The sequence below is a fragment of the Hemitrygon akajei genome, chromosome 14, assembly GCF_048418815.1.
Source record: "Hemitrygon akajei chromosome 14, sHemAka1.3, whole genome shotgun sequence".
Lineage (NCBI taxonomy): Eukaryota > Metazoa > Chordata > Chondrichthyes > Myliobatiformes > Dasyatidae > Hemitrygon > Hemitrygon akajei.
In genome coordinates this window covers 60,525,534-60,597,622 of record NC_133137.1, presented here as the reverse complement: position 1 = coordinate 60,597,622, position 72,089 = coordinate 60,525,534, and the positions used below count along the sequence as shown (strand labels likewise).

At 41.9% G+C, this 72,089-nt stretch overlaps 1 protein-coding gene across 1 annotated transcript; it reads left to right on the top strand.

Moving 5' to 3' along the window:
* The first annotated feature begins 58,318 nt into the window (after positions 1-58,318).
* On the top strand, positions 58,319-71,395 carry strap (serine/threonine kinase receptor associated protein). Its single transcript, XM_073066192.1, has 10 exons — positions 58,319-58,470; positions 59,679-59,848; positions 61,503-61,638; positions 62,237-62,318; positions 62,398-62,470; positions 63,301-63,400; positions 66,069-66,206; positions 68,818-68,954; positions 70,559-70,708; positions 70,930-71,395. The coding sequence occupies exons 2-10, from the start codon at positions 59,737-59,739 to the stop codon at positions 70,989-70,991; spliced, it is 990 nt and encodes a 329-aa protein (XP_072922293.1). The 5' UTR covers positions 58,319-58,470; positions 59,679-59,736; the 3' UTR covers positions 70,992-71,395.
* Positions 71,396-72,089: the final 694 nt, after the last annotated feature.

Sequence of the window (72,089 nt, the reverse complement as noted above, 5' to 3'; positions counted from 1 at the left end):
TCTTCCCAAGTATATGGGTTACAAGATGTTATGATCTATCACTATCATACAAGGAGATTTGGTTGCTTTTATAACTGGAACATCAAATTATTTCCACATCTAAAAGTTATTACAGAAATGATTATGCATACATGCTGTATGTTCAATAGCTAAATAGTTCCATTTAATATCAGAGAATATATTTACAACCTGAAATTCTTGTTCTTCACAGATATCCATGAAAACAGAAGAGTGCCCCAAAGCTTGAGTGACAGTAAAACATTAGAACCCCAAAGCCCCCCTACTCCCTCCTCCCACGTACAAACAGCAACAAAGCATCAAACCTCCCCTTCCCCCACTTACTTCAGCAATAAGCAACAGCATCCTCCACCCACCAAGCAAGCAGTTGGAAAGTCCCCAAGAAAGACGATGATCTGCAGTATAACAAAAGCTAATCGTTCACCCAACAATTCAACGCAACACAGGCTCTCTCTCCCTAACAAAAGGGCAGAGAGGTGTCACTCAGTGAGAGGGGATTCCTAAACAGCTCGCTGATTTACAGTGTTAAAGTCTGCTGAGTCATTTTTTCCGAGTTTCTCTCAAGGAGAACAAATTATTACAATTTTCCTTCATTCTGGTCAATCCACATGCAGTTCCCTTGTATATCATGTAGTCTGCAGGAACAGCTGACTGTTTTCCTTATTTTCTGCCACCAGACCAGATCTATAAGAATCTGTCCCTCTGCTCCACTTGCAGGTGTCTCAATGTTCCATTCTTATTTGCATGCCATTTTATGTTTCCATCCCTGAATAGGGGTTATCAGTAATAGTGTGGACTTACAGAAGGAAATCTCAATGATGGCTATTCACCATTTACCAGATCTCTCTTTATTAACCTTCTTTAATTTACACTTAATCGCATCACTGAAATTTCATTATCTGTCTGATCCAATCAAGTGCACATTACTCCTCCAACTTTCTAAAATTGTGGCAGGGTCTGTCAAACAATTCCAATAAGTCACAGATACAAGTCGCCTCCGGAATGTCCTTTCCATTCTCTTTCCTGAACTGATCCAGCTTTTTGCATTATATAGGATTAGTAAGTTTTGCTCAATGCAGAATTGTTTAATGAAAGGGTTATCATACAAGGAACGTTTGATGGCTCTGGGTCTGTACTCTCTGGAATTTAGAAAGATGAGTGGGGATCTCATTTCTCTATCCTGAAGCTGTGCCCTCTTGTCCTCGACTCCTCCGTCATGGGAAACATACTTTCCACATCTACTCTGTCCAGGCCTTTCAACATTCAGAAGGTTTCAATGAAATCTTTAGACAGAGGGTGATGAATTTGTGGAATTTATTACCACAGGCAGCTGTGGAGGCCAGGTGTGTTTAAGGCAGAGCTTGGTAGGTTCTTGATTGGACATGGCATCAAAGATTATGGGGAGGCGGCCAGGTTTTGGGGAAAAAAAGGATCAGCCATGATTGAATGGTGGAGCAGACTCGATGGATCAAAAGGCCTAATTCTACTCCTATCTGTTATTATCAGGTCCTTGTACAACTGCTGCTGCATTAAATTAATCACTAAGCAATATACTGTCAATCAGCACATTCATTTTTTAAAATTTGCAGTTGACTGGTACTATTAGAAGCCATTCTCCCTATTACTACTCCACTGGGGACCATCTGGCCATTGCTGCCTGCAGCATCACCAAGATCATCAACTCTGGAGATCTCCCATCCAATGTCACCAACCTCAGTTTCCTTATCCTGCACTGCTCGTTTCTACCTCCTACCCAAGATCCACCAACCTGACTTTCTGGGTAGGCTCATTGTTTCTGCTTGCTCCTGCCTCATTGTACTTGAGTCTGCCTACCTTGACTCCTTTATATCCCCCTTGGTTCAGTCTCATCACACCTACATCCACAATGCTTCACACGCTCTCGATCTCCTTCACAACTTTCAATTCCTTAGCCCTGATTGCCTCATTTTCACCAGTTCCTATGTACTTGTACCCCCATCAAGAAGGCTTTAAAGTTTTCCACTTCTTTTTCAACAACAGCACTGTGGTGAACTACATATACCTGTCTGGACAGCTCCTGTGGCTCCTCCCACAGACCCCTGCTGACTGCTCCTGTGGCTCCTCCCACAGACCCCTGTATAAATGCGATTGAGGCCTGAGCCCGGCCTCATTCTCCAGGATGTAGTGTTGTTCATTCTTCCAGTCAATAAAAGCCGATACCTCGCTTCTTACGTCTCAGAGTGAGTTATTGATGGTGCATCAAGCACCACCCACCTCTGCTCTGCAGGGTTGGTCACACTAAACAATTTCTTTTTTTGGCTCACACTTTCTCAAAACTCAAGGGGTAGCCATGAGCACCTTCATGGACCCCAGCTATGCCTGCGCTTTCTTTCCATACGTCAATGTTCCAAGCCTTCCCTGGTAATGCTCCCCAACTCCGACTGCATTATACTGACGACTGCATTCGTGCTACTTTATGCACCCATGCTGAGCTCATTGATGTCATCAACTTTGCCACTGAAACCCCCTGGTTTCCATGGCTGCGTAAGTCTAGGGAAGACAACCTCTGGCCCCACCAAACTGGTGAGATTGAAGTGCGCGCGATCCCACTCCAAACCTCGGTTTGTGTAGGTGTTGTGTAATTTGCTACCCTGTTACAAATTAATGCCACAATATAACAGACAATATACTGCATATGATTAAAGGAATTACATTTATGAATCTTCGCTAAAGGGTTAGTAAAGAAAAACAAAAAGAAAATGACCCATTCTAATTAAACAGTCAAATGTACACAAGTTCAAGCTCATCTTAAACTTCTGTCACTCACACGCTGGGCCCTCGGTCAATGTTAAAGCACACACCACCTTCTGAAAGTCGCTCGCAATCCTTCTCCAGCAAACAGGTCTCCCACCGGATTGTACGCTACGACCAGTTCTCCCCAGTGTCTTCTCTCTTCATCTCCTCTCAAACAAAAGCCCAAGCCCAACCTTAGGGTCCCCCCCCCCTTAATCTGACCATCCTAATTGGATGGCAGACATTTTTCCTCAACTCTTATGTTCAACAGTAACCCAAAGAAGCATGAAAACAGAACAGACTGCTCGTACACAACTGCCAAAATGAAATACATACAGCATAACGGTAAAAATATGAACCAGGACATTATACCTCCAGCTTCCTCCCTGCCCTCAAATTCATTTGGTCCATTTCTGATACAGTACCTCCCTTCTCTTTCTCAATTCTTGTCTCCATCTCTGGAGACAGACTATTGATTGACCAACATCTTTTATAAGCCTACCCATTCCCATGGCTACCTTGACTATACTCCTTCCCATCCTGTCTTGTGTAAAAATGCCATTCTTTTTTCTCAATTCCTTCATTTCCAGTAAATCTGTTCCCAGGATGAGGCTTTCCTTTCTAGAACATCAGAGATGTTCTCCTTCTTCAAAGAACTGGGTTTCCTTTCCTCTATTATTGATGCTGCCCTCATCTGCATCTCCTCCATTCCTCAGACACCCCCATCTTCCTGCCACCTTAACTGGGATAGAGGTCTTGCCCTCATCTACCATCACATGAGCCTCTACATACAGTAGAGCATATTAATCTCTGTAATTTCAGCCATCTTCAATGGGATCCTTCTACCAAACTCATCTTTACCTTCCCCTCCCCCTACTGTCCGTTTCCCGCAGGGATTGCTTGTTCTATGATTCCCTTGTCCATTTGTCCAGGCAAATCCTGGCATGTATCCTTGCAAGCAACAGAAATGGTACACCCGCCCATTCATCTCCTCCCTCACATCCATTCAGGGCAGCAAACAGTCCTTCCAGCTGGGCAATACTTCATTTATGAATCTGTAGGGGTCATCTATGCTCTTCAGTGCTCCCTGTGCGGCCTCATCCACACTGGTGAGATGTGACGTATTTCAGGGGACCGCTTTGTCAAGCACTTCCGCTCCATCCACAAAAAGCAGGATTTCCCCTAGCCAACCGTTTTAATTCTAGTCACCATTAACATTCTGACATAGAGGTACATAGCCTCCTCTACTGCCATGATGAAGCCACTTTCAGATTGGAGGAGCAACACCTCATATTCTACCTTGGAGCCTCCCAACTGATGGCATGAACATCAATTCCTCTAACTTCCAGTACTCTTCCCCCTCTCCTTTCTCTCTTCCTCAGTTCTCCACTCTGGCTTGCTGCATACATCTTCTCTCCTCCTCACCTGCCTATCATCTCCTTCCCTTTCTCCCATGATCCATTAAATCCCCTATTAAATTACTTCAGCCTTTTACCTTTTCTACCTACCTCCTTCCAGCTTCTTACTTCAACCCCTCTTCTCCCATCCCTCCAGCTTCATCTATCACTTTCTAGCTTGTATTCCTTCCCTTCCCCCAACTTCTTTAATTCCAGCTTCCTTTCCAGTCCTGATGAAGGGTCTTGGCCTAAAACCACTAACAAGCACATATTTTCCTCTCCCCCCCACCCCTGCTTTCCGCAGGGATCGCTCCCTACGTGACTCCCTTGTCCATTCATCCCCCCTATCTCTTCCCACCAATCTCCCTCCTGGCACTTATCCTTGAAAGCAGAACAAGTGCTACACCTGCCCTTACACTTCCTCCCTCACTCCCGTTCAGGGCCCCAGACAGTCCTTCCAGGTGAGGCGACACTTCACCTGTGAGTCGGCTGGTGTGGTATACTGCGTCCGGTGCAGCCTTTTATATATTGGTGAGACCCGACGCAGACCGTTTTGCTGAACACCTACACTCGGTCCGCCAGAGAAAGCAGGATCTCCCAGTGGCCACACATTTTAATTCCACATCCCATTCCCATTCTGATATGTCTATCCATGGCCTCCTTTACTGTCAAGATGAAGCCACACTCAGGTTGGAGGAACAACACCTTATATTCCATCTGGGTGGCCTCCAACCTGATGGCATGAACATTGACTTCCCTAACTTCCATTAATGCCCCTCCTCCCCTTCTTACCCCATCCTTGATTTATTTATTCCCCCTTTTTTCCCCTCTCTCTGCCCATCACTCTTTGCCTGTTCTCCATCTCCCACTGGTGCTCCCCTCCCCCATTCTTTCTCCCTAGGCCTCCCATCCCATGATCCTTTCCCTTCTCTAGCTCTGTATGTCATAAGGGGACAGGAGGCTGGACCCAAGTGCAGGACACAGGCACTGAAGTACTAGGGGCAGGACAGGAACAACTGAACAATAGACAAGATGTGGTGACCGTGGTGGGAGTGAGAGACATGCTGTTCAAGGTGATTCTGGGGTTCTAGGAGAGTCTTAGAGTTCAGGCAAGGCAGGATCCCAGAGTTCACTGGGCAGGCCACATAACTCCTGGACAGGGCCCAGACCTCCCAGGCAGGAACACTGGGGCCTAGGCAGGTCACAGGACACCTAGGTAGGTAGCAGGGCACAACCCATCAACAACAAGAGATAGGTAGGGGCAGAGACCTCTGGGCAAGCCACATAACTCCTAGGCAGGGCCCAGACCTCCAACACAGGAACATGGGGGGCCTGAGCAGGTCACAGGACACCTGGGTAGGTTGCAGGACATAACCCATCAGCAGCAAGTGATGGAAAGGGGCAGAGTCCCCCACCAGGCAACAGCAGTCCAGCCAGGTTTGCCCAGCAGAGGCAAGGGATAGAACTAAGTCCAGGGCAACTGCCAGACTTACTCAAAGAGCTCATCTTTAACAAGGGATGATGATGATGATGACATGACGACCCCACCCCACCAAGCCAGGGCAACTAGAGGAACAGGACACCCACCCCAACTCCACTCAGTCCCAGAGCCCCCTATATACACCGCCAGCCAATGAGCATCAGGTGCGCCTCCTTGAGCCCCAACAAGCCACGATGATCCACAGGCGTGACTAATTGGGCTCAAGGGCGAAAGGAGGGAAGGCTACAAGACCTGGAGTCCTGAGTCCGTAGACCGAATCAAGACCTGGAATGCGGGCTCTGGACTGGACCATAACACTGTATCCCTTTTGCCAATCACCTTTCCAGCTCTTAGTTTCACCCCACCCCCTGCGGTCTTCTCCTATCATTTCGCATTTTCTCCTCCCCCTCCCACTTTCAAATCCCTTACTATCTTTCCTTTCAGTTAGTCCTGACGAAGGGTCTCGGCCCGAAACGTCAACAGTGCTTCTTCCTATAGATGCTGCCTGGCCTACTGCGTTCCACCAGCATTTTGTGTGTGTTGCTAAAACGTTGACTGTTTATTCATTTCCATAGAAACTGTCTGACCTGCTGAGTTTGTCCAACATTTTGTGTGTGTAGTGTCTTTAATCAACCACCTTCTTTTCCTTTACCCTGGCTAGCTTTGAGTCATGTTGATTCCAGTAAATGAAGGGTGATGATTTTCCCTTCTTTGCAGTGATCCTCTAATTTCTTGCAACCCCCATGAATCTCCAGTGACTTTATCCAAAAAAAATTTCAAATGATGTTGCCATATGTTTTCTTACCATTCTTCACATATTTCTTGCACAATCTCGGCCCATTTTGCCTTGGTCAAATTTTAAATACTGAAATAAGCCATAGACCCATATACAACATAGAAACATGCCATTTGGCCCATTGATTTCAGGCTTACCGTCGAGTACCTATTTTCACTAATCCTACTTACCTATCAATTATCCCCAAATTTGCCATTACCTAAGCAATGCAATTTGCAAAGGCTAATTATCCTACCTACCCATTGTACGTTTAAAGTACGTTTTGATCGAAAATTTGCCTCTTTGGGATCATGAAGACCCGAGAGAGGCTGGTCCTGGCTCACCTCTGACCCCTGGTCAGATCAGCCCTTGATTCCTTGCAGTTTGCCTACCAGGAGTACATTGGAGTCAACGATGCTGTGATCTACCTGCTGAACAGAGCCTACTCCCGTTTGTATAAGCAGAGCAGTACTACGAGGATCATGTTTTTTGTTTTCTCAAGTGCCTTCAATACCATACAGCCCTCACTGCAGGGGCAAAATCTCCATTCAATGCAGGTTGGCACTTCCATTATAACCTGGATAATGAACTACCTGACTGGTAAACCACAGTTTGTGTCAGACGTGGCTATAAGCAGCATGGGGCCCCACAGGGGACTGTATTGGCTCCCTTCCTGTTTACCCTGTATACCTCAGACTTTAGATACATCACCAAGTCATGTCACCTGGAGAAGTTCTTTGATAACTCAGCAATAGTTGGGTGTCTAAAGGGAGGATGGGAGACCTTCTATGCGGTGGTGTGCTGGGGCAATGGCATCAACATGGGTGATGCCAACAGGCTCAATAAACTGATTAGAGAGTGTAGCTCTGTTGTAAGAGTCAAATTGGACACACTGAGTCTGTGGTAGAACAAAGGACACTGTGGAAAATCCTGGCAATTCTGGACAATGTTTCTCACCCTCTGCATGCCACCTTGGCTGAACAGAGAAATTTTTAATAATAGACTAAAACAACTATGCTGCTCCAAAGAGCGTTATATGAGGTAATTCTTACAGTCAGCCAGTAAACTCTATAATGAGTTAACCTATAGTGGAGGAAGTAATGACCCTCTTTTGTTAGACTGTTTGAGGTAAATTATTTTTTATTCTTTCTTACTTCTGTAACCCTGAGGTTCAGCCAGCATACGCTTGTCTAGGGTAAGACAGCCTCTGGCCCTGCCAAATTGAGAAATCTTGTTTGTGTAAATGCTGTGTGATGTGTTGCCTGGTTACAAATCCGAACCACAAAATATCAGATGGTACACTGTATGCAATTAAATGATTGAACTTTATAAATCTTAATCTACAGGGTTAGTAAAGAAAATAAAAAGAAAAAGGGCCCATTTTAATGAAACAGTCGTAAGGGCACATTGGAGCTCACAGAATCGTCCATTCATCCCCCATCAACCTCCTCTGAGCCTCGCTGACCATTGGACCCTTGCTCCGAGTCCACTCCGATCAGCGGTCTACCAACTCTTTCCATTCGTGTTTTCTCTCTTCATCTCTCACTGACAAAAAACGGCAAAGTCCCTGCTCCCAGACCCACAAGAAAGAACAACATCCCTCTCGTTGGCTAGCATACATTCCAAAGGCTCCGTTATCGCTAGTCATAACCCAAACATCGCTGCTACAGAGAAACCATTACCTTAGCAGTGAACCCTTACAGCGCAATACACTTCTCTTCTAATATTTGTATATTTGTATATCTTTGCACTTAAAATGCTACTGTGACACTGTAATTTCCTTTGCGATCAATAAAGTATCTACCTCATGTCATCTAATACTGGGCTATTTTTAGATATTGGCATTTGTTTTGAACACTCCAGAGACTTAGGTTAGGTATTTTCTTTGATGCTCTCCTTAAATGCTACACTGTTATGGTGTCCAGCTCCACCTTCAACAGTCATTCACCTGTGTGAATACCAGCACAAATACTTATTGGCATGTTTTATTTTTAATCTGCCATGGACTATCCCAAGTTCAATTGCAAAAGGAGAAGGGTTGGGCATGGGGCCAGCAACCCTACCCTGTAAATAACCCAGAGCTACAGAAATGCCAGCAGAAGGCCCAAAGACCTCATCCTTGAAAGAGGAAGGATCTTTGCCTAGAAGATGTATGAAAAATGGGCTACATCTTGAAATACTGGCCCAGCACAGAGGACTCTGGTGAACTGCAGTCTGTGGCCTATGTCCCAGTAGAGGTGAAGGGCTTAAGATGTTTTACTCTCTTCTAAAGCTAATGGTTGGATATCAAACATCTCTGAATGAGATAAACAGGATAGGGATGGCATGAACAGAAAGGGGAGACCATGGCAATCAAAATTGTTGTGGGTGTGACATTTACATTATAAGGCAGCTCAGGAAAAGGTGGGGGGGGGGGGGGGGGCCTGTAGGCAGAACATGCTGAGCTCGTAAAATGAGTTATAGTAAAGGGTTAAAGCAGTGCATGGCACAGACATAGAGGTCATATTAAAGGATGATTGTTTTTTAATATTTTTGTATTCAGTATTTCACGTATCATTTATTTGAAGTATTTGTATTATTATATTTGGATTAGTATCCTTTAAAATGTGGGGGGGGAAAGCTAGAGCTGGAAGCAAGCTAAGAACAGCTTGAAGTCTTAATTTTGCTCTGTTTCTAAGTTCCTGACTTAATTTAATGTGAATAACAAGGAGAGGCTGTCCAGAGAACAAAGATAGGGCAGGATAATTTGTTTTAAAAAACCTCTTTAGTCAAATGCTGACAATAGCTAAGAGCTGAATACTTGTCAGCAATCTTGTTCTTGTTAATCAGGTGAGGGAAAATTGGTTTGAACAGGAAAGTTTGCCTTTGGGTGTTAGGTACACAACCGTATATTTTCCCATATTGTGCTTTACTTGTAAAGCAATTTGTCTCAATGGATATGGTATTCCGATATACTTAAAATTGCAATGGACAATACGAAACTCAAGTAGGCTTAACTGGCTAAAAGGGAACAAAGGCACACTCCCAGATCCTGAAAGGCCAATTGCAAAGGAATGATATTACCTTGCTCAGTTGAAAGTTTTAGAACACAGAACAGGACAGCACAGTACAGGCCCTTTGGCATCGACCTTTTAATCTACTTCAAGATCAATCTAATCCTTCCCTCCAACATAGCCCTCCATTTTTCTTTGTGAATTTCCTGATATTTTTAAATGCCACACCCATTAAAATAATTGTATTTCTTTTCTGCTAAATAAGGTTCAAAGGTTCATTTATTATCAAAGTATACAACACTGAAATTCTTCTACTCCGGGTAGCCAGGAAACCAAGAAAGAAAAGAAAGGCAGCACAATCTTCAACCCCAAATCTCCCCTCACCACACAAAAAGTGAATGAAAACAGAACAGGCATATCAACTCCCAAATCTCCCCTCACCACACAAAAAAACCCAAACAAAATAGAATTGAATTGACAAAATGGAGTTGAGCATCAGCTCATACTCCGTCCTGTGGCCTGTCTACCATGAGGATTGTGCACGCTGCCTCTGACTCCCAGAAACCTCTCGGAGACTGCAAAGCACTGGAACACCCAAATGATCTCCAAACAGCAAATCACAGGCTCGGACACTTCCAGAATCACACCCAAGATGAAAAACAAAGACATTAGAAAAGTGAAACATATGGTTTCATGAACTATCCAGATGTCAACCGAAGGAGCGTTGTGTGCAGGCACCATCTTGACCGGGGGTCCACCAAAGAACTTTTATCTAGTGGCAACACACACAAAATGCTGGTGGAACACAGCAGGCCAGGCAGCATCTATAAGGAGAAGCACTGTCGACGTTTTGGGCCGAGACCCTTTGTCAGGACTAACTGAAAGGAAAGATAGTAAGAGATTTGAAAGTAGGAGGGGGAAATGCGAAATGATAGGAGAAGCCCGGTGCTCCCCGTGTGGCCTATAGTGACAGTGCTTCTCCCTATAGATGCTGCCTGGCCTGCTGAGTTCCACCAGCATTTTGTGTGTGTTGCTTGAATTTCCAGCATCTGCAGATTTCCTCGTGTTTGCTTTATCTAGAGGAATTAAATTGGTCTTTGTTGTATTCTTGTTGTGCTGATATGATATTCTTTCAATGATTGAAAGTAAATGGGATCAAAAGGTTAATCTTTTCAGTGTCTGAAATCATTATCAAGGTGAAGACAACTTGTAAAAGAACAAGGAGTTGTGTTTCATTAACATTTACTAAGTAAAAATAATTTCTGTACAGTAGTTTTGAACTTGTTATGCCACTCATATTCAGAGATAATGAATCCATTGATGACTTGTTTCATGTAAATCATGTTCTGGAGTGAAGATTAACCGAAGTGATTTGTCAGGACACCATACTAGATGTCATACTAGAGTTTTTTTGGCTCAAATATTTTGGAATTGAACCAGAGATCTTGCAGTTCTTAAAAGGAAGTGCTACCAACACCTGGAAGGACATTACCTTGTACTAGAGCTATTAATGGGAACTCACAACAATTAAAGGCCATTGATATTCTGGGAGAATTGGTTGACTGTCTCAGAAGTGGTGGAATCCAGCAGAGCCTGCTGTGCGTGGAGAGCCATCAAGGTATGGAGGAGGACGGAGAGAGTAAATTGGGCTATGGTGTTGGAACAAGGGGCCAGCAGGAGATTACTAGATAGAAGGCCAGTCATCTCTACCTGGTGATGCTGTTTCCTGGATGAAGGGGGCTTTTGATGTGTGGGCGATTAGCTCCTTCACAGTAAAAGCACAAGTTGTTTATCCGCCAGTGCTCATGCTCTGGAGGCTATGTGGACCTCTCCCTAACTGCGTGGGTTTTGGAAGCATTGCTGATGAGAGTCCTGAAGCCTGAAGTGGGAAGGTAACCGGGGTTCTGGCAATCTCGAGGGTCATTCCGGAGGGCCAGAGTGATGAGGCTTTCAAGGTTGGTGGGCATCTCATCTTTCAAGCATGCTGAGAGGCCATGACGGTAATGGGGCTAGCAGCTGTTCCAGCTGAAGTCTGCCACGAGGGTCCTGAATTCCATGGTATAATCCAGCACCGAGCATGAGCCTTGACGTAGGTGGAACATTCGATCTGCTACCTCCCATCCACTTCCCGATGGTCAAATGCCCAGTGCATCTCAGTGGTGAATACTGTACCTCTTGTTTATTGCAAATGGTGGTTTTATTGTCTCCGTCAGTGTGGGCTCAGGTTGGAAGAGAGTGTCAAGCAAGTGGACAATAGTTTCCTCCTGCTTGTGGATCGTGTACTTGTATTGGCAGATGACTTCCTTTAGGCTAGCCAACTCTGCTGGGTCATTCGCTGGTTCACCCATCCTGCCTGGAAATGGGGAGGAGGCCCAAAGGCAAAGAAGCAGAGTTGATTCAGTGATGAACATTAAGTTTACTAATGGACTGCATAAATAACAAGCCACAAGGGGCCACAAAATGAGAGAGAACAGATAGTAAACACCAGAGGAAACAATAACTGAAGGCTAGGAGCAATCAATTGAGACTGGATGGTTCAATGAGTGAACAAGGACTATGGATGAGAGCTAGGTTTAAATGGGCTGCAGGTGATGAGTTGGAAATGAGTAGCCGGTGACTTCTGTTAGTTGGGTCGAGACAGGAAGGAGCCTGCCTGTGCAGGCCTGACAAATTCTCCGGTTGTTTCCTAGCTTATTATGTCACATTTGTAGAAAGACAGTCATAGAGTAATAGAGTACTACAGCACAGAAATAGGCCTTTCAACCCATCCGGTCCATGCCGACTCAATCTGCTGGCTAAACCCACCTATCTGCAACCAGACCATGGCCTTCCATACCACCCTCATCCATGAATCTATTCAAACTTCCCTTAAACCTGTATTTTCTAATTCCTTTGGCAGCTCATTCCCTCTCACACCACCTTTTCATTAAAGAGGTTTCCCCTCAGATACCCCTAAAAATTTCACCTGTCACCCGAAACCTATGACCTGTACTTCTAGCCTTACCCAACCTGAGGGGGAAAAGCCTGTATGCATTCACCCTATCTATACCCACCCAATAAGTTGGCATACCTCATGAAGATCTTCCATTATTCTCCTGTTCTCCAGGAAATAACCTATTTAACCTTTCCCTATAATTCAGGTCCTCAATTCCCAGCAACATCCTTGTAAATATTTTCTGTACTTGTTCTAGATGATTGATCTATTTCCTGAAGTAGGTGAAGAGAAGTGCATATGATACTGTCAATGTAGCCTCACCAATGTCTTGAACAAATTCATCATAGCATCCAAACTCCTGTACTCAATGCCCTGATTTCCAAAGGCCCATGTTCTAAAAGCTCCCTTCACTACCCTATCTACCTGCTTCAATAAATTACAGATTCCCAATACTCTTTGACCTACCGTACACCTCAGAGCCCTACCATTCACTGTGTAAGTCTTACTCTGGCTTGTCCTCCCAAAATGTAACACCACACTCTTGTCTGCACCAAGTTCCATCTGCCATTTTGCAGCCCATCTTCCCAAATGAATAAGATCAAGCTGCAAACTTTGGTAGCTTTCCTCACTGTCCAATTCTCCCTCAATCTTGACCCTAGCACTAGAACAGAGTTAGACCGTGGTGCAGTTTTTAAACCTGTTGTTTCACAGTTCCTAAAATCCTGATCCAATCCCAACCTTTGGTGCTGTCTGTGTGGAGTTTGCACAATGATCCTGTGACTATGTGATTTTCTCTGGGTGTTCCATTTTCCGCCAACATCCCATGTGGTGTAGGTGAGTGGTGGAAACAACAAAATGGGATTGCTGTAGGATTCCTATAAATGGTGTTTGATGTGGACAGTGGGCTGTTTCTGTGCTGCGTGACTCTATGAGAATTTAAAGGAGGAATCTGTGAGAGTTTCTCAAAATAGCAAAAAAAATTTGGAAGACTGAATAGGAAGATATTGTTTCATTAGATGGTTAATTAAAGAAGATATACTGTAATTCATGCTGATCATGTGTACAGTTCTTGACACCACAATTTAGGAATACGGAGAAATTAAAAAAGGAAACTATTGGGTTGATGCTTGGATTGAGGACCCAAATATTGTGGAGAAAATTTATCAATGTGAGGGGAGATGTGGTGTCCAATATTCATAGGAGTTTTGATCAACTCAGTGGGGAGAAAAAGTTTTCTAGAAAAAAAGATAATCATAGATTTAATCTAATGGACAAAAGGGGGGAAAATAAGGCAAATCTTTTTTTTCCATGCAGAGGATTGTTAAGATCTAGAATACCCTGCCTGAAACGATGGTGGAAAGGGAATCTGACGGAACTTTATGCATGCTGTTTGCTCAAGTATCTGAAGAAAGTCTGGGATAAAAGTCTAAGTTGGACAGCATTTTTCAATTGAACGGCACAGTCAAGAAGGTTTCCCTCTACATTGTAATACTCTTTAATATTCTGATAGATACAATGATAGATATCAATGCAGAGAATTCACATAAGGTTATTGCAAAGCAAATTACTTTAAATCAATACTACCATTTAAAAAGTTGGCTCAAATTTTCTTTGACACTTCATCGATCCTGCCAGATCACTTCTGCAGATGTCTAGTGGAATCTCAGCAGCAAATTGGGAGCAGTTCCAAAGAAAATTCCCAAACATTATTTGAAAAAGAAATTTGAATAATACTGTATTTGAAAGGGGTAAATCTATAAAGAAATGAAGACGACTCAGGTAAAAGGACTACTTTAGATAAAATAACTGATCTAAAGTAAAGAGTAGATAAAATAATTTAAGCTGAAGGAGGAGATCTGATGAAAATGCCACAGGCCTCTTCTCTTCTGTAAAATTAGCTGTCTTTTGGTAGAGGTAATATTTTCTCCTCAAATAATGTTGTTGCTGAACAGCTAACAGAATTCTGCCAAATAAGGACAAAAACTGAGTTTGTTTTGCTTCTCTTCTAAAGAACGTTACCAATATGACTGTGTACTCAAACACAAGTTATTTGCTCTTACTCTGCATTACCATTATTGGCTAAATAAATAGACATAATTAGTAATGCAATGCAAATTGTACTTTGACTTTGACACTTATGCCATCATCTGTATTTCTTTTGAAGTTTGTTATATCTCTATTGCAACTTTTGTGAGGGATTTACTAATGGCTCTAGTTCTAAAAATGAACGGAAGTGGCAATGTTTTTAAATCCTGTAAAATTTTCATGTTGGTGGAATTGATTTGCACATAACTGAGTTGACATACAATTTAAGATCTGGATTAAAATCAACCACAAAATAAAAGGAAAAAAAATCTCTTCCAGCGATAGAGGTATTATTCATATGAAACACAGTAAGAATGCAATCTCCAATAACCAGGAAACCATAAACCATCCATTTGTCTGAGTTGAGGCTCTGGCCAGATACGGATTTGGCAGAGAGTTGTTGCTGTAAGGAAGTAAATCTGCAAAGGGGAGATGGCTGAAGGACAATGGTCACTAACATCATGACTTGGGCAGGTGGATCTTCTGGATACTAAGATTCTGGGTTAACACTGGTTCTTGATGTTCTCCTGGAAAGATCTGCAGATGTGAAAATCTTAATGCAGAGAACTTGACTCAAAAACAGCCTCTCTGCCAAAAATTCAGATTCAAGACCCCATCTGGTCATGAGCAGATAGCCACAGCTGACACAATGGAGCAAAATTGATCCAGTGCCCTGCTTTCAGTCGTTACCTCTGACCAGGCTGATAATGAAGGCTCTGACAATCCACCCAAGAACACCCAAGATAATTCACGATATAATTGAAAAAGAGCAAGAGAGTTCTATCATACTGAAAAAACGTCAGTTCCTTCCGCATCTGAAAGACAACTCCTCCAGAGGGCTGTGTCCTCATAAGGGCAATCAGACTATCTAAATTTTGGGCTTAAGTCTCTTGAGTGTGATTGAACCAATGACTATCCTGGATACAGCAGGTGATAGCAATTAAAGTTACTGAGGAAATTCCCTCTTTTCGTTATGCAGTTTAATGAGGAGTTAATGTATCGATTTCCCAGAGCAATAATACATTAGTAGAAATTGTGACAACATGATCTTTCAGCTTGTGGAATCTATTGTGCACCTTGTTATGGAGCAAGTAATGATGACAAAGTCACTTACATGTCATCTTTAACATAGTAAAGGGTGACCTGTGTATTAACCCAATACAAGCTCTATAGCCCCCAGCAGTTCTGTCTCAAATACAAATGGAGCAGTTCATGCACACTGAGTGTGCTCTTAATAGACAGCAGTAAGTTCCCTAGGTACCGGCTGTTGTGATATCCAAATGTAATAAATGATGCTGTGACCAGCTGTGTGCTCAGAGCTCAGCTATTATTAGCAAGGAGAGTCAACATGGACTGGGGAATGGAGAGTTGTGACTGATTTTTTTTAAGAAAGTGTGAAGATTGATGAGTGCATTACATACATGAGCTTTGTGAGGCATTTGATGGGGAACTGTGAGAAAATACAAATCCATGGGATCCAGAGCTGATTCAGCAGTGAGGTGCCCAAGGAATGGTTGCCAGGAGCTCTGGTGACTGGTAGGAGTTTTGCAGGGTTCAGAGCTAGGCCGCATGCTTTTTGTAGTGTGTGCCAATGATATACACTTAAATGTGTGATACCTACTCAGTGCAATCCCCTTTGTCTTCTTCTGCCGAAGTTCTGCAATGTATCTTCTCACACTTGCCCACTAACTCCTCTTTTACGACTTCAGTTCACAAATTTTACAGTTAATCTAATAGCATGTTTTTACTCAAAAATTTGAAAAAACAAATTTTCTGACGAATATTTGTAAAACTTCTCTGGAGTGTATCTCCAAATTACTGAAATGCTTTTTCTGGCCAGTAAGGCCTCTGCCAGAAGATAAAAATGGAAATATTGAGTATCTTAATGTTAGGTATAGCTGTTGTACCTGTTTCACTGCTATTAAAAATAATATCTATTTATTTTTGGCTGTTACAATTCATATTAGGTCTTCACATTCAGCCTTAATTGATTTTCCAGACTTGAGAGTAAACTATCACTGCGCTGTCTGCTAAGCTGACCGAACCTTTCCGGAAATGTAAGATTCTAACTTTTCTCAGGTGCAACAGATATAAAGGGTTTGTCAAAAATATGTGATTTCATTGGTGAACCATGAGGCACCTTCTCTACCCCTTTATTGAGTTGTTTTGTCCACATACAGCATTGTCGCATATCCCTGTGAAAGAACTTTGCCTTAATTAGAAAAATATGTGTCAAGATACTTAATATTATCCATTCTGCTTTATCACAAGTAAGAAAACTATAGGAAGTAACAGAATCAAAAGAATATAATTGAATATTTCAAATAGTTTAAATTTCAAAGTTCTAAATAAATTTATTTCCAAAGTACATATATGTCACCATATGCAACCCTGTGATTCAGTTTCTTGCAGGCATACTCAATAAATCCAAAAACCATAACAGAAACAACGAAGACGCATCAAAAGGCAATACAACCAATGTCAAAAGACAATAAGCTGTGCAAATACAAAAAGAAAGAAATAATAATAATAAATATTGTTAGTATTACAAAAATGTCTTAGTAATTGAGAAAGGAATGTACTTGCCTATGCTCGTGTCTCAGGTTTTTCCAGCTTGAGTTGATAAAATAGAAAAACATGAGAGCCAGGGATAGCTCGTGTATGTTTAGTTTTTTTTTAGTGAGGCACGCACACATGACATGGTGGCATAATGACGTTTGCCATTCATGTACTTTTACATATAACTTGTGATGAATTATGAAAACAACAAAGAATAGATAATCAAACAATATATTTACAATATTACTCAAATATTACTGAAATATTAAATACACAACACTCCTCCTTGCTTAGCTATAAACATTTATTATCTAAGTATGTATATGCATTATACAGCCTTGAGATTTGTCTCCTAATAGGTAGCCACGAAACAAAGAAACCCAAAAGTACCCATATATAGGAAAAGTGTTGACCACCCAATGCACTGAGAGAATAAAAGCACAGTATGCAAGCAAATAGCCTTTTGAACTGAAGTCAGCAAAGAGAGTCTCGTGAGTGCCTTAGTTTTGAATAGTTCAGCACGGAGCCAAATAAACCTCAAGGAGCAGTGATCTGAACCAGCCCATCTCTCGCCTCGGGCCCCGACACTCTGACCTTTTCAATCTGGCCTGGCCCCTGACTCTCCATCCAAATGTCGGGTTCAGTTGCCTCAATACACTTTGGGGCCTGGAACCCGTCATCTTGGTTCACCTGTTACCGAACTTTCTGATTCAGCACGGTGCTTACGTCTCTGTCCAAACATCAAGTTCAGTCGAATCGATACACTCTGGTGTCCGGACCTTGCCGCCTCGATTCAGCCTTTAGCACGGTGCTTATATCAATCGAACCTCGGGTCCCTCTCGCCTCAGTGACAGGCCCAGCACCTCATCTTGCCTCAGTTCTGCGAAGTCAAATGATCTTCAAGTCCAAAAGGAAGTTACAGACTGTTACTTGCGATGGTCATTTGCCAGAACAAGTGTGAATAACAAAGAATTTGATCCTTTCCTTGTATCATTAGCCACCAGCCATGGTGAATCGCTAAGGTTCAACAGCGCCATCTTAAACTGCATCTGTACTCATATATGTAACGTATTGCTCTCTAGTCATCATCTATATGGACCCTGCTCTCCTCAACGGATTGAAGTGTCATTGCCAGGTGACATCAGACGCAAACTCCACTGTGTAGGAAGAGTGGTCCAACTCTGTCCTTAATCTTTCCAAGTACCCACTTTTGATCAGCAATCTAGTCAGTTGCCAGGACTGCTGGTACAGGAGTGAAACATCGAACCTCCTTGTTTGAGGAGCCGCCAGTGTGTCTCAGCTGCTTGTCCTGTATAATCCTTCTGAGATCGGGTTTGAGGAGATCCAAACTTGGGTACAAGGGACAACCCAGGAACAGTATAGCTTGTGTGTTGTTGATTGTGGTGTGCTGCATTGTGATATACAAGGAAGAAATTGGTGAGCTTCTGATTCAGTGGCAACATAGTGCATTCTACTGACATTGCTTGCAGTGCATTCTTTAGACTCTGGGCAAACCATTCTGCCAAGACACTTCTAGCTGGGTGGTACGGTGCTGATGCAATATGTCATTTTCAAGAATGACTAAATTGTTCTGCAGCAAACTGTGGTCTATTGTCACTGACTAAGTGTTCTGGAGCACCTGTCCTTGAGAAGAGGATTCTCAACACATCAGCAGTGTGCGAGGCAGTAGTAGAGGTTATTGGGAACACTTCTGGCTGCTTTGTAGCTGCATCCATTACTACCAGCAAATTTGTGCTTATGATTGAATCCAGCAAAATCCACATGAATCCTCGGCCAGGGCAATGCAGGCTATTCCCATGGATGAAGAGATGTTGCTCTTGGCATCTTCTGGACATGTTGGCATCCCAAACAGTGCATGGCAAGCTGCTTGATCTGCTCATCTATCCCAGGCAACCAGACAAAGCTTCGAGCCAACACTTCCATTTTGACCATGCCTACAGTAGATGACTGGCATGTAGTTCCTGCAACACTCCAACTCTCAGCTTGGAAGGTAGAACAACTCTCAATCCCCACATAAGGCAGTCCCGCCAAAGGTAATTTCTTCCTGGCACTGGTAAAAATGGAGGAACTGGAAATTCAGCTGCACATTCCAGCCATTTTGGATGGCCATGTAGACCTGAGATAGTGTGAATTCTTTTCTAGTTTCCTTTCGGATCATCTCTGCCATAATTGGGACACTTTCAATTTATGTTAGAGAGAATACGTCAGAGGAATTTCAGGTACTTCCTTTGCCAAGGGTAAACGAGACAATCCATCAGCATTTCCATGATTAGTCATTCCCTTGAATTCAATCTTGTAATTATGTCTTCCAAGAAACAGAGTCCACCTCTGGACTTGTGCTTCTGTTGTTAGCATAACACCAGAAAGTGGACACTAGTGGTTGATGATCAGTAATGAGGGTAAACTCTCTCCCATTCAAGCACTGGTTGAAATGTTTTACACCCCAGACCAGACTCAGGGCCTCTCTGTCAAACTGTGCATAATTTTTCTCTGCAGTGGTAAGGGAATGTGATGCAAAGACTATGGGGCGTTAACTTCCATCACTCATAACATGTGACATGACAGGCGAGGCATTACAGAAGCTTCACTGATGACGTGGATCACAATGAGTGAATACAGTGTCTGACATCACCATGTCTTTGTCTTTAGGAAAGCCCCCCTCATACTGCTTTGTTCATCACCATTTCATCCCATTCTGTAGCCATGAGTTCAAGAGATGGAACGCAGTAACCAGGTTTGGCAGGAACTTGTTATAGTAATAGACAAATCCTTAAAAGAGACCATTGTTGTGACAGCAAACACGAGGAAATCTGCAGATGCTGGAAATTCAAACAACAACACACACAAAATGCTGGTGGAACACAGCAGGCCAGGCAGCATCTATAAGAGAAGCACTGTCGACGTTTAGGGCTGAGACCCTTCGTCAGGACTAACTGAAAGGAAAGATAGTAAGGGATTTGAAAGTAGTGGGGGGAGGGGGAAATGCAAAATGATAGGAGAAGACCGGAGGGGGTGGGGTGAAGCTGAGAGCTGGAAAGGTGATTGGCAAAAGTGATACAGAGTTGGAGAAGGGAAAGGATCATGGGACGGGAGGCCTCAGGAGAAAGAAAGGAGGGGGGACGCACCAGAGGGAGATCGAGAACAGGCAAACAACTAAATATGTCAGGGATGGGGTAAGAAGGGGAGGAGGGGCATTAACGGAAGTTAGAGAAGTCAATGTTCATGCCATCAGGTTGGAGGCTACCCAGCCGGTATATAAGGTGTTGTTCCTCCAACCTGAGTTTGGATTCATCTTGACAGTAGAGGAGGCCATGGATAGATATATCAGAATGGGAATGGGATATGGAATTAAAATGTGTGGCCACTGGGAGATCCTGCTTTTTCTGGCAGACTGAGCGTAGGTGTTCAGCGAAACGGTCTCCCAGTCTGCGTCGGGTCTCATCAATATATAAAAGGCCACACCGGGAGCACCGGACGCAGTATACCACACCAGCCAACTCACAGGTGAAGTGTCGCCTCACCTGGAAGGACTGTCTGGGGCACTGAATGCTGGTGAGGGAGGAAGTGTAAGGGCAGATGTAGCACTTGTTCCGTTTACAAGGATAAGTGCCAGGAGGGAGATCGGTGGGAAGGGATGGGGGGGACGAGTGGACAAGGGAGTCGTGTAGAGAGCGATCCCTGCGAAAAGCAGAAAGTGGGGGGAGGGAAAGATGTGCTTGGTAGTGGGATCCCGTTGGAGGTGGCGGAAGTTACGGAGAATTATACGTTGGACCTGGAGGCTGGTGGGGTGGTAGGTGAGGACAAGGCGAACCCTATCCCGAATGGGGTGGTGAGTGGATGGGGTGAGGGCAGATGTGCAGAAAATGGGAGAGATGTGTTTGAGAGCAGAGTTGATGGTGGATGAAGGGAAGCCTCTTTGTTTAAAAAAGGAAGACATCTCCTTTGTCCTGGAATGAAAAGCCTCATCCCGAGAGCAGATGCGGCGGAGACGGAGGAATTGTGAGAAGGGGATAGCCTTTTTGCAAGAGACAGGGTGGGAAGAGGAATAGTCCAGGTAGCTGTGAGAGTCTGTAGGCTTATAGTAGATATCAGTAGATAGGCCGTCTCCAGAGATGGAGACAGAAAGATCAAGAAAGGGGAGGGAGGTGTTAGAAATGGACCAGGTAAATTTGAGGGCAGGGTGAAAGTTGGAGGCAAAGTTAATGAAGTCGACGAGCTCAGCATGCGTGCAGGAGGCAGCGCCAATGCAGTCGTCGATGTAATGAAGGAAAAGAGAGGGACGGATACCCATATAGACTTGGAACATGGAACATATCCCCTTCTCACATCTTTTGTCATTGGGGCATCTACGATTGCTTGAATTTTCTCAGCATACTTGTGTAATGCTTGTACATCAATGGTGTGACCACAGTAAGTGATGCTTGGATTAAAGAATTCACATTTCTGGCACTGTGCCCTGAGCCCATAATCTTTTAATCTTTTTAGCACTGTATTGGGATTTTGGAGATGTTCCTTGTTATCTTCACTGGTAACAACAATGTCATCCAGGTAATACCAAGTGCCCGGGCAGCCTTGCAGTACCTGGTCCATAGCTTTCTGCCAGAATACGAAAATAAGGCTATTATAGTGATAAAGCCTTTTGTGAGAATTTATGGTGAAAAGCACTTTGGACACTTCTTCTATTTCTTCTTCTATTCTTCAGATCTTCTATCTGTAGGTAGGTGTCAGCTAAGTCCACTTTGCTGAAGTGTTTTCCTTCAGAAATGTTTGCAAAGATATCCTCTATCCTGGGCAGAGAGTATTGATCTACTTTCAGTACTGGGTTGATGTTGACCTTGAAATCATCACAGATCCTGACAACCCATTCTGCTTGGCTTATGGGATCACTGGCATTGCCTACGGGCTCCACTCAACCTTGGAAGGAATTCCTTCAGCCTCTGTGGGATCTCCCTCACTGGCTGCTCTATCGTAGATGGCATAAGGACTGGATGTGCTTTGTAAAACTTGAGTGTGGCATTTTCCTTGAATTTTCCAATACCATCCTTGTATATTGCTGTGGCCTCATATGGTACCTTTCTTAATTTGCTTTCAGTTGATTCTATTGCAGGGAATGTGGCATGCAAACGATAGATGGATCTTCAAGCAAATTGTACTGTCTCAGCCAATCACGTCCCCACAATGCTGGCCCTCCTGTTTTTACCACATAAAAGCCCAATGTGGTTTGTTGGTTGTTGTATTTCATTGCTACAAATGTCATTCCCACAGGAATTATCTTTTCTCCAGTATAAATTCTTAGTTGCATATCGACAGGCTTCAGTTCAGTATCTTTGAAATACCATTCAAAATCATATTGTGTAATGACAGAAGTGACCGAGCCTGTGTCCAATTCCATTGTAATTAATTTTCTGTTCACTTCTGGTGTAAGACGTTGCTTGTCTCTTGTTTGTTTTGACATTGTAAATCTCAATGTTACCCAGTCCTGCATCATTCTCATTATTATCAGATTTTTCATCAACAGCATGCAGTTTAGTCCTCTTTTTGAACCTGCTATTGATTTTTTATCTTTATCTCTTCCCTGTGCTGTCCATTTATTTTTGTCTGCCCAACATGCTCTCAGTATGTGTCTATGTTGTTGTATTTTCTGTAAGTTTTGCCTTTAAACTTGCATTGGTCTTCTGCATCAGCCACTGCCACAGTGGTAATAGAATTTGTTTAGCCAGACAGCTTTCTGTTTGGACATTGCATTTTTGATCATGCTCACTTTCCTTCCTGACTGCAACTCAATTGTGTCTCTGTCTGTTTCCATTGATACGGTGATTTCAATTGCTCTTTTAAATGTGAATTGTGCTTCACACTGCAGTCATTTTTGAATGCTTTCTTGTAAGATTCCACATGGTAAATGACCGCTCAGTGCATCATTAAACTCATCGCTGAACTGACAATGCTCGGACAATCTCTTCAGTCCAATCATGTAAACTGAAATGGACTCCCCTTCCTTTTGATTCCACTTATGAAACCTAAAGTGTTCTGCAATCAACAATACTTTCAGTTCTAAATGTCCCTGCATTACTTTTGCATTATCAGCAAAGCTTATTTCTTTGGTTTGGTTGGAGAAGTTAAACTTCTAAGCAAACTGTAAGCTTTTCTGCCTATTGCACTCAGTAAAAAGTGGCACTCGTTTTTTAATCGGCTATTCTATTTGCTTTAAAATGCAACTCAATTTGTTCAGTATACATGATCCAGTTATCTGTTGTGCAATCAAATGCATCTATCTTTCTGATGTAGCCTGCCATTTCTGCTTTATTTATTTATTATTATTATCACCAAGTACTCACTGTTTATGAATCCATGAATTTAATCTGTTTTCTGCTTTTTTAAAAAACTCATCCATCCCTGTCCCTTCCCAGGGAAGCACGTGCTATACTTCTTTTTAAACTTGAACATCTCTCTCTCCTTTTCCAAAGGAAAAAAATGTGCTGCGCTTCAACAGGTAGGTAGTCATGTTGGGTTTGTTTTAAAACTTATTCGTCACCATGGTCATGTTTTGTAACTCCAAAAAAAAAATACAAGAGCTGGGAATAACTTGTGTACGATTAGTTTTACTTTTAGTGAGGTGCGCACATATGATGGGGCGGCTATTCACATACTTCTACATTGAACCTGTAATTTATTTATTTATTGAGATTCACTGCGGAATAGGCCCTTCCGGCCCTTCGAGCTGCGCTGTTCAGCAATCCCCGGTTTAATCTGAGCCGAATCACAGAACAATTTAAATGACCAATTAACCTACTGTTATGACCCCAGCCCCCTTCTTTGTGAGAATCGCAAGAGCCCTAGTGAAGGGGGGGTCAATGACCCAAGAGAAGAGAAAGATACGTGCGGTGTCCCTCGTTTCACGGCAAGGCAAAAGCTGGCGACTGTGGTCATTGTCTCGTGGAGACACCTTTGTGAATTGGGAACTGTACTACGTGTATACCCTCAGGGCAACGTGGGTGGAGAGACGGAGAGAGATTGCATCATCCCAACCTGATTGACATCTGAGACCCCGTGAGTTCAGATAAAAGAGGGGTTGTAAAGACAGCCCCCCCCAGACGCACCAGAAGACACGCTAGAAATCCTGTGACAGAGTTTAATAGCGACAGCCGGTGGGGGGGTTCGTGTGCGTCTTTTCCTTGCCTGGGATTGGCGACCTCACCATGGAAGAACGGCTTAGCTACAGGAGAGGCCACAAGTGAGCGGCCATTCCCCAACGAGACTCCGACGGATCGAACTCATAAAGGTTGGAAAAACCCGCCGGATAACTGTTCCATTCAATCTCTATCTCTCTCTCTCCAACAAAAGTGCACCACCGCGACACCACAAAAGACGGCAGCTGGTGGAACTGCAGTGACCGCAAGAGACTTTTAGATATACAGCGGACAATATATACATTACCCCTAGACAACGATAGAGCTTATTTCTTATTGATTATTACTATACCTGCGCTTTAGATTGAGTATTGACGACGTATGTTATCTGAATGTTTGTATTAACCTTACTTTTGTGCCCCTTTATAAATAAAAACATTTAAAAATGGTACCATCAGACTTCAGCGGACCTCTCTATCTTTGCTGGTAAGTGATCCAGTTACGGGATACGTAACACTACCAACCAGTATGTGTTCAAAATTTGGGAGGAAACCTGAGCACCCAGAGGAAACCTACACACTCAGGGGGAGAGCATATAAACTCTCCATATAAACTCTTTACAGGCAGTGGCGGAAGTTGAACATGGGTTGCCTGTACTGTTAAAGCGTTGTGCTAACCATTGCTACCATGCCGCCAATTATGTAAACAAAGAATGTTTAATCCACCAATGTTAATGATGTTGATGATGATGACAATGATAGTGATGATCCGTCTGCCTCGAAGGACAACAGAGTACGGCACTGCAGTAACCTTTCCAGGGCTCAAGCCTGGGCAGAAGGTATGGAGATCCTGGGATGCCCAGTCTTTAAGACCCCCTCTCGGCCTCGCTGGTGAAGCAATGTGTTTGGCACCAGCTTGGCTGCAGTTTCAGTGATGTCCAGCCTCCTCAGGGGATCTACTCCAATATATTTACAACATCACTCAAATATTACTGAAATATTAAATACACAACAGCTTTGGTGTTCCATTTCAAACGCTCAAAGATATCACAGCCAATTATTCTTCTTATCCTTTCACATTAGGATTTCCAAACATCTGAACACTGGATAACCAGAGTTTTACAGTAATCGTTGCTGCACACTTTCAGACTTGTTCTTGCACGTTCACCTGTCTTCCTTCAATTCATCCATCACCTATATCAGTGGTTCCCAGCCTGGGGTCCATGGTCCCCTTTCTTAATGGCATAGAAAAGGTCAGAAACCCCTGGTCTAAAGCTTTATTCAATCTCAATCATGAACTGTGGAGGAAATTTAATGTTCAATCTAACAATATAAACAGCAAGTACAGATTATGATTCTCATTGCTTCTAGCCACAGGTCTATCCTTGTTTAGAAATTTACTATTTTGGCACAGCACAATGCTGATTTCAAACAGCACTTTGAGTGACAAGTTTGGGCAAAAAAAATTCATGCTTTTTACTTCCTTGTTTAAAACATAGTCTGACAGAGAAATACCAGTGTAACACCCTGAGGAAGGTTTCCCTGCTAACATAATGGTCTTTCTGTAGAAGCAGTGTTTGGGTTATGGTTAGAGATAACAGATGTTTTGGAATGTGAGCTGGGTCTATAAATCAGTGTGAGAGGAAGAGAGAAGATTCTGGAGAGAACAGGTCTTAGAATTCGACCTGGTGGGGAGATAGTGATTTGATGGAGCAGGGCAGTGATATCGACTGGGGATCAGTGAATTGAGCTCCAACTGGTGCACATTTGACTGTTTAATTATAATGGGCCCCTTCTGTTTTATCTTTCTTTTCTTTACTACCCCTTTAGTCAAAGTTCATAAATATAATTCCTTTAATCATATACAGTGTGCTATCTTTTGTTTCTTGGCACTGAGTTGTAACAGGGTTGCAGATTACACAGCATCCAGACAGAACGGATCTGGGGTGGGAGAGCCGTCTCAATCTCATGTTTTTGGCTGGTCCGAGAGTGTGTCTTCCCTGGACTTACACAGCCAAGGAAACCAGCAGGGGTTCACCAGAATGCAGCTCCCTTTTTAAAGTAAATCAAGGTTTCTTCAAATTTTAGATGATTTCCCTTTTCTTGTTTTGTTTTTCTGGAAAACAATAAACATTGAACAGGTTAAATACAAGCTTCTGACCGGCAAAGTCATCACCTCCTATTTTATTTGATATCAGCAAGTAAACTCCAAAATTTCCAAAAATGTTAGATCTTTTGCTAATCATTTTATGGTTCAAAAACAATTTCAACTGTTTTACCAAAAAAAAGTTAATTGTGATTCTAGTTGATTTGTCAAGGCTGGCCAATACCCAATTAAAATGAAGAAAACCAAGATCAGCAATAAGCTGCAATAATAATCAAGAAATAAAACACTGCAGATTAATTTGGAAATCTGAAATAAAAACAGCATGCTGAAAATACTCAGCTCATTACGTAGCATCCACAGGGGAAAAGTATTCTGAGTGACTTTTCATCAGAACTGCTAAGTATTTCCAGAATTTATCTGCAATGTTAAAATTTTTGTGTGCTGGATTTGGGAAAACGACAACTGTCAGTGGAAGGACTGAGTTTAATTCTGATGGGAGGAGGTTTTCGAAAGTCTAAGATCTACGTCATTGTTAGACTGTAGTTTATATTGCTCTCCTTCAGCTTTCAGTGGTTCTTTCTTGTTGCCGATTGGCGGGTTGGGGTTCCGGGTGGGCAATATGATAGTTTTAGTGAGACGGTGGGGTTGGGCATTTGGATCTGATGTTCTTGTTGGTGTTTTTTCTGAGTAGGCGATCTGTTAGTTTCCATGTATAAGAGAGGGAATTGGGAGTTTAATGCTATCGTCACTATTCTTTTCCTTGAGGGAGGGTGTAGGGTGTTTGATGTTATTGTCACTGTTTCATTTGCAAGGGGGAGGGTTGGGCTGTTTGGGTTTGATGTTCCAGCTGCCATTTTCTGTGTGGACAATCTGTTACTTTTTTGCGAGGGAGAGGGTGGGGGTTTTGGGGTTTGAGAGTATTGTTTCTTTTTTGTTTTTGTGCGTGAGGGGTTGATTTCTTTCAGCAACACTTCTGGCTTTTTTTTTCCAGTATTTCATGACTACCTAGAGAAGACTATTATCAGAGTTGTGTTGTACATGCATACTTTGTCAAAAATGAATCTTTGAGCTCATCAATCTTATGATGAGATTCTATCAGAAATGAGTATATCATAGAAATGTCAGAATTGCTGCATGGATCAGTATTAGTACTGATCGTAATTACAGCTCTTTAGTGCAATGCATTGTATGCAGCTTTTAAGCTTAGTTTTTAACGTGCAAATACCTTTCCACCACCTCTAATTTAATTTCAGGAGGTCTTTAAAATTCTGTCACTACAACAGAGGACTTTGCCCCACCTCACTCAGCAATATACAAACATTGCTGGAAACCTACTGCGAACATCAGTTGTAGCATATTTGTTAATCAGTTTACACTTCTCAGGTTTTTGCAATGTTAATGCTCCCTCTAGCCTCTTCTTTAAATTAAAAGACTCGCTTGAACATCAGAAACAAGCCAAATATCAATTCAATTTATTCAGTAGTTGTTAAGTTTGAATCACTGGAATGAGGTGAACTTAGTCAAAATTGCACTTGATTTTTATGAAATTCAGATTGTTGCAACAATTTCTTCCGATTTTTAATTGAACTATATCGAAAAGAAGAGAAAGTGAATGCATTTTAAAAAACAGATGAATGGCAACTGCCCAAGTTAAGAAAATGACACTTTTATTTCCGTTGGACACCCTTAGGTTACTGCAAGCCAAGTGACCCTAAAAGACAAATATAACTGATAAAAATTAATTTTGTCGCATTAACATGACTTTGAATATTCGTATGCAAAATGGATAAAGAAGGAAATAGAGTTTCAAAGAGCTCGTGGATAGCGATGTACTAAATAACTCACTATCTTTAAATGGCATTTAAACAATGTTTTTGGTCATCCTAAGAATGCTTGTTAAAATTCCACCAAAGACAAGATTTAAACAGCAAGAGTTTTCGGATTTCCCAGTGCAACAACACTTTCCGTGAGCCTCTGTTTTACTGATCTGTTACGAGTTCTCATGGCAACTTGCTTGCACTCTAGCAATGACAATCCTGATAGTCACTCCTGAAGGGAAGTCAAAATGCAAACAGCTCTCTTGCAGCTTAACTTCTGGGAGACTATTGCACTGACAGAGCAAGCCCGGGCGGATTCTCCCAGTGGAACAGCGGAACCTGGACAAGTTAGTGAAAAGCATTCCCTCAGGTGGCATATACTTCGTGCAAAAGGGGTCATAGAGGCTCCCTACAGTATTGTTCACAAGATGTTGCCGCAGAGCTCTCAGTTCTGGGGAAAACCATAAGACAGATAAATTCCCCACCGGCTTTGTCACCCTCATTCTAATATGACAATAGTGGTGTCCCTCATGACTGAGGTGATACTTTCCTTCCAACATAGGCAGGTACGTTCTCACACGTTTCATGGCTTCAAAAAAATTCCAACCATTTGTGACCATTTTTCAAAGCCAAGTGTTCAGCCCTATTGCTGAAGCAGACAGCCACATGAAGACCAGGGAGAGAGACTGTCCAAGGTGCTTCCCATGGGACGTGGCGTGACAGTGAGAGCTTATCTCCACTATCATCATCGAGAGGGGGCAGACTCCATTTTGCTCTAATAGTTGAATGTGTTAAAGTTTGCCTTACCTTACTCCAACAGACATAAAGAAATTAGATTGCTGGTTCAACAAATCTTATTTAGAATTCCAGAGAAGTGTAACAACAATGTAAACTGTTTACCACCACTGAGATCTCAGGGGAAAGGAAGCAGCATTGTGTGTTCTGATGATGAATTTAATGAGACAAGAGCCTTTCTCAGAGGTGCCTTGGGGAAACAGGGCAACGTGTGCTAATGCTGAAGACAGTGCTTAATGTTGGTTTGTTATTTCCAGTGACTTGTGTAATAGTCTTACTGATTTTGTCAATGGGAACGGTTCAAGGCAGGCAAGCCTGGAGATACATTCAGATTACTTCAACGTAAGCAGGAACATATGGCTGAAAATCAGCCTAACCTTAAGCAGAGCAATATTAGATGTCCTGGTGGGAAATTCAACTCCAGATTTCTAGTGAGATTTTTCTTTGTCCACTTTTTTTTTAACCATAACATCCTCCAAAAGACTGTAATGCAGCAACCATAAATCAGTTCCGGAATGACTTAGAACTTCACTGAGAAAAAGATAATCTTATCTCCCCACAGGACAATCTGTTTCTCTGAAAATGTATTTAAAAGGACAATGCAAACTGATTCCTTTCCTCCAGCTGAGAATTGGGATCCACATTGCAGACTGATGTTGCTAACCCTTGCCACATCTCACAGATCACTAATCAAAGGGAAAAGACTTTGTTCACCGTGCCTTCAGCATACAGGAGCAGACACAGGCATCTAGCAGTGAAGGCTCTTTTCAAAGTGTGGACCTTCACAAACTGCAGGAATGTCCTCACAACAACACTCCTGACAAATCCTTCCTGCGGTGTTTAATGGGGGGGTCTCTATGGCTGCTTTTGCATTAAGACCAGACTCCAACAGGAACAGTTTTCCAAGTCAATCTGACCCATCAAGATCACTCTCTCATTCTCTCTCCTATTACATTACTTCGTTAATATCAGAGGTTCTCAGCCTTCTTTAAGCCATGGAGCCTTACCATTAACTGAAGGGTCCAGGGACTCCAGGTTGGGAACCCCTGGTTTATATGATGCAATCTCAAGAGTGGCTGCAGAGGTGGCAATTGTGAGATTTAAATGATGCCGGATGCTAGAACTTGAAATGAATCAATAGAAAACATAGAGTTGAAAGTCACACTGTTAATTATATAGGATACCTCAATAGCACTGTTTTCTGAACTTGCAATTTAAAAGCTCAACCTCCTTAGGATTTTCTGTACCAGCACTCCATTAAGATGCCCCGTATCCTTGTTTGAAAGGCATTAAATCAATTTCTTTGACATAGAATAAGTCATCTGCAAATGATTAAAGACAAAACAAAGTAATGCCCTTTAACTGTTTTATTTAATTTTCCTGAGTTATTCTTTAAGAGTAAAGTTCAGTCCCCAGTATCATTTTGTCCTGACTTTTCAAAACCTTGGGGAAATTCATGCTGGTCACCACTTAGCTGAAATTTCCTTTGATTCATTCATCTGTGCCTGTTTACCTTTGAATCAATTTAGGCAGCAGCTTGAGCCTTGGCAGGAAATTCTCTTCCATTTTACACCTGTGCAGTCACTACTTGACCTTCACCTATCACCTTCCACCTACCTTACCTCTCTCACCTGGATTCACCTATTACTTGACAGCCTGTGTTCCTCTCCCACAAACCCCCCCCCCCCCCCACCAACATTTATTCTGAGTTCTGCCCTCTTTCTTTCCACTCCAAATGAAGGGTATGAATAGCTTCTGAACTTCAGTCTGTCAGACTCCTTCTCCTCAAAAATAAAATTATTCAAAGGTTTATATTATTTTTATTACCTTTCATTGTAAGCACTCCAAACACAGGTTTCATTTCAGTTCCCCTGATAATGAGGATTAAACATTTACAAATGCAGAATATCCTTAATCTGCTTGATCACTGTGTCTGAAGGCAATCTATAGAAAGCTAATGGCAAAGCAACAATGAAATGTTTGCATTTCTCTTACCAACCAACCTGTGACTGTTTATGTCTAAGTGCAATTGAAAGACAATGGTTGCTTTTGACTGTATAGGGGTTATTATAGGCTTGATTGATGAGCCTTAAACCACAGAAGACTATTTCAATTGGACCAAAACTGAGTCATTGACAAAACTGTGTCACCAAGCAACTCAAGCATATACCTTAAACTTCACAAAAACAGGGTAATGCAAACACTATAGTTAAGTGTAAGTGCGTTTTTCACACTTAGAAAACAAACTTTTTTGTGTTCCTACATGTGCTTGTGCATATAAGACCATAAGACATAGGAGCTGAATTAGGCCATTCAGCCCATTGAGTCTGCTCTGGCATTCCATCATGGCTGATTCAGTTTCTCTCTCAACCCCATTCTCGTAATCTTTGACACCCTTACTAATCAAGAAACTATCAATCTCCACTTTAAATATTCACATTGCCTTGGCCTCTACAGCTGTCTGTGGCAATGAATTCCACAGATTTACCACCCTCTGGCTAAGAAAATTCCCCCTCGTCTCTTTTCTAAATGGCATGCTTCTATTTTGAGGCTGTACACTCTGGTCCTAACCTCTCCCACTATAGGAGAGGACCTCTCCATGTTCACTCTGCCTAGGCCTTTCAATATTCCATAGGTTTCAATTGTGATGGTACTGGGTCTGCTGACTGTGACATTCTAAACTCAAAGACCATAAGGCCTATTCAATGTAAATAGCCACCAGTACTTGCACTAAAGATTCAAAGATTCATTGATTCAAACTTTTAAGGTACATTTATACAACCCTGAGATTTGTCTTCCCCACAGACAGCCACGAAAACCATAGAATCCTTTCAAAGAAAAACAATAAACCCCACCCACTTATGAGCAAAAAAAACAAATTGCGCAAACCGTAACAAAAAAAATTGAGGGAAAACACAGAATATAAAACACAAAATTGAAGAAAGAGTCTAAGCATATTCAGTTCAGCTCAGTGTTCGTTATCTGCAGGCCACCCCAATTCAAAGTCACCCAAAATAGCAACAAAAAAAGGAATGACCAGAAACCAGAAACACGTCGTAACATGAACCACAGAGTCCAGCCCACAAACTGTATCGAATAAACGTTCCCAAGACCCAGGACTCTGGTACCATCCTTCAACAGCATCGAGGGAGAGAGTAACCGTTCGAAGGCAGGGACCTTCATTCGGGAGCAGTGAGCAACAGGGAGAAAGAGACCATGACAAGCAGACACCTTCCATTGGCAGCAGTAGACAGTGCGGAACATTCGTTCACCTTCCAGACCTGCCTCGATGATTTCAGTCATCCTTGGCACTTTAATCGGTGGGACCAGTGGATCAGTAAGAAATGGAGTTGATCATGGGCTCTAGGGTTCTTGGTCTCGAGGCTGCATCCCTCAGGGAACATCCTTGGAGATAGCAAAGCACCAGATCACACCATCGGCCTGAAAACACACCATCAAAAAGCCAATTGCAGGCTCCAACAGTAGCAGAACCACATTTGAAAGAAAAAAAGGATGTAAAAGAAGTAAAAAATGTAGTTTCACAAACCATCTGGAGGATGTCTCCTTGGCTGCATTGTTGGCTGACACTAGCTTTTTCCAGAAGTTTAGACTGTAATCACCCAATTTTCAAAGCCGAGTTTACTTCCCTGTCTATTCTCCACATCAGGGCCCTAGCTGGCAATACCCACTATTTGAATGGTGAGACCCCTCTCAACCAAGCAGAAGATACTTCCAGCTAACAAAGTACAGTGGATTTCAGTTCATTGGGGCAGTCACTTATTTGGGATAACATTTAAAGAACAAAAACTAATGAAAAAATGCCAGAGGTTCCCTTAATTTATTTGGGATATTATGCCACTTATTTGGGACAGGATACTAACACTAAACAGTTTCTAACTAGTGCCAGTTGTGTGCACTTGTGTGGCCATTAGACACAACACCATGCTTAGAGCAAACGTTTTAAATACTGTCAGTTGCATGTGCTTATGTTCATAAAGCTGTGATTTTTGTCACTGACAGTTGGCGAGAAAATTCAGAACGGTTTTTGCTCACTGCAGTTTCAAGGATTCAGGCTTAACCATAAGACCATAAGATATAGTAGCAGAAGTAGGCCATTCGGCCCATAGTCTGCTCCACTATTCAATCATTGGCTGATGCAATTCTTCCAGTCATTCCCACTCCCCTGCCTTCTCCCCATACCCTTTGATGCCCTGGCTAATCAAGAACCTATCTATCTCTGCCTTAAATACACCCAATGACTTAGCCTCCACAGCTGCTTGTGGCAACAAATTCCACAGATTTATCACCCACTGAGTAAAATAATTTCTCCGCATCTCAGTTCTAAAGAGATGTTCTCAATCCTGAAGTTGTGCCCTCTTGTCCTAGAATCCCCTACCATGGGAAATAACTTTGCCATATCTAATCTGTTCAGGCCTTTTAACATTCAGAATGTTTCTATGAGATTCCCCCTCATTCTCCTGAACTCCAGGGAATACAGCCCAAGAGCTGCCAGATGTTCCTCATATGGTAACCCTTTCATCTCTGGAATTGTTCTTGTGAATCTTCTCTGAACCCTCTGTTGTGATGGAATATAACTGGTTCTTTTAGTCTCAACAGTAGAGGCCTGGACACACACAGTTTTAATAATAAGGAATTTATTTACAAGGGGAAGTCGGGTCAACACAAGCAACTACAATACACAGGAAGCGGTGTGGGGACAGGGTACAGTTACACATACAAAGAACAAGGGAAAAGCACTACGACAGCTATCCCCCTTGACCTTGGATAGCCACGGCTCCCTTACCAGGACAAACGATAGACCTTCCCAAACATAAATCAATGCACTTACCTTCAATGTGGCCGTATTTATGACAACATCAATATGTTGGGACCAGCATAGATCCATAGGTCTTGACACCCGGGAACTTGAAGCTGCTCACTCTCTCCATGTCTGATCCCTCTATGAGGATTGGTATTTGCTCTTTTATCTTACCCTTCTGACGTTCACAATCAGCTCTTTTGTCTTACTGACGTTGAGTGCCAGGTTGTTGCTGCAACACCACTCCACTAGTTGGTATATCTCACTCCTGTACACCCTCTCGTCACCACCTGAAATTCTACCAACAATGCTTGTATCGTCAGCAATTTTGTAGATGGTACTTGAGCTATGCCTAGCAACACAGTCATGTGTCTACAAAGAGTAGAGCAGTGAGCTAAGCACACATCCCTGAGGTGCGCCAGTGTTGATTATTAGTGAGGAGGATATGTTATCACCAATCCTCACAGACCGTGGTCTTCCAGTTAGGAAGTCGAGGATCCAATTGCAGACAGAGGTACAGAGGCCCAGGTTCTGCAACTTCTCAAACAGGTTTGTGGGAATGATGTTATTAAATGCTGAGCTTTAATCAATGAACAGCAACCTGACGTAGGTGTTTGTGTTGTCCAGGTGGTCTAAAGCCCTGTGGAGAGCCATTGAGATTGCGTCTGCCATTGACCTATTGTGGCGATAGGAGAATTGCAATGGGTCCAGGTCCTTGCTGAGGCAGGAGTTCAGTCTAGTCATAGACTCTCTCAAAGCACTTCTTCATCATTGTCGATGTGAGTGCTACTGGGTGATAGTCATTAAGGCAGCCCACATTATTCTTCTTAGGCACTGGTATAATTGTTGCCTTTTTGAAGCAAGTAGGAACTTCTGCCCATAGCAGTGAGAGGTTGAAAGTGTCCTTGAATACTCCTTCCAGTTGGTTTGGCACAGGTTTTCAGAGCCTTACCAGGTACTCCATCAGGACCTACTGCTGTGCGAGGGTTCACTCCCTTTAAAGACAGTCTAGCATCGGCCTCTGAGACATTGATCACAGGGTCAACAGGTGCAGCAGGGATCCTTGCAGCTGTAGATGTGTTCTCCCTTTCAAAGAGTGCATGGAAGGTGTTGAGTTCATCTGGTAGTGAAGCATCGCTGGCATTCATACTATTGGGTTTCGCTTTGTGGGAAGTATTGTCTTGCAGACTCTGCCAGAGCTGCTGTGCATCTGATATCACCTTCAATCTCATTCAAAATTGTCTCTTTGCCCTTGAAATAGCAAATCATACCTGGTTTTCTGGTACAGGCCTGGGTTGCCGGACTTGAATGCCATAGATCTAGCCTTCAGCAGACAACATACCTCCTGATTCATCCATGGCTTTTAGTTTGGGAATGTACAGTAAGTCTTTCTGGGCACACACTCATCCACACAGGTTTTAATGAAGTCAGTAACAACTGCAGCATCCAGGTTCAAAGATGAATCCCTGAATACAGTCCAATCCACCGATTCACAGCAGTTCTGTAAGTGCTCCTGTGCTTCCCCTGTCCAAACCTTCTTGGTCCTCACTGCTGGTGCTGCAGGAAAAGATGGTAGGATGTACAAAGGCTGTTGAAAATCTAGTCAAGAAGAAAAGAAAAGCTTATGAAATGTTCGAAAAACTAGGTAATGATAGAGATCTAGAAGATTATAAGGCTAGAAGGAAGGAGCTTCAATGAAATTAGGGGAGCTAGAAGGGTCCATGAGAAGGCCTTGGTGGACAGGATTAAGGAAAACCCCAAGGCATTCTACAAGTATGTGAAGAGCAACAGGATAAGGCATGAGAGAATAGGACCAATCAAGTGTGACGGTGGAAATGTGTGTATGGATCTGGAGGAGATAGTAGAGATACTTAATGAATACTTTGCTTCAGTATTCACTTCAGAAAAGGATCTTGGTAATTGTGGGGATGATTTAAAGCGGTTTGAAAAGTTGAACATATAGACATTAAGAAAGAAGATGTGCTGGAGCTTTTGGAAAGCATCAAGTTGGAAAAGTCTCTGGGACCAAATGAGATGTACCCCAGGCTACTGTGGGAGGGGAGGGAGGAGATTGCTGAGCCTCTGGCGATGATCTTTGCATCATCAATGGGGACGGGAGAGGTTCCGGAGGATTGGAGGGTTGCAGATGTTGTTCCCTTATTCAAGGAAGGGAGTAAAGAAAGCCCAGGAAATTATAGACCAGTGAGTCTTACTTCAGTGGTTGATAAGCTGATGGAAAAGATCCTGAGAGGCAGGATTTATGAACGTTTGGAAATACACAATACGATTAGGAACAGTCAGCATGGCTTTCTCAAGGGCAGGGCATGCCTTACGAGCCTGATTGAATTTTTTGTGGATTTGACTAAACACATTGATGAAGGTAGAGCAGTAGATGTAGCGTATATGGATTTCAGCAAGGCATTTGATAAGGTAACCCATGCAAGGCTTGAGAAAGTAAGGAGGCATGGGATCCAAGGGGACCTTGCTTTCTGGATTCAGAATTGGCTTGCCCATGAAAGAGTGATTGTAGACGGGTCATATTCTGCATGGAGGTCGGTGACCAGTGGTGTGCCTCAGGGAGCTGTTCTGGGGCCCCTTTTCTTCGTGGTTTTTATAAATGACCTGAATGAGGAAGTGGAGGGATGGGTTAGTAAATTTGCTGATGACACAAAGGTTGGGGATGTTGTGGATAGTGTGGAAGGCTGTCAGAGGTTACAGCGGGACATTGATAAGATGCAAGACTGACAATAGACAATAGACAGTAGGTGCAGGAGTAGGCCATTTGGCCCTTCTAGCCAGCACCGCCATTCACTGTGATCATGGCTGATCATACACAATCAGTACCCCGTTCCTGCCCTCTCCCCATATCCCTTGACCCCGCTATCTATAAGATATCTAACTCTCCCTTGAATGCATCCAGAGACTTGATCTCCACTGCCTTCTGGGGCAGAGCATTCCACATATCCACCACTCTCTGGGTGAAAAAGTTTTTCCGCATCTCTGTTCTAAATGGCCTACCGCTTATTCTTAAACTGTGGCCTCTTGTTCTGGACTCACCCATCAACGGGAACATGCTTCCTGCCTCCAGTGTGTCCAATCCCTTAATAATCTTATATGTTTCAATCAGATCCCCTCTCATCCTTCTAAATTCCAGTGTATACAAGCCCAGTCGCTCCAATCTTTCAACATATGACAGTCCCGCCATTCCGGGAATTAACCTCGTGAACCTACGCTGCACTCCCTCAAAAGCAAGAATGTCCTTACTCAAATTTGGAGACCAAAACTGCACACAATACTCCAGGTGTGGTCTCACCAGGGCCCTGTACAGCTGCAGAAGGACCTCTTTACTCTTATACTCAATTCCTCTTGTTATAAAGGCCAGCATGCCATTATCTTTCTTCACTGCCTGCTGTACCTGCATGCTTGCTTTCATTGACTGATGAACAAGAACACCTAGATCTCGTTGTACTTCCTGAGACTGGGCTGAGAAGTGGCCAGTAGGTTGAGTGAACTTGGCCTTTCCACCTTGGAGCGTCAGAGGATGAGAGGTGACCTGATAGAGGTTTATTAGATCATAAGGAGCATTGATCGTGTGGATAGCCAGAGGCTTTTTCCCAGGGCTGAAATGGCTAACATGAGAGGACACAGTTTTAAGGTGCTTGGAAACAGGTACAGAGGAGATGTCAGGGGTAAGTTTTTTTTTTACACAAAGGGTGGTGAGTGCATGGAATGGGCTGCCGGCAACAGCGGTGGAGGCAGATACGACACGGTCTTTTAAGAAACTGCTGGAAAGGTACATGGAGCTTAGTAAAATAGAGGGCTATGGGTAACCCTAGGTAATTTCTGAAGTAAGTACATGTTCAGCACAGCATTGTGGGCCGAAGGGCCTGTATTGTGCTGTCGGGTTTCTATGTTTCTAACAGCAGTAACTAGTGAATTTAGAAAAATGGTTATTTTAGGATTGGCAATTAGTAACAAGGAGTCTCAACTAGTTACACACAGTGGCCACTTTATTAGGTACATCCTGTACCCAATAAAGTGGCTACTGTTTGCATGTTTGTGATCTTCCGCTGCCATAGTCCATCTATTTCAAGGTTGTGTGTTCAGAGATGTTCCTCTGCACAGCACTGCTGTAATGCGTGGTTGTTTGAGTTACTGTCACCTTCCTGTCAGCTTGAACCAGTCTGGCCATTCTCCCCTGTCTCTCTCATTAACAATCAGAATCAGAATCAGGTTCATTATCACCAGCATATGTCGTGAAATATGTTAACTTTGCTGCAGAAGTACAATGCAATACATGACAATATAAAAAAAAGCTGTGGATTACAGTAAGTATAAATATATTAAATAAAAATAGCTGTAGTGTTCTCGCTCAGGTGTAAGAAAACGCTGAACTAAACACCGAGGTAAACCGTAGTCAATGAAAACAAGGTCGCAGTAAGATTAACCATTTACTGTTCACTCTTCCACATTAACGTATGGTGAAAACTGTTGATAAAACAATACAAGATTTGTACAGTGTTTGTTTCCTTCTTGATATCACATTTACATCGTAAATACTTGCAAAAGTAAACTACAACAACTACATTACATTAAAATGCAGCATACAGTCAGAATCTACCTACGCCATTGACTGCTTTAAATACACTTCAACACAAACTATCCACAACTCTTTAACTAACGAAAACATAAACCTTATCAACCGTCATTACTTTTAACAGAATCAGCGTTAACATTTTAATTCAACATATCGATTATCTCATGAACTTACGGTGTTGCTTCACTATGTTTCTAATGCGTAGAAAGACAACTTTTCTTGCGCTGATCTTGCACATGTGAGCCCCCTCCTTCCCGTTTCTCCAAACCAGTATTTTCCCACAAGACGTGGCGAAACCAGATGTGACGTCATCGCATGCCGCGATATATCACAGACAACGAATTTACTTTAAACAAACCTAACTTTAACTAAAAAATGCTAACAAATAACTAAGTGAAAATATTATAAACTAAACAAATGCCATAAAGGCAACACAATAGCAAATAAAAAAAGTAGTGAAGTAGTGTTCATGGGTTCAATGTCCATTCAGAAATCTGATGGCAGAGAGGAAGAAGCTGTTCCTGAATCATTGATTGTGTGCATTCAGGCTTCTGTATCCTTCCTGATGGTAACAATGAGAAGAGGACATGTCCTAGGTGGTGGAGATCCTTAGTGATGGACACCACACCTTGTAGATGACCTGGATAACATGGAGACTAGTGCCCATAATGGAGCTGGCTTATTTTACAACCCTCTGCAGCTTACTTTGATCCTGCACAGTCGCCACCCCCGTACCTGATGGTGATGCAGTCAGTTGGAATGCTCTCCATGGTAAATCTTTACACCTGTACAAGTCATTTTTGCTCACACAAGTGCTGTTCATTGGATTTTTTTTCTTGTTTTTCACACCACACTGTTGTGCATGAAAATTCCAGGATATCTGAGATATTCAAAGCGGCTCACCTGGCACCAACAGCAAAATCACTGGGATCACATTTCTTCCCCATGCTGATGTTTGGTCTGAACAACTGCGCCTCTTCTTCTGCTAACGTTTAACAGTGGCTGACAGACTAACACAAGGTGCATTACTGCCACCTGCTGAGCTGGAATGTGGTACAAAGAGGCAGGAGGTACACACACTTTAATTCCAACCCGCCCCAAAAAAATCTCAGAAATTCTAATGCTTTCAGAAATTCAAATACACACATATATGTACCGTAGATTCCGGACTACAGAGCGCACCTGATTAAAAGCCGCTGGCTCTAATTTTAGAAATAAAATCAATTTTTTAATTGTAAAGGCCGCACCGGATTTTCGGCCGCACCGGATTTTCGGCCGCACCGGATTTTCGGCCGCAGGTGTCCCACGTTGTAATATGAGATATTTACACAGAAAGATATTACACGTGAGGATTTTTTAACTTTTAATTAAATCCATATGGTAACAAACAAATATATATTGCAAATGCTTTTTTTCGAACCGTACCTGTAATACGGCTACTTTTAAATATACATACGTATCGGTAACACAAATTACGTTGCATATACTTTTTTACTGAACAGCACGAACAACATTCCAATATCTCCTAGCGACTGGTAAAAATATATATACTGCAGCCTACCAGGAAAAGTTATTGATCGCCTTTAACTTAAAAGCAGTGTTTTCGCTCGGGTCTGATGAGCTCGCGTAACGCGATCGGGTCTAATCGGGTCTGATGTGCTCGGGTCTGACGCGCTCGGGTCTGATGCGCTCGCGTAATGCCCCCACCTTCCCGTATATCGCAAACCGGTATCCCACAAGACGCGGCGAAACCGGGTGTGATGTCATAGCATCCCGGGATGTAGTACAGAAAACAAATATAGTTAAAACACTTCTAACTTTAACTAACAAATGAATTACTAAGCGAAAATATTATAAACTAAGTAACTGCCATAAAGGCAGCACAATGCTTTTCTTCGAGTGTTTTCCATGTTGATGAGGGCGAGTACAAATGACTGATTTACAATAATTTAATTGTGAAAGTGCGCTTGATTTATCGTACAATTTCATTGGACCTCTGTGAACTACTCATCAATTTTATTGGTCTACTGTTACGAGGCAAAATGTTTACTAGGCGGCATGAAAAAAAACCATGTATTAGCCGCTCTGGATTAAAGGCCGCAGAGTTCAAAGCTGTTCAAAATGTGGGAAAAAAGTAGCGGCTTATAATCCGGAATCTACGGTACATTACAATGGCAGTGATATCCTACCGAACTTTCCATGTTAAACTGAGGCTGTCTGAAAGACAAACAAGAGAAAGTCTGCAGATGCTGGAAATCCAAGCAACACACACAAACCACTCAAGGAACTCAGCAGGCCCGCGGGGCAGTATCTATGGAAAAGAGTATAGTGGACATTTTGGGCTGAGACCCTTCATCAGGACTGGAAATATGAACTTTTTTTTTCCATGACATGTTTTCTTGGCATTGCATAGAAACTGCATTCCAACAAAATATGTTGCTCCGTTTCTTAACAAGTGCACTCACTGCAATTGACCATATCATGAATATTAGTTTTGAACAATGAATTATTCAACCAAGTATGTCCAATACATAAATGTGTATGTTTAACATCTTCCCTCCTGTTATACCCATCTCCCATTGATCTCCCACCATCCTCTGAGTTTTAGATACATGCCGTCCTTTCTTTTCCTTATCTCAACTTTGTTGCCACAGTAATTGAATAGACATTTAATTACGGCTTTCACCTCCCCCTTATGCAAAGGCACCGCTATGTTTTAATGGTTGTTTGGTTAGAAGGCCTGCTACCTCATTTCCTACAACCACAACATGGCCAATTATCCATAAGAAATGGATCTATAAGCCTAGACCCTGCAGTCTCAACAAATGTTGTGCAATCTCCAGAAGAATGTCTGGCTTACAATTTGAACTACGTACCTGTTTTAATAGATGTCAAAATTGAGAATGAATCAGAGCACAGAAGTACATTATCAGGGCGTTCTTCTTCAACCTATCCCAAGGCTAAAATGATAGGAACTATCTCAGGCATGAATGTTGATATTTTGACTGATAATTTTTTCTTAATAATCACCTGGAGCTTTGGAACATAAACAGAAACACCTGAACAACCTGTCACAGGACCTTTTGAACCATCTATATAGATATGTAAGAAGACATACTATCTGCCTTGTATATATTGCTGAACTACAGTAGCTGAGCCACTAATATACAGTAAATGTTCATCTTAATTTTTTTCTTTAAGGCATGAGAGAAAAACCATGGAGGGATGGCAGAAAGGGGTACACTGGGACCATATTCCACATTAAGCAACCCAAGGCTTTGTTCCCATTCATTTCCCATCCACCCAAAACTGAAGACCTTATGAATAAAGTGCTCCCAACACTCTAATCATGTTGTCAACATTGGATGATCAACTTTATGTCCTATTGGATCAACCCAAATATACTTTTGCAACCGGAGTAGATCTAAAGGTAATTTACCCATTTCTAACAGTAATGCCAAGATTGGGGTGAGTTAACAGCACCACAACGTAATCTCAATGTTTGAGCTTGAACTTGGGGCTTTAAGACCTCTGACCCATAGGCAACACATCCATAATCAAAGACATATCTGTTAAAGCAATATTCATTTGTTTATGTGACCTCTTTTTTGTTCCCCAATCACACCCAACTAAGGACTTGAGCACATTAAGTGCTTTTTACAGTTCTCCAGAAATTTATTCATATGCACCTTCCATGTTAGCCTTGTGTTCAACCACATATCTCGAAACTTTACCACTTGCTCAGTTTCACCATATAATTTGAGATGAATTCTGGGTGTAATGTTCCCTTTAGAAAAGCAAATAACTTGAGTCTCTGCAGGAGGAAATTTTAACACACACTGACATCCCCAATCCTCAACTTCATTAATAGCTGCCTGCATTTTCCAAACTATATAATTTATATTCCAGCCTCTGTTCCACACTGCACCATCATCAGTATACAATGATTTGGAAATATCTGAGCCAACATTTAAGGAAATATCATTAGTCATAACTTTAGAAAGGAGTGGGCTACATACACTCCCTGTGGAGTCTCATTCTCTATCTCATACTCCTTAAAAAATGTTGTTTCCACCCTATCTTGTATCTTCCTATCACATAAAAACTCATTAATCCAACTGAACATTCTAACACCTATTCCCATCTTTATAAGTTTAAGCAATAACTCTTGCGTCCACAACAAATCATAGGCTTTTTCTACATGAAAGAAAACTGCTACCACTGATACCTTATAAACTTACAAATATCGGATTCCAAACTTAATGCCGATCCATGGTCATTCTCCCTTTATGAAATCTAGATTGGTATACAGCTAATTTTCCACTACTGTACTTTCCATAAAATAATACAGCCTTGCTATAACCAGTCATTCCATTTAGTCACATACATGTGAGGTTAGTGAAACTGGAAAGTTCTGATTGCTCTTTACCATGTTTCAATATAGATAGATAGATAGATAGATAGATACTTTATTCATCCCCATGGGGAAATTCAACTTTTTTCCAATGTCCCATACACTTGTTGTAGCAAAACTAATTACATACAATACTTAACTCTGTAAAAAATATGATATGCATCTAAATCACTATCTCAAAAAGCATTAATAATAGCTTTTAAAAAGTTCTTAAGTCCTGGCGGTTGAATTGTAAAGCCTAATGGCATTGGGGAGTATTGACCTCTTCATCCTGTCTGAGGAGCATTGCATCGATAGTAACCTGTCGCTGAAACTGCTTCTCTGTCTCTGGATGGTGCTATGTAGAGGATGTTCAGAGTTTTCCATAATTGACCGTAGCCTACTCAGCGCCCTTCGCTCAGCTACCGATGTTAAACTCTCCAGTACTTTGCCCACGACAGAGCCCGCCTTCCTTACCAGCTTATTAAGACGTGAGGCGTCCCTCTTCTTAATGCTTCCTCCCCAACACGCCACCACAAAGAAGAGGGTGCTCTCCACAACTGACCTATAGAACATCTTCAGCATCTCACTACAGACATTGAATGACGCCAACCTTCTAAGGAAGTACAGTCGACTCTGTGCCTTCCTGCACAAGGCATCTGTGTTGGCAGTCCAGTCTAGCTTCTCGTCTAACTGTACTCCCAGATACTTGTAGGTCTTAACCTGCTCCACACATTCTCCATTAATGATCACTGGCTCCATATGAGGCCTAGATCTCCTAAAGTCCACCACCATCTCCTTGGTCTTGGTGATATTGAGACGCAGGTAGTTTGAGTTGCACCATATCACAAAGTCCTGTATCAGTTTCCTATACTCCTCCTCCTGTCCATTCCTGACACACCCCACTATGGCCGTGTCATCAGCGAACTTCTGCACATGGCAGGACTCCGAGTTATATTGGAAGTCTGATGTGTACAGGGTGAACAGGACTGCGGCGCTCCTGTGCTGCTGACCACCGTGTCAGACCTACAGTCTCCCAACTGCACATATTGAGGTCTATCTGTCAAGTAGTCCACTATCCAATCCAATATAGGGATAACAACCACTAATTTCCAGGAGGGAATAAGTCGCCATTCAACCGATATTGTATTAAAAAATTCCAAATCCAACGTAAGTTTCAAATCCAATAGCTGTGTAAACATATTATAACAGATACCATCTTCCCCAGATGATGTCTGACCAGCGCTATTAATAACCTTTTCAAGTTCAGACAATGTAAATTTGACATCCAAGCAGGAAAAGGAACATTCTTTTTTTCTCAGCGTCCTGAGGGCTATTTGTCAAAATGGTTTCTCTATAAGACCTCTCTTCTTTACTTAAATTTACTGAGCTATGTACACTAACATATGTCTTTGCTAATAATTCTGCTTTTTCAGAGTCAGTAACTGCAGCCTTCTCCCCGCCATATAAAACTGGAAATGTTTTCTAACTCCCCCCATTTTCTGTATCATACCCTAAACTTCCAGTACCCGAATCTTTTTCCCAGTGATATCACAATACCTTCTCCAATACATTTTCTTTGCCCTTCTTACTACCCTTCCTATTATACGAGGGGTGATTGATAAGTTTGCGGCCTAAGGTAGAAGGAGTCAGTTTTAGAAAACCTAGCACACTTATTTTTCAACATAGTCCTCTCCTACATTTACACACTTAGTCCAGCGGTCGTGGAGCATACGGATCTTGGACCTCCAGAAAGTGTCCATAGCAGGGGTGATTGATAAGTTCGTGGCCTAAGGTAGGCGATGAGTTATACAGCTCTTGTTACATGCACATGCAGTTCAACTCTTTGAGTGATTATGCAGAAAGTTTTAAGTTAATAACTCATCTCCTTCTACCTTATACCACGAACTTATCAATCACCCCTGATGAGTTATTAACTTCAAACTTTCTGCATAATCACTCAGAGTTGAACTGCATGTGCATGTAACGAGAGCTGTATAACAGATCTCCTTCTACCTTAGGCCACGAACTTATCAATCACCCATCTGTGGACACTTTCTGAAGGTCCAAGATCCCCATATGCTCCACGACCACTGGACTAAGTGTGTAAATGTAGGAGGGGACTATGTTGAAAAATAAATGTGCTAGGTTTTCTTAAATTGACTCCTTCTACCTTAGGCCACAAACTTATCAATTACCCCTGGTATTGTATGAAAGATGAATAGGAATAACCCTGCCTAACTTGCCTGAAAGCTTTATTCCACTCCTTCACAGCTGTTTTACATTCATTCATCCACCATGGAATATCTTTCCTTTTATCAATCTGGGAATTGCTTCTTTAGCTATTGAGCTGAGAACAGAGCACAAGGTATTACATGATCAGATCAGGAAATCTAAATACATCCCAATTTGCCTCTTTAAAATTCCATCTGGGAATATGAGAACCTCTCCTCTGGTACACATCTTTTCTCATTGTACAGATAATGGGGAAATGATCACTCCCCACTGTTGCATCATTTTACACTTCCCAGTTACACTCACTTACTATATCCTCAGATACCAGCGTAAGGCCTGTAGCAGAAACAGTGCTATTAAGTAAATTTATCTTCATACTCCCACCGTCATTCAAGCACACCAAACACATTTCTTCCAGGAACTCTTTCACATTTTTGTCCCTACAACTCCACATAGTGCTATGAGCATTTAAATAACTACACCATATAACCTTATTTTTCCCCATTTCCACCCACATTTTCCAATAAATCAGCTGTTAACCTTTCACAAGGGTTATAAAAATTTATTATCTGTACTTACTATTCTTCCCCAAATTTCAAACACAATCACATTCAGTTCAGGTGCCTTGCCATTCGGTGTGGGCGATCATGTGTCTCCATCCATCACGTCCCTGACCCTCCAAATTGTAGTTGTTGCCTTCCCTGCTTCTAACCGTGATGTTAATCCATCTATCATTTCTCACTCTCTGTCTGCCTCTGCTTCTTTTTCCTTCCAGCTTTCCAGTGGTAACTAAATGTTCTAATGTCTCTCCTCGCATGATGTGTCCAAAGAATTTTGATTGCTGTTTTCTGATTTTTTTAAGTAATGTACATTTCGTTTTCATTCTCTGTAGAACTTCTTCGTTGGTTATCCTGTCCGTATATGATATGATAGCATTCTTCTGAGGAACCACATCTCTGCTGCATTGATTCTTTTTTCCATTGCCTTTGTGACGGTCCATGACTCGCAGCCATACATCAATAAAGGAAGAATATAGCAGCTGAGAGTTCTAAGGCGCATGTCAATTGCTATTTTCTTGTTCGTTAGGATGTTTCTCATTTCTGTAAATGCTGTTCTTGCCATTGCTATTCTTGCTTTTCTGTCTGTTTCGCATTTGCCATCACATGTTACCCATGATCCAAGGTCCTTGAAGTTGTGAACTTGTTTCAGGATTTCATTTCCCAATACGATCCTACAGTTTGGGATATCAGGTTTCTTTGATATTACCATTACTTCAGTTTTCTTTTGTTTAAGGTTAGTCTTTCACTCTCTGTGTTGATGGTAGATACTAGTTTCTGTAAATTTACTTCACTGTTTTCTGTCAGTACTGTATCATCCGCATAGCAGAGGTTGTTGATATTGTATCCTCCTATACTTATTCCAGGTAGGTCTTGTATGGCTCATGATGTTTTCACTATACAGGTCTGGTGATAGAACACAACACTGTCTGACTCCTCACTTTATTGGCTGATATTCACCAATCTCGTTGTCTATCCGTTTGGCTGCACTTTGTTGCCAGTAGAGATTGCTGATTATTCTTAGATTTTTTCCGTCGATATTAATATCTCTAAGCATTTTCATGATGACTTGGTGTTTCACTGTGTCAAAGGCTTTTGTGTAGTCAATGAAACAGAAGTATAGGTTTTTTTGTACTTCTATTGACTTTTCGATAATATTCCTGAGAACATAAGTGGCATTTGATGTTCCCTTGCCTTCGATAAAGCCGCACTGTTCTTCACTGATCTCTGGTTTAATTTTGCTTCTTATTCTGAGCATGATGATTCAAAGTAGAATTTTTCTGAGGTGGCTCATTAAACTAATTGTTCTGTGTTGTCCACACTCTGTTGCACCTGGTTTCTTTGGCAGTGCAATGAATACTGCCATTAAAAGATCTTCTGGTACTTTTACAGTTCAACCAGAATGTTAACTGGTCCTGATGATTTCCCCTTTCGCATTTTCTTCATAGCATGTTCCACTTCTTCTTTCAGTATTGCTGGGCCCTCGTTGTTGTTGCCAATATGAAAGTTGTCCTCTCAGTCTTTCTCGTCGTATAGGTCTTTGATGTATTCTGACCATCTTTGATTTATTTTTACTTTTTCCATAATTGTAGATCCGTCTCTTGCTTTTATACATCCTGTTGTTGCCCTGCTTTTCTTCCGATTTGTGACCTCTTTGATCTTGTTGTGCATACATTTGCTGTTGTTGGTCTTCTGCAATTGTTCTATCAACTCACATTTGTTCATAAGCCACTTTTCTTTTGCTTCCTTGCACTCAGCTGTTATCTGTGCATGCAAGGATGCATAGGCTTCTTTGTTTTCCTTACATTTTCTTCTTTGTTCCACAAGATTCAGAATTTCTTCCGTCATCCATTTCTTTTTAGTTTTTTTCTATTGTTTGGGAATTGCTGCTTGTGTTATGCTGTCTGAGGTTTTCCCATTGCTGCTCTATAACAGTGATGTTTTGTAGAGCCTCGAATTTGTTCTTCACTGTTATTTGGAATTCATTTTTGATGTCACTGTTTTTTTCTCAAAAGTCCCAAATTCAGCTTTGGCTCCACTCTTGACCCTTAAAAGCTTTCTCAGGTACATCACGCTGATTATTGGTACATGATCACTGCAGCAATCTACACCTGGATATGTTTTGCATGATTTCAGAGCATTTCTATACCTTCTCTTTATAAGCACTTACCGTAGATTCCGGACTACAGAGCGCACCTGATTTTAAGCCGCTGGCTCTAATTTTAGAAATAAAATCATTTTTTTAATTGTACAGGCCGCATCGGATTTTAGGCCGCACCGGATTTTCGGCCGCAGGTGTCCCACGTTGTAATATGAGATATTTACACAGAAAGATATTACACGTGAGGATTTTTTTAACTTTTAATTAAATCCATATGGTAACAAAAACAAATACATATTGCAAATGCTTTTTTTCGAACCGTGCCCGTACGCGGCTACTTTTAAATATACGTTGCGTATACTTCTTTACTGAACAACATTCCAATATCTCCTAACGACTGGTAAAAAATATATATACTGCAGCCTACCAGGAAAAGTTATTGATACCTTTAACTTAAAAGCAGAGTTCGCTCAGATCCAAAGCCGCTCGCATAATGCGCTCCCCCCCTCCTTTCCGTTTCATCGCAAACGGCATTTAAAAGCAGAGTTCGCTCAGATCCAAAGCCGCTCGCGTAATGCGCTCCCTCCCTCCGTCCCGTTTCATCGCAAACGGCATTTAAAAGCAGCGTTCGCTCGGATCCAAAGCCGCTCGCGTAATGCGCTCCCTCCCTCCTTTCCGTTTCATTGCAAACGGCATTTAAAAGCAGCGTTCGCTCAGATCCAAAGCCGCTCGCGTAATGCGCTCCCCCCCTCCTTTCCGTTTCATCGCAAACGGCATTTAAAAGCAGCGTTCGCTCAGATCCAAAGCCGCTCGCGTAATGCGCTCCCTCCCTCCTTTCCGTTTCATCGCAAACCGGCATTTTCCCACAAGACACCGCGAAACCGGGTGTGACGTCATAGCATCCCGCGATGTAGTACAGAAAACAAATATAGTTTAAACTAAGTAGGTAGCACAATGCTTCGAGTGTTTTCCATGTTGATGAGGGTGAGTACAAATGACTGATTTACAATAATTTAATTGTGAAAGTGCGCTTGATTTATCGTACAATTTCATTGGACCTCTGTGAACTACTCATCAATTTTATTGGTCTACTGTTACGAGGCAAAATGTTTACGAGGCGGCATGAAAAAAATCATGCATTAGCCGCTTCGGATTATTGGCCGCAAAGTTCAAAGCTGTTCAAAATGTGGGAAAAAAGTAGCGGCTTAAAATCCGGAATCTACGGTAATCAATCTGGTTTTTGTTGTTATCCCCTGGGCTCTTCCATGTCCATAGATTTCTCGGGTGTTGTTTGAAGCCGGGTATTACCAATTATATAATATTTTTCTGTGACCCATGTAGCTAGCTGTTAACCTCTCTCATTTCTCTCACCCATGCCGTAATGCCCAATATTGTCCTCATCCCTGGTCTTGCCTATTTTTGCGTTGAAGTTACCTTGAATAATGGAATTTTCTGAGCTTTTACATTGTCTTAATGCTGTTTCTAGTTCGTCATAAAATTGTTTGATATTTTCTTCACTGCTGTCTGCTGTTGGGCATAAACTTGAACGATGTTAATGTTTGCATGCAGTTTCACGAGTAACATTTGATCTGATATTGTCCAATAGCCTTTTATTGATTTTGCATGTTCTTCATGTAACATAATTCCAACACCTTTTTCATGTATTTCTCCTCCTGAGTAAATGATGGTATATCCCTCTGAGCTTGTTTTATCAGCCATTCCATCTCATCTAGCACATTCCCAAGATGCTGATATTTAATCTTTCCATTTCCTGTTTGATGTTGTCTAGTTTACCAGGTTGTTTAAGGGTTCTTACATTCCAGGTTGCTAGTCTGATCTTCTATGCTTTTAATCACATAAACATCTCCAATTTCTAAAACTCTCTGTGCTATCCCATCCTTCACAGGGTAGCCACTCATTTTCTGATTTTGTCATATATCAACATAAGCTTGTATCTTAAAACTTAGACAAGATTTCACCAGGTTTTCTGCACATATATAATATCAAGTTTATATGGTAAATCTTCAAGAACTGTCTTAAATTCTTGACCCTGTGAAGGCGCACAGGCAACGACTCAGGGACAGCTTCTTCTCCTCTGCCATCCAGTGCCAGAACGGACACTGAACCCACGAACACTACCTCACTACCTTTTTATTTCCATTTTAGCTACTTAGTTAATTTAACTATTATATATATATTTGCTGTAAATCATTTTTTTTATTATGCATTACATTGTACTGTTGCTGTAAAATCAACAAATTTCACAAAATATGCTGGTGAAATTAAGCAACGCACACACAAAATGCTAGAGGAACTCAGAAGGCCAGGCAGCATCTATGGAAAAGGATAAACAGCTGATGTAATCTTGGCCGGAAACGTTGACTGTTTACTCTTTTCCATAGTTGCTGCCTGGCCTGCTGAGTTCCTCCAGCATTTTGTGTGTGTGATTGCAAGATTAGAAAAACCATCAACAATCCTCTATGAAGTCAAAATATTATTTACTCCTCCTTGCAAAGCATCATTAATAACTTATAAGTTATGTCATTTATCTCTAGATGTTTTCTCTTTCTTTTTTCTGTTCTACCTTTAGTTTCTGCTGTACCATGAAAGTAACATCTGCCATGAAAGCAGCAAACTTTAGTTTATCAACAATCAACGAATCCTTTGTCCTGAAATCATGTGCTTTACACACTGAGTTTAATCCATCTGTATTCTGGAAATTAATAGTTCCCATTGACACTGTCTTGTGTACCTGAAGAGCTTCTGCATATGATATGCCTATTTCCACCCGAGCACACTGTACATCTGTGGTAAACTATGTATACCTGTCTGGACATGCCCCTCTGCTGACTGCTCCTGTGGCTCCTCCCACAGACTCCTGTATAAAGGCGATTGGAGGCACTGCTCCTCACTCAGTCTCCGAGATGCCGTGCTCCGTTTTGCTGCTAATAAAAGCCCATCGTTCACCTCCCGTCTCCGAGAGTTATTGATGGTGCATTAACTTCCAAATGAAAGAAAATCTGCAGATCCTATTGGACTCCCCCTTCTCCAGCCCTGTATCTCTTTCACCAATCAACGTCCCAGCTCTTTACTTCACCCCTCCCCCCTTCTGGTTTTACTGATCACCTTGTGTTTCTCTCTCCCCTCCCCCACCTTTTAAATCTACTCCTCTTCGCTTTTTCTCCCATCCAGCCAAAGGGCCTTAGCCCAAAACATCAACTGTACTTTTTTCCATGGATGCTTCCTGACCTGCTGAGTTCCTCCAGCATCTTGTGTGTATTACACTGTACTTCTACAGCTTTCTAATGTACAGGACACCCTGCATGAGCAGAACTATGTTTCCCCCCTACATCTGCAACATTTAGGACTAATACCTTTTTCCCAATTACCATAATCATGTTCTCCACCACATCTACCAAACCGCTTTTAACCCCTACACACACCTGCTACATGACCAAACATCTGCAACTGAAAACATTTCAGAGGGGGGGAGGGGGGTCAGCACATAGACTCAAACCATATAGCCAATATAGCCTAAATTAACCTTATCTTGCAACTTTTGTCCATTGAAATTAATCACTATGATAAACTATCTGTTCCTACACCACCACAAAATACTTCTTAACATTCATAAATTTTCCCCCAACTAAAATTTTTTATTTGATCCATAGCAGCTGTCCTGTGATTACTCCCCAAAACCACTGTCTTTCAGTGTAATTCCTTGGTGATACTTTCCTCACTCCCAGAGCTTTTAACTCTAAAGCTTTCTCATATTTCTTACAAAACACTAAGAGTACCCAATTTCTTAAAGGCCTTGCACCCGCAATATCTTCCAATGCTTTTTTCAAATCCTTAGTTAATCTAATTGGATGGATATGAGAAGCAGGTCCACATTCAAAACCCAGCAGTACCTTACACTCTTCCTTCCTTCTTTTATTTAAATCCTGAAGACTGCCTTCATCACTGGGTGATCAGCCATTACAATTCTCAATTTGCTGCTTATTTTTCCATGTTCCCAATACCAGCTACTCGCTTTCCTCTGTACAACTTTTATCACCCGATTCCATCTACCCTTCACTACTTCAGTCTTCTTCAGCATTTCTTGCCATTTCTATGCCCACACTTTCCTGCCTTCAGCCCTACAACTGTTAACATATTTGCCTCTCTCAATGACCTCTAACTGAACTATTTGATTATATGCGCATAAGTTGCTACCATACAATTGGCAGATTAGAAATCTGCATGAACAAGCAGGTGTACCTAATAAAGTGGCCACTGAGTGGATATTGATGTGGATGAAAGGACTGACTACACTGCTGCTAGGTTTGACAATGATCTAAAGAAAAATGGTTATCAAGTTGCAAGGAGAACACGAGCGAACCTGCAGATGGATATGTAAAGGCTTAGTGAATGGGCAAGAATTGGCAGGTGGAACAGTGTGAGTTTATCTACCTTGGAATGAAAAATGAAAAAAACTTATTTTTTGAACATGAGACCATATTGGTGGCCGAAAGAGACTGTGATGCAGTGTCTTGACCTGAAACGTTGGCTGTCTCTTTGCCTAGGAACTGGAACTAGGAACCTGTTTGTTTTTGTTCCAGACAGCAGAATCGGCAGTTTCTGTGCCTCCACATTATGTAAATGGTGAGAGATTGCAGAAGGCTCTGGATGCAAGATTCATAAAATGCGGGTTATACGTGTGACACAAGTCATTAGGAATGCTAACGGAGTATCATGAGTACTGGTAAAGGAATTGAACACAGAAGCTATAAGACCATATGACGTAGCAGCAGAATTGGGTCTGCTCTGCCATTTGATCATGGCTGTCTAGTTTCTCTCTCAGCCCTATTCTCCTGCTTCTGCCCATAACCTTTGAATCCCTGACTAATCAGGAACCTATCAGCCTCCATTGTCAATATACCCAATGACTTGGCCTCACAGCTGCCTGTGCAATACATTTCACAGGTCCTCTGGCTAAAGGAATTCCTCCTCATCTCTGTTTTAAGTGAGCATCCTTGTATCCTGAGGCTGTGCTCTCTGGTCCTAGCTTCCCCCACAGTTGGAAACATGCTCTCCATGTGCATTGTATCTCGGCCTTTCAATATTCAATAGGTTTCAAAGAGATTCCCCCCCCCCCATTCTTCAAAACTCTAGTGAGTATAGGCCCAGAACCATCAAATGCTCCTCATATGTTAACTCTTTCATTCCCGAGATTATTCTCACGAACGTCCTCTGGACACAGTTCAATGCCAGCGTATCTTTTCTCAAATATGGGATCCAAAACTGCTCTCAATACTCCATATGTGGTCTGACCAATGCCTTATAAAGCCTCAGCATTACATCCTTGCTTTTATATTCTAGTCATCTCAAAATAGATGTTAACATTGCAATTGCTTTCCTTACTACTGACTCAGTATGCAGCTTAACCTTTAGGGAATCCTGCACTGGGAGTTCCTAGTCCCTTTGTACCTCTGATTTCTGAATTTGCTCCCATTTAATAAATAGTCTATGTCTTTATTCCTTCCACCAAGTGTGGGACCATACACTTTTCTACACTGTATTCCATCTGCCACTTTGTTGCTTATTCTCCTAATTTGTCCAAGACCTTCTGCAGGCTTCTTGCTTCCACAACACTGCCTACACCTCCAACTACCATTGTATCATCTGCAAACGTGGCCAGCAAGCCACCAATTGCATGATATATTAACATTTCACGTAAAAAGTAGCTGAACCCTGCGAAACACCACTAGTCACCAGCAGCCAATCGGTAAAGGCCACTTTATTCCCACTCTTTACCTCTTGCAGTGAGCCAATTTTCTATCCATGCCAGTATCTTTCCTGTAATACCACGGGCTCTCATTTATCTAACAGCCTCATGCACAGTGCCTTGACAAAGGCCTTCTGAAAATCCAAGTGTATGCCATCCACTGACTCTCCTCTGTCGATCCTGTCTGTTACTTCCTCAAAGAATTCCAGCAGATTTGTCAGGTAGTGACAAATCATGCTGGCTTTGGGCTGTTTTAACATGTACTGCAAGTTCTCCGAAACCGCATCCTTAAATCAACAAGGTTATGCCTTTTTTAGATAGGGCGTTAGTGAGGCTGTATCCAGAATAATGTGTACAACACTGGTCTTCCTTAAGGAATGTCAGAATCAGAATCAGAATCAGGTTTATTATCTTCGGCATGTGATGTGAAATTTGTTAACTTAGCAGCAGCAGTTCAATGCAATACATAATCTAGCAGAGAGAGAGAAAAAAATAAATAAAACATAATAAATAAATAAGTAAATCAATTACGTATATTCAATAGATTATTAAAAATGTGCGAAAACAGAAATACTGTATATTAAAAAAGTGAGGTAGTGTCCAAAGATTCAAAGTCCATTCAGGAATCGGATGGCAGAGGGAAAGAAGCTGTTCCTGAATCGCTGAGTGTGTGCCTTCAGGCTTCTGTATCTCCTACCTGATGGTAACAGCGAGAAAAGTGCATGCCCTGGGTGCTGGAGGTCTTTAATAATGGATGCTGCTTTTCTGAGACCCCACTCCCTAAAGATGTCCTGGGTACTTTGTAGGCTAGTGCCCAAGATGGAGCTAACTAGATTTACAACCTTCTGCAGCTTCTTTTGGTCCTGTGCTGTAGTCCTTCTATACCAGACAGTGATACAGCCTGTCAGAATGCTCTCCACGGTACAACTATATAAGTTTTTGAGTGTATTTGTTGACATGCCAAATCTCTTCGAACTCCTAGTAAACTATAATCTCTGTCTTGCCTTATTTATGACTACATCAATATGTTGGGACCAGGTTAGATCCTCAGAGATCTTGACACCCAAGAACTTGAAGCTGCTCACTCTCTCCTCTTTTGATCCCTCTATGAGGATTGGTATGTGTTCCTTCGTCTTACCTGTCCTGAAGTCCACAATCAGCTCTTTCATCTTTCGTAGTGATGCATTGGAAACAGTTCAGACAAAGTTTACTCAATTGTTTGAGGTGTCTTCTGAGGTAAGGTTGGACAGGTTGTGCTTGTATCTGCTGAAGGTTAGAAGAGTGATCATTACCAGGTTTCAACATAGGGGTAACATCCATTAACTTCCAGGAAGCAGGAAGTCTCCCTTCAATCCATACTGTATTAAAACATTTCAAAACCAACATAAGTTTTGAATCTGATAACTGCGTAAACAACTATCATCTTTCCCAAGTGATGTCTGACTGCACCGTTAATAAGCTTTTTAAAGTTTAGACAATGTAAATTTGACATCCAGGCTGGAACTGGAACATACACTTCTCTCGGCAATAAAGTGTGGCTCAGGAACAGCAATGGTTACTTCAGGTGCCGGGTTTTAGAATTTTCAGAAAGGACAGGGAGGGAGGCAAAAGAGGCGGGGGCGTGGCACTGTTGATCAGAGATAGTGTCACGGCTGCAGAAAAGGTGGACGCCATGGAGGGATTGTCTACGGAGTCTCTGTAGGTGGAGGTTAGGAACAGGAAGGAGGTCAATAACTTTACTGGGTGTTTTTTATAGGCCGCCCAATAGTAACAGGTTTATTGAGGAGCAGATAGGGAAACAGATCCTGGAAAGGTGTAATGATTATAGAGTTGTCGTGATGGGAGATTTTATTGGCATCTCCTTAGAGCAAAGGGTTTATATGGAGTGGAGTTTGTTAGGTGTATTCAGGAAGGTTTCTTGATACAGTATGTAGATAGGCCTACAAGAGGAGAGGCTGTACTTGATTTGGTATTGGGAAATGAATCTAGTCAGGTGTCAGATTTCTCAGTGTGAGAGCATTTTGGAGATAGTGATCATAATTCTATCTCCTTTACAATAGCATTGTAGAGAGATAGCAACAGACAAGTTAGAAAAGCATTTAATTGGAATAAGGGGAATTATGAGTCTATCAGACAGGAAATTGGAGGCTTGAATTGGAAACAGATATTCTCAGGGAAAGGTACAGAAGAAATGTGGCAAATGTTCAAAGGATATTTGTATGGAGTTCTGCATAGGTACGTTCCAATGAGACAGGGAAGTCATGGTAGGGTACAGGAACTGTGGTGTACAAAGGCTGTAATAAATCTAGTCAAGAAGAAAAGCTTACAAAAGGCTTAGAGAGCTAGGTAATGTTAGAAATCTAGAAGATTATAAGGCTAATAGGAAGGAGCTTAAGAAGAAAATTAGGAGAGCCAGAAGTGGCCATGAGAAGGCCGTAGGAGGTAAGATCAAGGAAAACCCCAGGGCATTCTACAAGTACGTGAAGAGCAAGAGGATAAAATGTGAAAGAATAGGACCTATCAAGTGTGACAGTGGGAAAGTGTGTATGAAACCGGAGGAGATAGCAGAGGTACTTAATGAATACTTTACTTCAGTATTCACTATGGAAAAGGATCTTGGTGATTGCAGTGATGATTTGCAGCAAACTAAAAAGCTTGAGAATGTAGATATTAAAAAAGAGGATGTGCTGGAGCTTTTGGAAAGCATCAAGTTGCATAAGTCGACGGAACCAGAGGAGGTGTACCCCAGGCTACTGTGGGAGGCAAGGGAGGAGATTGCTCAGCCTCTGGCAATGATCTTTGCATCATCAATGGGGACGGGAGAGGTTCCAGAGGATTGGAGGTCTGCAGATGTTCCTTTATTCAAGAAAGGGAGTAGAGATAGTCCAAGAAATTATAGACCAGTGAGTCTTACTTCAGTGGTTGGTAAGTTGATGGAGAAGTTCCTGAGAGGCAGGATTTATGAACATTTGGAGAGGTATAATATGATTAGGAATAGTCAGCATGGCTTTGTCAAGTGCAGGTCATGCCTTATGAGCCTGATTGAATTTTTTGAGGATGTGACTAAACACATTGATGAAGGTAGAGCAGTAGATGTAATGTATATGGATTTCAGCAAGGCATTTGATAAGGTACCCCATGCAAGGCTTGAGAAACAAAGGATGCATAGGATCCAAGGGGACCTTGTTTTCTGGATTCAGAATGGCTTGACCATGGAAGGCAAAGAGTGGTTGTAGATGGGTCATATTCTGCATGGAGGCCAGTGACCAGTGGTGTGCCTCAGAGATCTGTTCTGGGACCCTAACTCTTCATGATTTTTATAAATGACCTGGATGAGGAAGTGGAAGGATGGGTTAGTAAGTTTGCCGATGGCACGAAGGTTGGAGGTGTTGTGGATAGTGTGGAGGGCTGTGTGAGAGGTTACAGCGGGACACTGATAGGATGCAAAACTGGGCTGAGAAGTGGCAGATGGAGTTCAACCCAGATATGTGTGAAGTGGTTCATTTTGGTAGGTCGAATATGATGCAGAATATAGTATTAATGGTAACACTCTTGGCAGTGTGGAGGATCAGAGGGATCTTGGGGTCCGAGTCCATAGGACACTCAATGCAGCTGTGCAGGTTGATTCTGTGGTTAAGAAGGCGTACAGTGTATCAGCTGTCATCAATCGTGGGATTGAATTTAGGAGCCGAGAGGTAATGTTGCAGCTATATAGGACCCTGGTCAGACCCCACTTGGAGTACTGTGCTCAGTTCTGGTCGCCTCACTACAGGAAGGATGTGGAAGCCATAGAAAGGGTGCAGAGGAGATTTACAAGGATGTTGCCTGGATTGGGGAGCATGCCTTATGAGAATAGGTTGAGTGAACTTGGCCTTTTCTCCTTGGAGCAACAGAGGACGAGAGGTGACCTGGTAGAGGTGTATAAGATGATGAGGGGCATTGATCGTGTGGATAGTCAGAGGCTTTTTTCCAGGGCTGAAATGGCTGCCACAAGAGGTTTAAGGTGCTGGGGAATAGGTACAGAGGAGATGTCGGGGTAAGTTTTTTACTCAAAGAGTGGTGAGTGTGTCGAATGGGATGCTGGCAACGGTGGTGGAGGCCGATACGATAGGATCTTTTAAGAGACTTTTGGATAGGTACATGGAGCTTAGAAAAATAGAGGGCTATGGGTAAGCCTAGTAATTTGTAGGTAGGGACATGTTCGGCACAACTTTGTGGGCTGAAGGGCCTGTATTGTGCTGTAGGCTTTCTATGTTTCTGTTACTTGCCGAAACTATTTCTCCATAAGACCTCTCTACTTAAATTGGCCAAACTATGCACACTGACATATGCTTTTGTCAATAATTCTGCCGTTTTATTCAGTTACTGCAACCATACAAAACTTGGTAATTCAACAAATTTTCTAACTCACCCATTTTCTGTATTTTCAGCTACCTGGATCTCTTTTGCAATGCTAACACAGGACGTTTTCGAACACAGACAGAGTTGGTTCAGTTAGGAGTTTAGGTTGTAGCTGAATTTGTTTGGCACAGCATTGTGGGCCGAAAGGCTGAGCTCTGCTTTATTATTTTTTCCTCTTGTGGAAAGATCAGGAATTTGGGAGTAAATGGTGAAAGGTTTCACAAAGTGCTGGAGGAACAGCATGTTTATTCCCCGCTATTTGACTTGTTGAGTTCCTCCAGCATTTTGTGTGTTGCTCAAGATTTCCGTCATTAGCAGAATCTCGTGTGTAAAAGTCAGGAGGTGCCCATTTGTGATACAGGGGTATCATTTATCTCGCCTTCGATTTCCCTTTTCAAAAGGTGTAGCAACCAAACTTTAAAAATTTAAGCCAGGAGTGGATAGATTATTGGGAGTGAATTTTACTGAGAAGTTAATGGGAGCAGAACAAGATACAGAATAGAGTAATTTGCACATTCTCTGAAGCAGAATTATGAATGGGAGCAAGCCAAACCAAGTGCGCATGTGCGGTTGTCGCGACATGTGACGGGACGTCAGATCCGCTGCAGCGCAGGGCCGCTGTCGAGTTTGGGCCGTTGCGGTGCCCGTGGTCTGGTAATCTCCGCGCTCGGGTCCCGGAGCCGCGCTCGCTGGCTGCCTGCCTGCCTCTGAGTCTGTGTGGTACGTGGCAGGGAGGAGGAAGGGCTGATGTGGGGGGTGTCGGCGCCGAGATGGGGATGTTCGGGAAGGGCTGACCGGTAGTGCTGGGTCAGGGTCTGCGGAACGGTGGGTAGGGAAGGGGAAAGGACTGTAAAGTTAGCCGAGACACACGTGAATACGGGGGGAGGAAGGGCGTTAGTGACGTTGGGGGAGGTGTGTGTGAATGTTAGGGGTAGATGGAGGAGAATGGTTGGAAAGTTTTGACGTTGGGAGGGACGTGTTGGAGTTAGGGTGGACAGAGGGAGAGTTGTGTGTGTGTGCCTAGTGGTTGCCAGAGGGGTTGTGGGGCGTGCGGTTTGGGACATAGGTTGTTGTGAAGGGAGACTTGAGGGAGAAGGTCCCTGGGAATCGAGGGGAGGGCGTTGAGGAGTGGGATGGATGTGGTACTATTTGGGTGTGGTGTGCATGAAGAAAAAGAGTGGTAGTGTGGCTAGTGAGGACAGGAAAGGAACTTGTATGTAGGAGGTGATGGAATATCTATGGAAGCTGAATGGTTTGGGGATTGTGGTGGTGAAAGTGGGGAGAAAATTAGGGATGATGGAGTGCAGTTTATGGCAGGAATGAGCAAGTAAGGCAAAGTGAGAATTAAATGAGGTAGTGAAGGGCTTAAGGAATGATACAGAGGAGAGAGTGGAAAGGGAGGAGGTAAGCAGGAATTATGTGGTTATGTATAGAGAGCAAGGTTTGAATCAAGAATTGACCCTGGTCATTCTTGAAGCCAAAGTCTAACTATGCAGAGCTGGGACTTTTCTCTTTGGAGTGTAGAAGAATGAGAGGGGACTTGATAGAGGTCTACAAGATTATGAGAGGCATAGATAGGGTGGATAGTCAGTACCTGTTTCCCAGGGCACCAATAGCAAACACCAGAGGGCATATGTACAAAATTAAGGGAAGGAAGTTTAGGGGAGACATCAGGGGTAAGTTTTTTTACACAAAGGGTTGTGAGTGCCTGGAATGACTTGCCAGGGATGGTGGTGGAGGCTAAAACATTTGGGGTATTTAAGAACCTCTTGGACAGGCACATGGATGAAAGAAAAATAGAGGGTTACGGGGTAGTGTGGGTTTAGCACTTTTTTTAAAGGATTATATGGGTCAGCACAACATGGAGGGCTGAAGGGCCTGTACTGTGCTGTAGTGTTCTATGGTTCTTTGCCTCCCTATTTCTTCAGGTTGTTGAGAAGCAGAGCGGAACCACGCTGCCTGGTAGCTGTGTCCTGAGGAAGGGAAATGGCGATGAGACAAACTCCCCTCACCTGCAGTGGCCACACGAGGCCTGTGGTCGATTTGGCTTTCAGTGGGATTACGCCTTATGGCTTCTTTCTAATCAGCGCCTGCAAAGGTATGAATTGGGTAGATTTTCACGGTTCTGCTACTGAGGTAGCATTGAGTGTTGTTAACTGAGTTTGTATTTACCATACCACATTGAGTGTTTGTGGGGTGCAAACATCTGCGTCCAGGCATTGTTGAAGCAAAAGTGGCCAGCTGGCTCATTTTCAAATTTCACCTTGCTGTAGCCACTTCATTTTGAAAGGGTTAGAGCAAGGCCCAACCAGAGAGCCTGGAGTTCAAACTATTGATGTTCTCATTTTGTTTTGCTTTAACTATTAATATTTTAATGGAGTGGAGACAAGACAGAATTTTCTGCAGTGAGTTCTTTTGCTATTTAATGTCTAGCATAACTTCAGCTAATGAAGGAGTACACATTTACAATAAGGTATAGACAGCATTAAGTATTGGCTGATGAGAGAATGATTATCCCCAACAACGAGAACCTAAGCACTACTCAACCACCTCCATCTTGAGGATCACCAGTACTGATCTTTAATTGAATGGCATGTAAAAACCAGCTTCAGGAGCTGGTCAGGGGTGGATATTTTGCTTTGAGCTTTTATTTCCCAAAGGGCAGCATTTATATGGCGCTACAGGATTGCTCACCACTTGCTTTTGGGCAAGCGCAGTTCCAAATGTACTCAGGTTTTTTAGGGTTATGGATTCTGCTTGACTCACTCCTACAATCACCCTAAATGTACGCTCCCTCCATCATTGGCATACACTAGCTTCACTTTTGGACACCTGTAGCTGAGTTGCAGTAACTGCCTACGGCTTCAGTCCCCAACATGTCCTACCCTTGCAACTTCCATTATTTGTAAAGTGTACTGCAACCAAATCTTTCTGCTGATTTTTGTAACATTTTTTTGCTGCTTCATGTCAGAGTTGAAGAGCAACACAGCATGAATGCAGGCTCTTTGGTTTGAGACCGTGCAGACTCTGTTGTCCCAATTTTCTGTTTGCCCCATATCACTCCAGGTCCCTCCCCTACATGTAGATAACCAACTGCTGCTTAAATGATACTTGTACCTCCTGCTTCTCCTGGTAGCTCATTCCATGAACTCAGTTCCCACTGCATGGGAAATGTTGCCCCTCATGTCCCTTTTAAAGACCCCCCCACCCTAAATCTATGCCCCTAATTTAGGACTCCCTACCCTGGGTAAAAGGCTGTTAACTATCCACCTTATCTGCCTTGCAAAATTTCATTTAAACACTTCTATGAAGTAAACCCTCATTTGCCTATCTTCTAATGAATAAAGATCTCGCTTGGCCAATTATTCCCTATACCTCTCTTTCAGGCAATATCCTTATATTTTTCTGTTCTGTTTTTAATCACATCTTTCCTGGAACATAATCTCCTAACTCTTATACTTATGCCCTGTTTTTTTTTTAAAGCTTGTTCTCTCTGCTCTTTCCTATTTCCACATTGTTCTTAATATCCTCTCTTTATTTTCTCCATCTTTGGCAAACTTTAGCTATCACTTGATTCTCTAACTTTTTTTTTGTCCAAACATTTGATGATTTTGCCTTACTGTGTTCCGTTTGCTACATTTTGTTCAGTGGCTTGATGCACTTTGGGAGCGCTACAGTAAAGCCACTACATATATACAAAAAGTGGAATTAATTTTTTCATTAAAATTCATTGTAACTTGGTGTTCGTGCAGATGGCAAGCCTATGATGCGCCAGGGTGACACGGGGGACTGGATTGGGACGTTTCTGGGTCACAAAGGTGCTGTCTGGGGAGCCACGTTGAATAAAGAGGCCAATAGAGCAGCAACTGCAGCCGCGGATTTTTCAGCGTGAGTAGTGGTATTCTATGTGATCGGTGTCAATAACTTGTACAAAGCCAATTAATAACTATTACAAATGCTTATGCAGGGAAAAGATTTCTGAGAGAATATTACTCGGCTTTCCTTTCCATTTGCTGAAGTCTTGCAGCCTGTCTGTGACTGGTAATTTGATTTGCTTCTATTTATTTGGAAAGGCAATAGAATATTGGTTGGAGATGTGAAGCATAGCTTCTGACTTGGGTCATTTGCCTGGTCAATCCCAGTCAGCTCTTTTTTTTCTCCTCACCTCTTTTTCTGCCTTGTGAATGTTAAGAGGTGTGAGAACTTTTATCTGGGGCATCTCTAATATTATGCATTAAAAAGTGACACAAATTAATAAGGGTATATATGTAAACTTGAAATGTGAGTTGATGAGTCTCATGATACTTCTGTGCCTCATAGAGGCGATTTCCCTTTCTAGCCATTTTTAAAGGTTTAGCAGGCTGTATGAAGAATGTAATAATCAGATTTGCCTTAAACTTGAAATTGAATATTTGTTTAAAACCTTTTTACACTTGTATTTTTTCGTGCATTGCATTATTTTCACATGGCTTGTTTTTTCCCTCAGCAAAGTATGGGATGCCGTGACGGGTGATGAAATGACCACCTTAGCCCACAAGCATATTGTCAAAACTGTTGACTTTACTCAGGTAAAATCTCGTTTTAATAATGGCAATGTTTCTGCACATAATATTTGCAACAAAAGTAACTTGTTATTTTTTTTAACAGGATAGTAACAACTTACTTACAGGTGGTCAAGACAAAGTTTTGCGTATTTATGATTTGAACAAAGTTGATTCAGGTAAGGCGCATTGCTGTACAAAGGATTTCCTGTGTCAAGCATGTAGTTTTATTTTAAACAACCTCAGTTTGCTGCTGAAGGGATTGCATGAATTGTGATGTACAATATTTTAGTGTTTGAGTTACAAAAGATTAACTGTTCTACAGTAAGATGTTTAAAATGGTAGTTAGGAAATGTCCACACTAATGGAAGAACAGTACACCTTGACAGGTTTTAGCAGCTGGTGTGTATTCATAATTCATGGTAAACTTGTACATTATTAGGAAGTTGCCAGTTAATAAATGCTTTGTAACCTTATCCACCTAGAATATGAAGAAAGAATAAAAGCCACTTGCACTTTTATATAATGTTTTTCATGAGCTAGTGCCCCAAAAGACTTTGAAGCTGCTGGAATTCCTTTGAAGGGTATTCAGTGCTGTAATGAGGGAGAAGCTGCTGTTGATGTACGAACAAGAATCCATGAACAACTGACCTGTGTGCTTCTGAGGTTTTTTGAAAATTGGCTGGGGAAGTCATTTGATGGGATGTGAGCATGTTAAGCGACCAAAGTGGGAGGGGAGTCGTGTGTCAAAAGGTGTAGCGATACATCCAAGTAGAATTGCGAGCAATTACTGTATGATAGTGAAAGTATAAAGGACTTCAAAATTGGAGTGAGAATGTCAACAGTGAGAATGGTGTGTGGAAGTAATAGGTGGATTTGTAATTAATATATAATATAAGAATTGTGCTGATGAAAATTGTGTTAGTTTCAGAAAAATATCTGTAGTCACTTTTTAAATATTTGTCATTCATTCATGAGAGTATAATTTTGAGCATTCTTTTTGTAACAGAGCCTGTGGAGATCAGTGGCCATAGTTCTGGTATTAAGAAGGCACTGTGGTGTAATGGAGATAAACAGATAATTTCAGCAGCTGATGACAAAACAGTAAGGTGAGAATTTTTAATATATGATCAAGTTTGGAATAACAACAATGTTCGTTTAAGTGTCCATCTGGTATGCGAATTTGAGTGTTTTTTTAAGAGGTGAACCCTCAGAAGGCAATGGGCCCTACTGGGCCCCATCTCATAGGGCTCTGAAAACCTCTGTCAATCGACTGGTGTTCAAAGACATTTTCAATCTCTCATTGCTGCAATTGGAAGTTCTCACCTGCTTCAAAAGGGCAACAATCATACCAGTGCCCAAGAAGAGCAGGATGAGCTGCCTTATCAACTTTTGCCCAGTAGCACTGACATCTCTGGTGATGAAATGATTTGAGAGGTTACTTATTGCTAGAATTAACACCTGTCTCAGGAAGGACCTGGACCCACTGTAATTTGCCTATCGCTACAATAGGTCTGCAGTGGAAGCGATCTCATTGGCTCCTCGTGGCTTTGGATCACCTGGACAATACTAATACGCATGTCTGGATGCTGTTTATTAACTACAGTCCATAGCTTAAAACAATCGTTGAAAAGGATTCAAAATATATTTATTATCAATGTATGGATGCAATTTACAACCCTGAGATTCATCACCACAGACTGCCACAAAACAGAGAAAACAATAGAACAAGAGAAACATCAACCCCACATAAAACAAATTGCGTAAATGGAACAAGAATATCAACCCCCATGTGCAAAAATAAATCATGCAAATGGCAACAATAAAGAGCGAGCAAAAACACAGAAAATGAAACACAAAATTGAAGAATCCATGTTCAGTTCATTGTTCATTAGTCCAATCCACAAACCACCGGCCCAGAACTTTGGTACCATCCTCGAAGGAGAGTGGGACCATTTGAATGCAGAGTAGTAAGTGAGAAGAGTGTCTCATGCAGACACCTTCGTCTGGCAGCAGCAGCGAGAGGCTGGCAGACAGTGCTGAACACTTGCCTTCCGCACTTGCCTCGATGTTTTCTTACTCAACGCTTTAATCAGCAAGAGATGGAGTTGATCATGGGCTTGCACCCCTGCAGTTTTAATCAAAAAGCTCCAAAATCTGTTGTACCTCCCTCTGCAACTGGATCCTCGATTTCCTCTCTGGAAGACCGTAATCTGTGCGGATTGGAAGTAACATCTCCACCTTGCTGACAACCAAGATTGGCGCATCTCAAAGTTGTGTACTTAGGCCACTGCTCTACCCTCTTTACACCCATGACTGTGTGGCCAGGCACAGCTCATATGCCATCTATAAATTTGCTGATGACACAAATATTGTTAGCAGAATTTCAGATGGTGATGAGAAGGTATACAGAAGCGAGATCTATCAGCTAGAGTGTTGTCACAGCAACAACCTTCCACACAGCATCAGTAAGACCAAAGAACTGATTGTGGACTTCAGAAAGGGTGAGATGAGGGAACACACACCAGTCTTCATGGGGAGATCAGAAGTGGAATAAGTGAGCAATTCTCTGAGAATCTATCCTGGGCCCAACGTATCAATGCAGCTACAAAGAAGGCTAGACGTGGTATGGCACCAAAGATGCTCACAAATTTCTGTAGATATATAATGGAGAGCATTCTAATTGGCTGCATATCCATCCAGTAGGGGGGCGACTACAGGATCAAAAAAAGTTTTAAACTTAGGACTACTTCAAGGAGCAATGCCTCAAAAAGACAGAATCCATCACACAGGACATGTCCGCTTCTCATTGCTATCATCAGGAGGTACAGGAGCCTGAAGGCACAAACTCAACGAATCAGGAACAGCTTTTTTTTCCCCCCTCTGCCAGCTGATTCATGAATGGACATTGAAGCCATGAACACTACCCAACTACTTTTTTTTGCACTACTTTAATGTATATATTGTAATTCAGTTTTATTATGTATTGCAATATATTGCTCCCACTAAAACAACAAATTTCATAACATTTTGGTGATATTAAGCCTTGTTCTGATTATTATGTTTGCAGAAAATTTGTCATTTTGAGGCTCGAGCATTGACATACTCAAATTTGTAGAGATGATTTCTCAAAAATGATTTTGAGAAGATGTGTCCCATTTCAAAATGTTTTGGGAATTGAGCAAATGAGGTGATTAAAAAATATTCTTTGAACTAAATGGAAATTCCAGCTCTAATACAGGACCTATGGCTCCCATTAAGACATATTACTGTAATTTTGTCAGTAGATGAGCCAGCTATAGCAAACAAGTTTTCATGGAGTTTTGTTGATCTGCACACTTTTTCCATTTTGATTGGGCTCCATCTCTGTTACCCTTCTGCTGTTTGTGTATTGTCTTTGCATTCTGACTATTTCAGGATTTGGTTCATGTGCATTAAGCTAAATTTGGAAAAGACTTTGGTAAAGTAAACGGCAGATGGGGGAGATGTTAGTTGTTGGTATGGATGAAAGCAGAAGGAGAAATGTCTGAGGCTGTGAAGGGAAGAAGAAGAAGAAATGTGCAACCAAAATAAGATCTGGATCAAGGCAGGTTTAATATAAACTCATGACCTGGACATAAGTGAGGTGGTGGGTCAGAGTTCGCACCTTAGGTTGATTGTTTTTTTAAAAAAATTCCATAGTTGGAGAACTGTTTTCATCAAATAGATATTATTTGCTAGAATGTAAAGCAATGAAATGTATATTATCTAACGTGAAACTTTATTTTGCTGTTATAGGCTCTGGGACAGAACTAGTATGACTGAAGTGAATACGCTTAATGTAGCTTCATCTGTAAGCAGTGTAGAATACATACCTGATGGGGAGATCCTGGTTTTAACCTATGGAAAAACAGTTGCTTTTCACAATGCACTCAGGCAAGTTAAATTTTATAACATTTGTTATTTCTTAGCAACTTAAATATGCCATTTGTGTAGTTCAATCAGTAAACTTTGAGTTAAACTTACTAAATTTGGGATGAAATGTAACAACTTCATAACATGGAAGGTAAATCATGTTTCATAAATTTGTTCGTTCTTTGAGGATGTCACAGGGAGAACTGACAGTAGTATATTTATATTTCCAAAAGGCATTTACAAGGTGGCCCACAGGAGGCTGGTACATGAATTAGAGGCCCATGGTAATAGATGGATTAAATGTGGCTGCCTCATAGCAAATAGAGCTAAAAGTAAATGTATGTCACCATATACAACACGGAGATTAGTTTTCTTGTGGGCATACTCAAAAATCTATAGAATAATAACCATAACAATCGATGAAAGACTGCCCACCAACTAGGGTGTTTCATGGATGTGGTGCTGAAGGGCCTGCACTTCTTTAGATCTGTGCAATGTATCCAGCCATCTGAGCTGTCCTCTCTTTCCTTCGCATTGCAAACGTCCTTGCTTCATTAGTCGGTTACTGTATTCAGTCCGCAATAATGTGGCAGCACAGCCTTCACAGGGGCACTAATAAATTGCAGGGTGGTTGATATCAGGAACAAGGAGGTGGCTTCAAATACAATCGCCACATTTAGATGGACACTTAAATAGATATGTTACAGGTGGATAGAGACCTGGAGCGTAGAACCGTGCTGCATGGGAACAGGCTCTGCAGCCGGCATTCTGCTGACCAAGATGACAAATTAAACTAACTGTGAATACGAAAAGAAGAACTAATAATAAATAAATAAGCAATAAATATTGAGATCATGAGATGAGTTCTTGAAGCTGAGTCCATTGGTTGTGGGACCATTTCAATGATGGGGCAAGTGAAGTTGAGTGAAATTATCCTGTTTGGTTCAAGAGCCTGATGGTTGAAGGGTAGTAACTGTTCCTGAAGCTCTTGCACCTTCTTCCTGATGGGCAGCAGCAGGAAGTGTGCATGTCCTGGGTGGTGGGGGTGCCTGATCATGGATGCTGCTTACCTGCGACAGCATTTCATGTAGATCTGCTCAATGGTTCAGAGGGTTTTAACACTGATGGTCTGGGGTACATCCACTACTTGCAGGATTTTCTGTTCATGGGCATGGGTGTTTCCATACCAGGTTGTAATGCAGCTAGTCATTATACTCCACTACACATCTATAGAAGTTGGAATAAACGACTCATTTACAGGCAGGGTCTTTGTTACTCCGTGCTAAAAAATTGCTACCGTGGATTCAGTATGGCAGTAAATTGAACTGTAGTGTTGGGGTCCAAAAGGTTTTATTTTAAATAACCAGTTTACTTCTGTTTTTTTTTGCTTTGAATTTTCCTTAGAAATTATGGAAATTGGCTTATCCTCAAGAGTGCAAATGCAGGAGCCCCAAAACTTATTCGTTTTTACTCTTTTAGATGCCATTTGTAGTCCAGTGCCAACTTCCTGACATTTCCCAGCAGTTACTTTGGGAAAGATGTCTTTGCTTGGATGGGAATCTTTGTAACTATTTGTTTCAGTAGAGTGGAAGTGCTATGGTGGAGGGGGAGGTAAATAGATTATGGATTCTCTTTGAATTAATTGACTCATTTATTTTTTAATATTCAGCAACCATTTGTGTATCTGATACATTATGGACAATTTATTTTGACAGTGTCAGATCAGGTCAGAACCAGTTACAGGATTTAACTTGCTGCCTGAAGATCACCAGTTTATGATTTTATGGGGCATTTAGGAGTGTGCTGGTACAATACTTTGGGTCATTATGATTATTGGTCTCTGATCCACCATTTTCCCCACTCCCATCGTCCTCGCTGCAAATTTCCATAGGCCATATGTTGTGATGGAAAATAACTGGTTCTTTGAGTCTCAACAGTAGAGGCCTGGACACACACAGTTTTAATAATAAGGAATTTATTTACAAGGAGAAGTTGGGTCAACACAAGCAACTACAATATTCTAACAAAAAACGCTTAGGGTTAACGTGTGGGGAAGGTCGGGTCAGCTGTACAATACACAGAAAGCGGTGTGGGGACAGGGTACAGTTACACATACAAAGAACAAGGGAAAAGCACTACGACAGCTATCCCCCTTGACCTTGGATAGCTGCGGCTCCCTTACCAGGACAAACGATAAACCTTCCCAAACATAAATCAAAGCACTTACCTTCAATGAGGTGGTCTGTAAGAGAGAGCGAGCCAGGCACATGTCTCACCTTTTATAGCATGGGGCTGGGCGAGATAATCCAATTAGGGTGACCAATAATTTAGGTGTGCATTGATTAGTTGGGAGAGACCAAATGTTGATTGGCGTATGGTGTCTTCCGACCAGCCAGGTGGCAGTGCGTCTGTCAAGTGGCCGGTATCTCTGGATACACCATAAGAACAAGTGGTGACATTTTTGGGTGCAGGCTACTGGGGTATAAGCAGGCATGGTTAGGAATGTAGTTTTGCACTCACACTAACAATATTTTCAAACGTACAATCAAAGCTTGGTGAATTACATCCCATTTGCATTTGGTCTCAAGATCTGGGTGCATTGTGATATTTGGTGCTTTTTTTTGTTTTACAGTCTAGAGTTGATCAAATCTTTTGATGCACCGGCTTCAATTAACTCTGCTTCTCTTCATCCTGAAAAAGAAGTTTTTGTTGCGGGAGGTGATGACTTCAAATTGTACAAATTTGACTACAATACAGGCGAGGATTTGGGTAGGTCTTCATACCTTAAATTATTTCCTTTAACTATAGATTTTACTTGAAATGACACCTTGCCATTTTAGAGTAGAAGTGACTTTTGCCTGTTAGATGCATCCAAATGGCAGTTCTACAATCTAGAATTTCTTCATGGAAGTTTGGATTTCTGTCCCTTGTCAACATTTTGAATGATCTGATGGCACTGTTTGAGTCTTGAATTGTTTAATTGGGATTTCCATTCCATTTTCTGATTTGCATCCAAAACTAGTAACGATTTTCAGATGGGAACGATTGGTTTCCAGACTGTTTATTGGTCTTTGTGTGTGATACAGAATTGTATTCTTGAGTGAATAGATCAATCTTGGTAAGGAGTTGTATAAGCTGTCTGTTTTCATGTGCTTTGAAGTGGAATTCATAATTCTAATTATGATGCATGTCATTAAGCATTGTACAATTTTCAGACCGGGCTGGGCTATAGTATGTTTCATTGAGTAGACTGGTAACAATGGCCAATCACGGCACATAGCAAGTTATTTCTGTATGTGTATCAGCACAAGTATTGACTTGGTCTTTTCTCAGGTCAGTTCTAAGGAGGTCACACTTCAGCCATGATAAATCCATGATATTTTGGATTGAGATCTTATTGTTACAGGACATGACAAAGAATATAATTTTCTCCATAATTGTGTAGATCAGGGTTTCCTAAACTTAGTTATGCCATGGACCCCTACCATTAATTGAGGGGTCTGAATCCCTGGCTAAGGTGGAAGGTCCTTGTAATGCCTTTTGGAGTTTTTTTTTTTGCAAGGATCTCTAGCTAAGGAAATAAATTAACGGTGCCCGATTGGGGTCTGGTGTAAGAAATACCCCTGGAATGAGTTCTGTAATTGAAGTTACTTAGGTATCTGTTGACAGTGATGGTGAGTATTGATCATGCACATTGGGGAAGTTGTTGCACCAATTATTATTGGAATTTTACAGTTAAAAAGTACCTGATAACCTAAACAATGTTAAATTCTACCACTAAGAATGAAGACAGTATATTGTACATTTGATACTGATAGCTGATTATACTGGAGTATCTTTGAAAGCTTCCCCTTGGTAATTCCTTCAAATTTTCTAGATGTTACTCTATTTGAAGATAGTATTTGCCACTTATTAAAGTACATTTGAATAAGTGGCAAATTAGTAATGAGTTAGAGTCGACTGGCAGCTAAGAAGTAGGAAATGGCACATTGTGAATGTCTGAATAGATTGTCTGTTAACTTCTGTACATTGAAGTTCCTGTCTTGCTTATTATTGGAACTGCCCATGGTTTTGCTATTCAGACGTGTTGGTTGAGACAAGAAAAATTCCACCAGTGTGTTCTGATGCTACTGTTTAGCACAATCTGTGAAGAAAGCTCTGTTGCCTACAATTTCAATGTCCTAGACTTGCAATGCACTCGAGTCACGGGTTTTAATATCTTAGATTTAGCTATACCTGATACACTATCCATACTGCCTTTATATGAACAAATGTTAAATCAAATTACAGGGAAGTTCCACCATGTGAATATATTAGTTATTAAATTGGTTCTATTTCTTTGCAGTGGTCACCATGTTTGTTTTCTTTAACAGAGTCATACAAAGGCCATTTTGGTCCAGTTCATTGTGTACGATTTAGCCCAGATGGAGAGTTGTATGCCAGTGGTTCTGAGGATGGAACGCTTCGTCTCTGGCAGACAACTGTTGGCAAAACCTATGGATTATGGAAATGTGTACTCCCTGGTAGGTACATACTGGCATTTAGGTGCCTTTTTCTGCAAATGCTTCTTAAATCTGTAGCTTTGTGATCCCTAGTTATATGCAATGACTTAATTTTTTTGACAGAATTGTTATAGGTAAACTCTCAGATGTATTTGACATGTACATTTTTCAGACATCTGAAATACTTGAAGTTAATCATTGTGAATTGCATACATTTCACTTATGCATATTTTTAATTACAGAGGAGCTTGGCTCTGAAAACTCTGATTCTATATACGGCACACCGCCAGAGGTAAAAGCATGAACTGTTAACTAGAAAGAAACCACCAAGCAGGATGTGGAGCAGAAGAGCACGCCTTCCAGTGTATGGTTTTGGCAAATGCGGACAACTGGATGGAATCATATCAATAACTCAAATGTCTGAAGACTACTCTAGTTAATAGTCTAAAAGACGAGTACTTAGTGTCTACAAGTAGTAGACCCGTCCATATTCAGTGCAAGTGCTTTGCATCTTAGTGTTTAATTGAACCTCCTCAGCAGCACCTGTACATATAAAGTATCAGCAAAGGTCTTTTCACAAAGTGCTGGAGTTGTAACATCATGGATTCAAACTTTTCCTTTAAGAATGCAATTTTTTCGTATACAAGTTCTGTGCTAATATTTGGTTTACAAATTAAAGCTATTCAATTTGTCATTCTTTCATTTTAAGTGGTCTGCAATTTGTCGTCATTTTCAGCAATTTGTTTGAATGTCTTGAGCAGTCTTAAACTGGCCCTTGCATATTATCATCCTTACAATTATTTTGTACTCCAGGAGTATTTGCATCCAATTAATAGTTTGTTTTGGAACCGAAAACATACATTCAGAAGTAGTGATGTTGAGTTCTTATGAAAAGGTCCTTGTGTCTGCTTTGTCCTCTCAAACCAGGGACATTAATCATTTGCAGAAATTGCACAAGTGCCTTGGGTGGTTTAGGAATTGAATTTGGTTTTACACCTTGTGTACTGCAGTGCGTATAGGCAATGTTGTATTGTTCTAGAAGTCACCTTGTTTACATAATTAAATTCATATCTAACTGTTGTCAGTCTAAGCTTGTGAACCTGTAAATCTTCAGGCTTTTTGACCATTACTGAAACTCCTGTCCTGGCTTCTAATGCAGTAGTGACCTCTCATTTTGACACTGGTGCATGACCCATGTGTCTTTGTGTCCAAAGTTACACATTGAATCCATAACCATCAAGAGCTTTCAGATTTTTGCTGCTGGCCCAGGGATCTAAGACATTTTCCCCCTCAAAGCCAGGACCTTTCAGCTTTGTGTGAAGAGAATGGGCCATATGAATTGGTCAGTGTTACTGATGAGCTTAATTCCCAAGGCATTCCCCCTGTGTCTCCAGTTTTCAAT

Excerpts from the sequence above, each read along its gene's own strand:
- strap (XM_073066192.1), top strand. The coding sequence starts at position 59,737 with ATGGCGATGAGACAAACTCCCCTCACCTGCAGTGGCCACACGAGGCCT. Across the intron at positions 62,471-63,300 it reads TTTGAACAAAGTTGATTCAG|AGCCTGTGGAGATCAGTGGC; the intron begins GTAAGGCGCATT and ends TTTTTGTAACAG. Across the intron at positions 70,709-70,929 it reads ATGGAAATGTGTACTCCCTG|AGGAGCTTGGCTCTGAAAAC; the intron begins GTAGGTACATAC and ends TTTTAATTACAG.